Raw genomic sequence first — 72,089 nt, 5'->3', positions numbered from 1 at the left:
ACTCCTATCAAAATATTCGTTGCACACTTGTGACAACGACCATACAAACTCCTACCAAAATATTCGTTGCACACTTGTGACAACGACCATATAAACTCCTATCAAAATATTCGTGGCACACTTGTGACAACGACCATACAAACTACCATTGAAATATTCGTGGCACACTTGTGACAACGACCATACAAACTCCTACCAAAATATTCGTTGCACACTTGTGACAACGACCATACAAACTCCTACCAAAATATTCGTTGCACACTTGTGACAACGACCATATAAACTCCTATCAAAATATTCGTGGCACACTTGTGACAACGACCATACAAACTACCATTGAAATATTCGTGGCACACTTGTGACAACGACCATACAAACTTCCATCGAAATATTCGTGGCACACTTGTGACAACGACCATACAAACTCCTATCAAAATATTCGTTGCACACTTGTGACAACGACCATACAAACTCCTACCAAAATATTCGTTGCACACTTGTGACAACGACCATACAAACTCCTATCAAAATATTCGTGGCACACTTGTGACAACGACCATACAAACTCCTACCAAAATATTTGTTGCACACTTGTGACAACGACCATACAAACTACCATTGAAATATTCGTGGCACACTTGTGACAACGACCATACAAACTCCTATCAAAATATTCGTTGCACACTTGTGACAACGACCATACAAACTCCTACCAAAATATTCGTTGCACACTTGTGACAACGACCATACAAACCCATCAACATATTGGTGGTACTCTTGTGACAACGACCATAATCCCTTTGAAACTCTTTTGTGACACGTAGTACATGTTCTTCATTTATTTGAAGTGCACTCTTGTGACAAGGTTAGTTATAAATCTCGCCATAAAGTTGTAGTGACATCTGTTGGTACCATACAGTTTTATAGTTCTCTACTGCTTTTGCACGTGTCACAAGATAGCACAAAAAAATTGACTGGGAATTTGGTCTATATCACAAGTGTGCTTTGCTGTATACCGGAAACGGAAACGGATATCGAAAATCAGTAAAAAGCATCTTGTAGGGTTTGTTACGTATAACAAAACGTCATCATTAACTCATTTTCGACCAAAATGGTCTATGTCACAAGATAGCACACAGCTGACGATTTGTTTGTTTTTGTTTAGTGACGTTGCCATCGTTCTCTCCCATAGCTGAGAATCAGGAAAAACATATTTTCAATCGAGTCTTCATTTTGCATCGTTCTGTAAACTGATGATTCTCTTCCTCGACGGTCCCTTGGATATTGAATACTGAACATTTCCAGATTTATCTGACATCTTGGCAACCCTGATAACATGCTTCATTGCATTGGTTTAGTTTTTAATGTTTAGGGGAAGGTGGGGCAAGACGACCATATGGGGCAAGAGGAACAATCGCTCGTAAGGCCGTAATTTTTACAATTTTGATTATTTCCAGTATAAGGAATTGTTGCTAGCAATGCAATAAGCTGATTCTACTGCCACATTACCGCCAAAACGAAGTAAACGCCACGGGGCATAAGATTGAATGAAGTTTTTTTCAAAAATTTTGTTTTCTTATAATATTTGGAATGTACAAAATAAGGCTTAGGGTTCGTTTTAAGGCTCATTTTATAAAAATGCTATTTTTCCTAGATCGGTAGTGTCCCTACCAATGACTGGCACGTATTATAAAGTATGATTTATGTTTTGGTTATTTTTGTAGAGAGCTTTTAAAAAATCTTGTTTAGGTGGGGCAAGTGTACCATATGGATTTTTAGTATGGAAAAAATACGAATTGCTGCAGCAACATATTTTATTGTGAAAAAAATACATAAAAGTTCTTAAAAACTGATAAACAAATGTTTAAAAAATTGCCCATACACGATATAATAATATCAAGTAAATTAGCATGTTTTTTCATGCATTGTTCCTCTTGCCGCAACGGGTTGTTCGTCTTGCTCCACTAGTTGAGTAGAACGTACGAAAAATCAAAAAAATATAAAATCATTTTTTTACATTGAAAAACAGATTTTTTTTTTAAACTTGTTCTATCAAAGTCTCAGTCAAGACCTGGAATAAGATGATTCTAAAAAATTCAACAGATTTTTTAACGTTTTTAATGGGTTATAACGAGCATTTCCTTAGCTTGTTACACTTGCCCCACTTTCCCCTACTTCTATTTGAAATCGAGAGAAATTCTACTGATTATAAAATTCAGTGAGAATTTTGCAGTTTAGAGATTTTTCAATAATACCTTCGGTACCCAATTTAATTTTTTTAAGGTCAGACAATTTCATATTAATTCGCGTAAGGAACGGGTAGCTGAAATACGGCATTCGAAAAAGTTAACAGGAAAAATTACTTTTTTCGTTACTGTACATCGAAATTTCACTAAAAATAATTAAATATTTTTAAACTGGAATCCTGATTAAAATAGTAACAGGTTGAATGCAAGTTGTTTTCTAGTTTATCGCTTACTCCTACAACGAACACTCATTGTATCTACCTAAGAGCCGAAAGGATCCTCCAAAAATGATCTTTCTGGTTTAAATATTTTTACAATTTCAAATGCTAGAGTAACAGTTCAAACTGACCTTAACTGAATAATTATGGTCATTTAGAATTTCGAATCGTTGTTACAATGTTTTCCGAAAATCTCGATTTTAACACCAAATTGCTACACTGTTAAAAAAATCGCCCTATTGAAAAGTTGTGCAAATAAATTGTTGTGTCGAAAACTTTATTTAAGTTGTATATACGTTATGTTTAAGTGTTGCACTTATTTGTTGATAAGGCCATAGAAGAAGTATTCAAAAAAGTTTCAGCAGAATCTAAATTACAAAAAAAAATATCCTAGTTCAAAATTATATTGAAGTTGCTTGAAAAGTCCTTTGAAGGCTTCAAAAATATCTCCAGTTGAAGAAGTCAAAATGTAATAGAAGACGCTGAAGATCGACAGTGCTGCCAGCGACGATTACGTTATCAGATAAATCATGCGTTAGCTCACTCCACCACTCCGATTTGACCACCTATCGTGGGTTCGGCCTTCGTTAGGCTCTTTCGTACCAAACAGAAGCTTGGTTTATTCAGCGAGCTAATCTGGTGGAATTTATAAACTTATTTTTTTTAAACGGTTTGCGCCTCCGTGGTGGATTTTTGTTTGGACATTTCACCTCGCAAGTGGTTATAATTGATTGCCGTCCCATTAGGGGAAGGTACCCTCTCGCGGTGGCGGCGAGATTCAACCTTCTCATCGTGTGGAAAGTGAAGTTGGATTAAAGTGGGTATAGCCAGTCAGGTGTGGACACCTGTGCCGCTAGTCTTAGACCAGCTTTGCACCTCTTCGGCACGGAATTGTAAAGCTAGTTGCATTTTGGCCAAGATTTAGCACCGTGACATTTGCTTAAAGTAAAGGATTTTATGCACCGCATCGCATCGTACCAAGGTGTGCGCAAACTCCCACGCAAAGTGCAACAACTTCAGTGGCGACGATGGTCGTTTGGGTCCAGTTTGATTGATGAGATTTTGGACCAAATACGATTTGCAACGATTTAGTGAAACTGCGTGAAATTTGCATTTGAGGCCGATTAAAAAAATGAATCACACAACTCACGTGATGCGCGTCACCAGCGCCGTTCACACGCGCCTTAAGTCGGGTGGTTAATAATCCTTACCATTGTTAACCTTAATCTGGCGCGGCCGGTGATGAATAACTGCACTCACCACGCCCTGCCAACCCATATACTACTAGTGGAACGATGGATTGAATGAAGAGCCACAGATATTTTTTATGGGTTTTTAACATTTAGTTTTTTTTTAATAAAAATACTCACCCAGTCGGCCTGGGTTTGATCCCAGAAGGTCCCGGTGGCATTTTTCGAGACTAGATTTGTCTGATCACGCCTCCCGTCGGACGGGAAGTAAATGTTGGCCCCGGACTGACCTAAAAAGGTTAGGTCGTTAGCTCAGTCCAGGTGTAGGAGTCGTCTCCCTGGGTCCTGCCTCGGTGGAGTCGCTGGTAGGCAGTTGGATTCACAATCCAAAGGTCGTCAGTTTGATTCCCGGGGTGGATGGAAGCTAAGGTGTAAAAAGAGGTTTGCAATTGCCTCAACAATCAAGCCTTCGGACACTTAGTTTCGAGTAGGAAGAGCGAATAATTTGATTTTGATTCACAAAAAATAGTAGATGCTGATTCTACTATTTTTTATCATCAAAAACATCAAAAACATTTTACACTTCGACGGATAAAATCTTAAAAATGCATTACAAAACAAAATCCCCAATACTAAATCAAAAAATAAACATACATGTTAGATTACAAGTCCAAGGGCTAAACAGAGCAAACCTACCAGATTTTGTTTCTATAGATTAACATTCTAAATGTTGTGTAGTTTATTATTGTCCAACATACCCTCAACAAAACAATGCTGACAATTTCGAAAATTGTGACAATCATCATCCTCATAAATAACTCATTTTCCCTGTCCAAGAATTCGAAAATATAGCTATAAAGAGAAGCTCCAAGGCAGCCAGCGCCTTAACAAGATTTATCGGCTTCGTGCGTCCAGCTCAGCCCTGTTTGTGTGGCGTTTAATCTCCCAATGATCTGCCCCCTTCTGCCCGTAATAAAGCTCAACGTGGTCCTCCACGTAATATGTTCTGACCGTCACGCAAAAGGAAATTCTCCACCACCACCACGTTGTTGCGGCTATGCCAATGCTAATTGATAATTTACGACGTCTTCGCAGCTCTTGACTCTTGACAAGACAAGTGCATTGTATTCCAGTTAGTTTCCCTTCAGTTAGTTTTCCTCTAGTTAGTATAACTCGCCTTCACACAAAGCCGTCGTTTCTGGTTGCACCGGAAGCAAAGCAAGATCGCCCCAGCAGCTGGACACCGAGTTGCGGCTGAGGACAAAACGCAAAGGCCAGCAGAGCCAACCAAGACCCCTACACAATCCCCCTTTCCTTCCAACGCCTTGTCTTTAACATCAATCCCTTCCCTACTAACCCCGAGTAGGCCGCGGGTAATCGGCTCCCCTCCCACTAACATTTACACACAAGATCCTCTGTAATTATTAAGTCAAATGTAATTACAAAAGCCAACTCGGTCCTAACCAGGTCCCAGTACCGAAAAGGACCTAATAAAAATAATTTTATGAAAAAAAAAAAAAAAAAAGTGCATTGTACACGCCGGACAAGACGACTCACCGGTGCGTTGCGTGCCACATGGGACAGGGATCCCCTCACCGTGGGTGACCTTTTTGCTAAAATGAATCTCCCGGATTGGTTTTGGTGGGAAAGTAGACTTTTTGGACTTGTATTGGTTCAAACATTAAAAACAAACAAAGGAAATTTTTTATTTTGTTTCTAAAATATTGAAACATTAAAAAAATGCCTTATCCTCATTTACCTGTGTCATTAAATCGAGTAAAGTGCACAATAAAATGTCCAAGAATTGCGTCATTTAAGTTACAAAGCATCCATCGTGGTTTTATTAACGCATTAAATTATCGATGTGAACACTGGACTTAATGGTACCAGCAGGCAAAATACAACCCGCCCTTCCTCGGAACTGTGTACTAAATTTATAAACTGTGAAGTAAAGTACACTGTAGTATACGCATCATGATAAATGGTTTTATCGATAGAATTACGTACAAAATGGACCACTTAACTTAAATTTATCAGATTCTATAGTGTCGCGTGTCCCGTGTTGGCGGTTCAAAAGGAGGTTAAGTTCTTCGAAAAAGGAAGTGGTCTCGCTGGTGCGTAATTACAGTTCGAATCGAAGTGATCCGCTCTCACCAGGGCTGATTAAGTCATTCGCAGGCGAATCAGATAGCCAGCGATGGTTGAACTTCTTAGGGCCACTCGGCGCGGGCTGCGACAATTGAGTCATAATTCATCAACCGGGTCCCTCGGTCCGGACACAAATCAAGATCCACGCTCACGCGCCTGGGCCTCGCCGCGCGTTCTAGGACGAGCGCCGTTGTTGATGGAGGTGTAATTGAAAATGAAGTGATAAATTCATCCTGCGACCGTCAGGATTGCACCATGCACCTGAGTGGCATTTCGTTCCGTTCTGCAGTGCGCTGTCTGCTGACCAGAGCAGATCTGCTGTGTGTCGTGAGAGAAGATAGTTTATTCGATGATTACTTTTGAAGAGATGGGGAGGATCTACGCTGCCCTATGTTCAACAAAGCTTATTTGTATGGTTTTGACCTAAAATGCCCTACAGCAAAGCAGAGTTGTTGAAATAAAATGTAAATATTAAAAAATAATTATTATTCCAATAAAATAAATTTATAAATAAATATTCCCAAAAAAATATTAAATTATAGTAAATTTTTATATGTTTTTTTTCAGGTTAAGAATTTGGTTCTATTTCTATCCAATTTGCCGAACAAATTATTCAGCAAAACTCTAGATAGAAACTTGATTTTTCACTGCGTCACTGCGAGGAACAGTTTGCACTGTTCCCCAATAAATAAATAAAAACCTGATGAATGATTTAAAATTCACCTTTTTTTTATTTTGCCTATTGAAATAATAAAAAATCTTGAGAACGGATTTTCTGATCGATTTGGCATCTTCAGCAAAGTTGTAGGTATTGCAAAAAAACTTCTCAGAACAAAATAGTGGCAAACTAAATAAAAAATTACAATTTTTCTATTCGACTTATCCCACCAATAATTTTATTGCCAAACTAGTATAGCACAAAATAATATTTTTTGACAAATGTATATATCTAGAGTTTTTTTGAAAAGGTTATACAGCCATTCCACGTCAAACAGGAAGTCTCCAAATCAAAATTGCTTCGATTTTGCTCAAATTTGGAGTGGGAGTTCTTTGGCCCAAGCAGGGTGGTCCATAAAATTGCGTTTTTCGTCGATTTTCGCAAAAACACATTTTTCAAAAAATCATATCTCCGGAACGGCTGAACCAATTTTGGAGCGCCACAATTCAAAAGAAAGGTTATTAGTTGGGCTTTTAAAGAAAAATATGTTGAGGTCCAAAAATACTAGCTGAAAATATTTTGCCCTGATTCCTTGTAATATTTTACATAACATATCAAAAAATTGCGAATATCCATTAACACGTTTCGGAGATATGATTTTTTTAACATAAAAACTGGGTTTTTTGACGCGCCGCGCGCAAAAATGGGAAAATGACGAAAACGGCTAAAAATCAATCAATTTTCGTAATTAAAAGACGCAACTTTTGGTACCCAGACATGTATAGTTCATCGCTGAAATTTTCAAGTTATCGCAGTTTTAGTGAAAAAAGTTGCTTTTTACCCGTCTAAGTAATTTTCCCGTTTTAGCGCGCGGCGCGTCGAAAAACCCAGTTTTTATGTTAAAAAAATCATATCTCTGAAACGTGTTAATGGATATTCGCAATTTTTTGATATGTTATGTAAAATATTACAAGGAATCTGTGCAAAATATTTTCAGACATGGGCTCTTTGGTCCCGAGACCTTAAAATCGGCAAATAAAATTTTCATAGGACCTTTTCAAATATTCGGCTAGTTTTTTTTTAACCTCAACATATTTATCTTTAAAAGCTCAACGTATAACCTTTCTTTTGAATTGTGGCGCTCCAAAATTGGTTCAGCCGTTCCGGAGATATGATTTTTTGAAAAATGTGTTTTTTGCGAAAATCGACGAAAAACGCAATTTTATGGACCACCCTATTTCGGATAGGACCACCCTAATCGCCAAACAAAAAATACGGGTCTAATTATTTGGGCCAAAGAACTCCCACTCCAAATTTGAGCAAAATCGGAGCAATTTTGATTTGGAGACTTCCTGTTTGACGTGGAATGGCTGATAGCTATTGTCTTTCAAATGTTTATAGTACCTTTTCTAAACAAAACTTGGATGACAACAAATTGTATCTATTGGGCTGTGGCATAAGTTGCTCAAAATTCATTTGACAGTGCTGTCTTCTTTTCGAAAAAAAAATCAGGGTTAAAGTCGAAATAGTAGTTTATGCAACAAGTTGCAAAAAGAAGATTTATTCAGCACGAGTCGTTCATTTATCCAACAAGTTTAACCGAGTTTGACTCGTGGACACACAGAAAAAATACTGTAATATTTGAAAAAAAAACCTACTTAAAACAAAATCAGTATGATTCTATGGCAATAGATTTCATTGCCTTTAAAAAATGTGTATCTACATAAATTTGTCAAAAACAAAATAAAATTTGCACATTTTAAACAATTTATATGAAGTGTCACAAGATGGCAACGATCATTTTGATGATAAATTGGTCTATGTCACAAGTGTGGTTTGCGATTTCCCGGAAACGGAAGCGGATTTCCAAAATCGGGTGAAAGTATCTTATAGTCTTTGTTAAGTATAACAAAACGTCATCATAAACTCATTTTTGACCAAAATGATCGTTGTCAGAAAGTAGCACACAACAGACGATATATTTCGACATCGCGCACCTTTTTTTTTTTTTTTTTTTTTTTTTTTTTTTTTTTTTTTTTTTTTTTTTTTTTTTTTTTTTTTTTTTTTTTTTTTTTTTTTTGATAACGTGACATTTTATACCTGTAAAAGTTATGACCTTGCTTGGCCACCCCGGAAATTTCCTATAAATTTGCTTCAAAGATATTGAAGATTTGACTAATGCCAATGGTTGCTAAAATACAGCTGCCAAAAGAAAATTACACAAGAAAAAAATGGTTTTCTCAACATCACAAAAATAGCTTTGAATTTATATGTGACGATAACTTACCTAATATGCATCCGACTTTCAATGTCAGAAAATAAAAGTAACGTGAAATTTTCCAATCTATTGAATCAAAGTATTTTACGGATATGATGACAAAAAAAAGTCCCTGGTCTTAATACAACTTACAGGATATCGTTACCAAATAAAATCACTATGACAGTCATCTAGGGAGAACCGGGACTACAGTCTTAATAGGGACATCAGTTTTAGGAGCACTTAAAATAAAAACTTGGATGACAACAAATTGTATCTATTGGGCTGTTGCATAAGTTGCTCAAAATTCATTTGACAGTGCAGTCTTCTTTTCGAAAAAAAAATCAGGGTTAAAGTCGAAATAGTAGTTTATGCAACAAGTTGCAAAAAGAAGATTTATTCAGCACGAGTCGTTCATTTATCCAACAAGTTTAACCGAGTTTGACTCGTGGACACACAGAAAAAATACTGTAATATTTGAAAAAAAAACCTACTTAAAACAAAATCAGTATGATTCTATGGCAATAGATTTCATTGCCTTTAAAAAATGTGTATCTACATAAATTTGTCAAAAACAAGATAAAATTTGCACATTTTAAACAATTTATATGAAGTGTCACAAGATGGCAACGATCATTTTGATGATAAATTGGTCTATGTCACAAGTGTGGTTTGCGATTTCCCGGAAACGGAAGCGGATTTCCAAAATCGGGTGAAAGTATCTTATAGTCTTTGTTAAGTATAACAAAACGTCATCATAAACTCATTTTTGACCAAAATGATCGTTGTCAGAAAGTAGCACCATAGAATAGAGATAGGTAGAATTGCCACTTGCCGATTCCCCCTTGTAAACGTCAAGCGACACTGCCGACAGCGCCACCACTGCTCGAAACGGGGAACTTCAGTCGAAATGCGCACTGGGCTCTTTGATGGAACTGCCCTGTGCATTCTGGAGGGTGCGTTTTGTTTGACAGTGACAGATTGAAAAAAAGGCTTGTTGACATTCAGTTGGCGATCAAAAATGTGAAATGGTGCTTGGAAGCTGGATGAAAAGACGAGACTAGTGGAGGCGGTTGAACGTCAGGATTGGGCGCAAATTGCGGTTAAAATTGAAGTGCGGTGGCCTTGCTGGTCAGGTTGGTCGACGAGAAGCGAGTGAGTGGAACAAAGTGGTTTCTTCCTCAGAACCTCCACCAGCGCTCCACGACCACTTTTCTCCACTCCGAAACTGCAAAATCCAACGAGCGCCGCCGGAAGCACTGTGCATCACACGGCGTGGCCGGGTTTCTTTCTCGGAATCTTCAAGCTGGAACACCACAATCACTTTTCTTCACTCCGTGTGTGTGTGTGTGTGTGTGCAACCAACCAAACGGGACCACGCGGCCGCTTCTTACAAATTGAGTTGTTTCCATGTATTTTTAGATCTACATTCTATACATGCAAATAACTCGCATAGGCATTTGGAAGGTGTTAGCTCTGCCGAGCTTCGGTGACCCATTTCTACGCTGGCTAGCCGAGCGCGAGGTACTTCAGCTTTATCGACAAGCCCCGCCCTGAAGAACGTTTGCACCAATCGGATTCAAACGTTATTTAGAACTTCCGAACCCTTGTCAAATGGACAAGGACCCAGCGCGTATATAGTTTGATAGTAACAGTATTCCTAATTCCAGTCATCGCTCACCAAGCCGTGATGGCGTAGTGGTTAGCATTTTTGCTTACCAATCCAAAGGACGAGGGATCGAACCCCGACTCGGGCGACTTTGATTTTTCGTTCATGTTCAGAGTTTCAATATTCATATTTTCTATACTTTCTCGTTGGGAGCAGATGGGAATCGAACCAAGAACCATTCGCTTAGCAAGCGAACACCGTAACCAGTCAGCCACGGCCGCTCACACAATCACTTTTCTTCACTCCGTAACGGCAAAATAGCCTTTTCCTCCTCCGATTTTTCACTTGGTTTGACAGCAACAGCGAAATGTCAATATGACAAAACAGATGTTTTGGAGAAGTGAAAACGGATGTCAACTTATTTGGCATATTCTTGAAATTTTGAAAAAAAGGATGCTGATGCGACATACAAATAATTTAATCTTCTTTTAAAAGAAATATCCTAGTTAATGGATGCATTTATCTTGAATTTTCATAGTTGTTTTGATTTGTTTTCCATGTTTTTAAATAATTTTAAATTTTTAATGAATAATATATATCTTGACTTTTTTTTGATAAGGTCCTATAAACAAATGTAAACATTGAGTGTATCCCTTTCACACCTTATGTCAAAGTCCATCGGAGTAAGCGGGATACACTCAATGTTTACTTTTGTTTATAGGACCTTATCAAAAAAAAGTCAAGATATGTGCCAACCAGTTCTCCACATTCTTGACAGTATTATGCGCAGGGTGTTGTAGTTCCCCGTTTCGCCGCTGGCATCAGTTAGGCAGCACAGTTTTGTCCCCCGGTCGGTAAATGAGTGGCAATTCTACCTATCTCTATTCTATGGTAGCACACAACAGACGATATATTTCGACATCGCGCACCTTTTTTTTTTTTTTTTTTTTTTTTTGATAACGTGAGACATTTTATACCTGTAAAAGTTATGACCTTGCTTGGCCACCCCGGAAATTTCCTATAAATTTGCTTCAAAGATATTGAAGATTTGACTAATGCCAATGGTTGCTAAAATACAGCTGCCAAAAGAAAATTACACAAGAAAAAAATGGTTTTCTCAACATCACAAAAATAGCTTTGAATTTATATGTGACGATAACTTACCTAATATGCATCCGACTTTCAATGTCAGAAAATAAAAGTAACGTGAAATTTTCCAATCTATTGAATCAAAGTATTTTACGGATATGATGACAAAAAAAGTCCCTGGTCTTAATACAACTTACAGGATATCGTTACCAAATAAAATCACTATGACAGTCATCTAGGGAGAACCGGGACTACAGTCTTAATAGGGACATCAGTTTTAGGAGCACTTAAAATATTGGTAAATGAATTCACCAATTATTTGTAGCTCTCGATCTCTTCTAACAGAAACCACAAAGAAACTTAAATATATGGATAAAAATCATGGCACTAAAACAGCTGACTCAATAGAGCCCATGAGTCCCGATTTGCCCCAGCTGACAGTACAATCATATTTGCAATTTAAAAAAAAAACAACGCTCGAAATCATGTTTTGCCCTTAATGAGATTAAGCCCATTAAGTGGAATTTTTCGGTCTACATTTTTTTCTACAACTAGCAATTCCATCTCAAATCAGGAATGTTTCTGGTACTTTTGTACCCGACCCTCTCCGATTTAAATGAAACTTTATAGACATGTTATCCTAGGCTTAAATAAGCCACTTTTTGTACATGGAGCTAGTTGCTCTCGAAAATGGCATTTGAGAAGGGCGGAAGTTATTTAAATATTTTTGTATTTCGTAATTTAAAAAATACTATATCTCGAAGCCGTTGCATCGTATCAAAAAGTGATCAAATACAAACTTGAAGGAAATTGGACGGGCTTTCTGTGAAAAAAAATGACTGAAAATAAATACACGGCACTTCAAGAAATTTTGCGATATTAAAGCTTAAAAGTTAATCTTAAGATGATGTCACGATTTTTTTCGTTCAAAATTTTAGTGGAAAGAGGATATTACAAAAAGATTCATGACAAATGCAGGATGGTGTGTCTCTCCTAGAAAAAAATAAAATCATTCACTAAAATTGATGTTTAAGCGGTCTAAACGTAAAAATTTTAAGTAACCTGGATAGTAAATAAGCTTACATAAATGATAAAACGAGTTAAATTAAAAAGTGGTCAAAGAAAACTTATGGGCAATCGGACGAGTTTTTCGGTAAAAATATTTACGAGACTGAAAAACCAAGTCTGTTATATAGAAATGGCCTTAAAATGGCCAAACCCCCTGATTTTTCAACATTTTAGTTTTCAAAACCGTATCTCCAGAGCAACATTTGAAAGGGGCGGTACGACATTGCTCTTACGGCCTTTCATTACACGCGTTTAAATGGGACGAAAGGCCGTAAGAGCAATGTCGTACCGCCCCTTTCAAATGTTGCTCCAGATCTGTATCTTCACAAGGATTGGACTTAGGACAATGGTTAATATGGAGATTTTTATACAAAATTGTCTGGAAAAAAACATTTTTGCTATATGCAAAAAAGCCTAAATTTCGACATCCAAAGATTTATATATTTTCTCTTAGACAATAAAATAAAACACCACGCTTCTCCACGCTCACATTCCAACCGCCTTTTCAAATCACACAACCACGGCCATTCCCCTAGATGGCAGCACTGCGATCCAACCTTCGTCAAAAAAAAACCCTTCATCACCACCCTGTTTCGCTTCGTCAACTTTTTGTTTTCTTTTTCGTTCGCGTGCGCGAGATGCAGCTGTCACTTGGGCCAAACCCGTCGTCCGCGAATCGCGAGAGTGTTTTAATCGCGTGAAAATAATCCTAGAAAATAGTCCAGTTATTAGCGCAAAATCCGAATCCGAATCGTCCGTCTAGGTACGCGCGCGTGTGCTCCGGGTTTGTGAAAATCGAGTGGATGGCGTGAAGCTGTGGAATTCGGAGTGCAGCTTTTGGAAGGAAGAGGGGCAAGTTTTTTTTCCTTCCTGGCGAAAGTGAAACCCCTCCTCGAAAAGATTCGCGCGGAGATCTGGGGGAGAGCTGAGTGCTATTATTATTACGATTGCCGCGGGTTCTCGGGGGGACCTTCTGCCGAGGGAGGGGAAGATATTCGAGATAACGTGATGCATCGTCGTCCCCAGTGTAGTGCAGTGTAGATCTTTAGAAGGATTACCCGAAGCAGCTTCTTCGAAAACTGCGGATCATCGGACGCTTGTGGAGTCAGGATGTGCCACCAGCTTCGGGCGGACCAATTTCGGAAACAGCAGGTTGGTGAAGGGTGGCAACAAGCGGCGGATTACACGCCCAAAGCCAAGGCCTTTTTTTCTTCAAGGTGTAAAATACAAGTGCAAAGTTTTGCCTGTTGTTATTGAAAAAGACATTGATAACAAATTAATCAAGCTTGATTCACACCCAAATCCAAGAATTTTCGTGAGTCAATGGAACCAATCACACACAGAATAGTTACGAAACAGTCGGTGGTTCTAACGAGCCCCCCACCTTCCTCCTCAAACAGTGAAAGAGAGTTATAGATATGTGAGCCCGCACCCACCCAGCTCCTCTTCTGGTTGTTGCCCGCCCCCTGTGTGTCTCTGTAAATCATGCGTACCACGGCCATCATCATCAGAGCAGAGGCCACCGGCAGCTGCCCTGCAGGTCGAGTTTTATCGCCGCCGTTCATGAAGTTTTTTTTCTGCCTTCTCGCTCCCCGGTGGAATTAGAATTATTATTACTTTTAAGTACATGGTACTGGGGCGACAAGTGTGTGTGTGTGTGTGTCTCCACTTACTTGCTGCTGGTGATGGTTGTCATTTTCCACCCCACAGAGTTAATCGAGGGTGAAGAGGGCCGGGAAAGATGGGTTAACATTACGAAATAGATTTTGTTTTTTCGTGCTGGAAGCTCCAGGAAAACGATGTTTCGACAGCTTGAAAATGAACTTGCATAAAGGGTATAATGAGGATTGGCTAAAAGATAGTTGAATATTATCTTAAAATAACTATTTTTCTTTATGATTTAATTCATTTTTTATGAGAATAAAATATTATTTAGAAGCTTTAAAATATGCAAAGCGTTAAGGGTATGTTTTCATTTTCATCTTATTTACTAAGAAATAACTTTTATTGTCTAAGCTTATGCAATTCCGTGACGTTCTTACGTTCTTCTGAGTAATTTGTAGAAGGTATTGTTTTGATTCGCAGTATGTTGAGTCAACTGCTGTGGATGTACCTGAAACGTCGCAGAAAGGGGTTTCTCTTCTTTTCATCCTCAGCTACCACCTATCTCCTGTTTTAATTTTGCTCTACTGATTCTCACTTTATCACTGATTCTTCTATTTAATGTCATTTGATTTTGATTTTACTAACTTTTGATTGAAGACATTTTCTGAGCCATCGTGCCTGCGTGTTTTTTTTTTTTTTTTTTTTTTTTTTGAGAAATGTCAAAAACTCAGACAAAAAATATATTAAAAATCATATTTTTAAGCAAAATCGAATTTGCAATCGAAAGGTACTTAACATTTTTTTAATTCTTAAAATTCTTTAAATTATTAAAAAAATCTTTGAATTCTTCAAGTGTTAAAATTATTCAAAATTCTTTAAATTCCTCAAAATCTTTAAATTCTTTAAAATCTTAAAATTATTAAAATTCATTAAATTCTTTAAGTTTTTAAAAATCTTTGAATTCTTTTAAAACTTAAAATTATTTTAATTTATATGTACTCTATAAATTCATTTATTTTTTATATTCTTCAAATTCTTAAAATTCTTCAAATTCTTTAAATTCTTCAAATTCTTCAAATTCTTTGAATTCTTTACATTCCTTAAATTCTTTAAATTCTTTAAATTATTAAAATTCTTTTAATTCTTTAAATTCTTTAAATTGTTTAATTTTTTTTAAATTCTTCCAATTCTTTAAATTCTTTAAATTCCTTGGGCATGAGTAAGGACCTCGACGCCGTTAGCAATGTTGGCTTTAAAATAAAATTTCCTGATAATATCACTTCCCCCCAGCCAACATTTTTGCCATGCGAAGCGGGCCTCGACGCTGTGTCTAGGTTTAATTCCTAGCTAGGAGCCATCAGTGTCTTAAGAGGTGGTCCCAAGGCCGAGTAGGAGTTCATGAAGCAAATTAGTCGTCTCCCACCCCTTTTAAATTGAAAAATGAACTCTGAAACCAGCGCTTACTCACAACAGAAACAGAGGCCTCTTCTAGGCATTGTAGGATAGAATAGATTTTGAATTTTATTTAAAATTATTGTTACTTGCATAAATTTTAAACTTCCATTTAAGTAATAATACAAAGCATTTTGATTTGTCAAAATTTCCATAGAGTCTCGGTCAATCAATAATGTAATGATATCGGACAAAATTCGTTAATCTGTTGAACTAACGGTTTTCGGATTATGGTTGTATCGAATATTGTTGCGAATCGAGGATCTACTGGAGCCTTGACGATCAAATGGAGCCTAACATTTCAAAAGGGCGCATGGGTTTTGTGAACAGGAGTGTGTCTCCTTCACTTAAATGACAGTTTACATAAGGTATGATAGAGATGCACTCTTGTTTGCAAGGCTTTATGCCCTAATGAAATGAAAGGCACGAAATAGTCGTCTTAATGACGAGTGTTCAACTTATGAACTGTTCATTTATGTTTATTGGTTTTTGGAAGCGGCAAGACTGGTTTTAAAGCAAGGTCCTTTACCTTATTTGGCGTTGTAATAAAACATTTGAGGATTTGAGATTAAATTTACTTTCAGACAGTTTCAGACAGTTTAGGTTGTTGATTAAAGTTAGTTAGTTTTCCGTAGATGAATAATTGGGCTTAAATGATTAGTTGATTTGGTCGAAGTGTAATACTGACGGACGCGACAGGTCGGCAGATAGTTTTCATCTTTTGTTCTCTAGTATTTTTTTATTTCCTTTAAATTTGGAATACATCATAGATTTCTTTTGTATAGGTCTCCGATTAGTTACATTTTCTTATTTAATTAACTAATAATTTAATTTATTCCGGGCCTTTTTATTTTGAATCAAAATTTAAGATTTTCATTATTCAGTGTTAAACTCAGATTACCGTAACTGCTCAAGTCATCCAAGTTCTTACTACTCACACCAACACTAATTTTCTTTCACCTTCCCCCTCCCGATCCCCTATATCTTCCGGTGGTGTTCATTTTGTATGCAATACTAGTTCGGCCACTACCCTTTTTTCCACAAGAAACCGGACTTGGACTGACTTGAGGCCGCGTCCCCCACCTTGCTCCGTAAAACGAAAACGAAAACGAAACGAATTCTTCAAATTATTTAATTTTGTTTTTAAATTCTTTCAATGCTTTCAATTCTCGATTAAATTTTCAAAAGGCCCTATCTGCATAGGAAACCCATGAGGGATAGGTTGTTTTGAAAATTTAATCTAGAATTCTTCAAATTCATTGAGCTCTTTAAATTCTTTAAAGTATATTTTTTTTATTTTTTTTTATTTTTCAAATTAATTATTTTTTTTAATTAATTAAATTCTTTAAATTCTTTCAATTATTTATTTTTTTTTAATTATTAAAATTCTTTAAATTCTTGAAATTCTTGAATTTTTTTAAATTCGTAAATTCTGAAAAAAAATCTTTAAATTCTTTAAATTCATTAAATTCTTTCAATTCTTTCAATTCTTTCAATTCTTTAAATTCTTTATATTCTTTAAATTCTTCAAATTCTTTAAATTCATTTAAATTCTTTAAATTCGGTAAATTCTGTAAATTCTTTTAAAAAATAAATTGTTCAAGTTCTTTTAATTCTTCAAATTAACCTCTTTTTTTAATTATTCAAATTCTTTAGATTCTTTAAATTATTTAAATTCTTTTAATTCTTTAAATGCTTTAAATTCTTTAAATTCTTTAAATTTTTAAATTCTTTAAATTCTTTAATTTTTTTAAATTCTTTAAATTCTTTAAATTCTTTAAATTCCTTAATTTCTTTAAATTCTTTAAATTCTTTAAATTCTTTAAATTCTTTAAATTCTTTAAATTCTTTAAATTCTTTAAATTCTTTAAATTCTTTAAATTCTTTAAATTCTTTAAATTCTTTAAATTCTTTAGCTTCTTTAAATTTTTCAATTCTTTCAATTCTTTAAATTATTAAAATTCTTTTAATTCTTTTAATTCTTTAAATTGTTTAATTTTTTTAAATTCTTCCAATTCTTTAAATTCTTCAAATTATTTATTTTTTTTTAACTCCTTTAAATTCTTTCAATGCTTTCAATTCTTCAAATTCTTTGAGTTCTTTAAATTCTTTAAAGTATATTTTTTTAATTTTTTTTAATTTATTTAATTTTTTAAATAAATTAAATTCTTTAAATGTTTTCCCTTCTTTAATTTTTTAGAATTCTTTTAAATCTTTGAATTCTTTGAAATCTTTAAAATCTTCAAATTCTTTGAATTTTTTATTTTTTTAAATTCTTCAAATTTTTAAATTCTTTAAATTTTTAAATTCTTTAAATTTTTAAATTCTTTAATTTTTTTCAATTTTTCAAATTCTTTGAATTCCTTAAATTATTAAATTTTTATTTTTTTAATTTGTTTAAATAAATTAAATTCTTTAAATTAATTAAATTCTTTAAATGTTTCAAATCTTTTAATTCTTTTAATTTTTTGAATTCTTTCAAATCTTTGAATTCTTTCAAATCTTTGAATTCTTTAAATTCTTTGAACTTTTTAAATTCTTCAAATTCTTTGAATTCTTTAAATTATTAAACCTGTTTAATTCTATAAATTCTTTAAATTCTTTGTAATCTTTAGCATCTTAGAATTCATTAATTTCTTAATTTTTTTTAAATTCATTAAAAAAATGTTTTTTTTAAATTCTTTTAATCCTTTGAATTATGTAAATTCTCTTAATTGTTTAAATACTTTAAATTCTTAAGCTTCTTTAAATTCGTTAAATTCTTAAAAAAAAAAAATTCTATAAATTAATTAAATTATTAAAATTATTTAAATGCTTTAAATGCTTTAAATTCTTCAAATTCTTTACGTTTTATGCCAGATATATTCAACCGGTACAACTATTGAACCGGTTGAATTAACCGATTTACCTAAATCGGTGCAATTATGTTGCAGAATGACTATTCATGACTAGAGCGTCCAATTTCCCGGGGTTTCAAATTTCCCGGGAAACGGGAAATTTTTAACAAATTTTCCGGGAAATCCCGGGAATTCCCGGGAAATTTAAAATTTATCAGAAATTGTTCTGATCCTGGTTCTGATTTATATTTTACAGCAAAATTGTATAGAGTAGCAACTTAATTCGTCAAAACATGTGTGAGAGTACCTGAACTGCTTGTAAAAAAAACAAACAGTTTAAGGAAAATATATAAATTTTCTAAATTTATAAGCTGTCTTTAACATTCGTTCAAAATATCGAAATATTGTGATAAGCTTATTTGTTAGGAAGTTGGTATTAACACCACACAATTGCTTTTAAATTTGTCAGTTGGAGAGAATACGATAAAGAATAATATTGATAATTAAGTTGAAATGAGAAAAAAAAACCAGTAGATATGTTTTTCATGGCAAATATTTATTCCAGAACAAATCTTACTGGTTTGAGCTCATGAATAAATAGATAGGCATTGAATTTACCTTAAAAATCTGCTTTTTAATTGAAATACCATTTTATGCAATCACAACTCAAAGTTTTCAAATATTTGGAGCGAAGTTTTGAAATATGTTTGCCTTTTCGGGCACCTTGTATATAATACGAAGTAGTTTTTTTTAATGATTCAGCCAGTCAGTTTTCATCCAAAAAACGAAAAAAAAAGTTTTTTTGAAACTTAATTTTGATCTTGGCGGAGAGAGGTACCATTTTTAAACTGTTATAACAACAATTTCGTTAAAGAACACCAAAATTATAATAGTTTATTTTCATTCCTTAAAATCGTAATTTGTGTTGCCCCGCAAATAAATAAGATCTATTCCCAGTTGTAAATGCTTCAGAAATTAATGTAATCTAGAATAAACCTTAACATGAAGTTTTTAGACGAACTGACAAAGTTCAATAATAACACCAAATTGAATTCAATGAAATAAAATTGAGTTCTATCATTATTTTTTTTGTCAATTAAAAAAACAATACCAAAAAATTAAGAATATGTATACCTTCGCCTGCATTTCGGGAATTCCCGGGAAATTTACAAATTTCCCGGGAAACGGGAAATATTTTTTTTCGGGAAATCCCGGGAATTCCCGGGAATTTTTTTCCCTGGACGGGAAATTGGACGCTCTATTCATGACATTTTGGGATGTTTGCTATGTCGCATGATTATGTTTCTGTTGAATAGTCATGTATTTATTCTATAACTGACATAAGTATGTAAGTAGTAGTAGTAGTACTATAATAAAAATTTATCAAACTTTGTTAAGTAAAATTTTCTATAAAAAAAATTGCTCTTTTTTAAATTTTTAACGTAAAGTTCAGATGAACTGCTTTTTTGCAATCAGATACCAAATACATACCTTCAAGTTCTAGAAAAGATATCTCTACAAATTATGGAATTATCTAAATAAAATGCTACTTCAAAACCTCAACTTAAGCAAAAGTGACTAGCACAAATTGCGGTCAGAAACCTGCCCAGAAAACCACCTGCCAAATCTTAGTCACACGAAAAAATCCACCCCCCGGGTAACCGCAAGCCAAACCAAACCAAACCACCAGTCAATCCCCGTGTCGGAGGCCGATTTGCGTGATTCCGTTGACCGCGGCGACTCTCTCCGTGAGCCCATAGGAAAGCCCTGCTGCCAGTCGTCAGGTCGTCGTCGAATTTCGTGCAGAAACGAAATCACATTATTCTGCCGCCGTTGCTTGCTACTGCACTGCGGATTGTAATTAACTTTTCTCTGCGCGACGACGACGGCGACCATGGCGTCGCGACGCCACATCGTCTCACCGCGGTCCCCGAAATTGGTCGTTTAGAGCCGGTGTGCTTGCGGTGTCGGTAGCTGGGGGTGACTTTGAAATTATTTTTTTTAAATAAAAGGTGCTCAAATGTAATTAAGATTAGGTCTAGAATAATTTCGAAAATACAAAAAAAAATCAATGTTACCCCCGTTTACGGTACTTTACTTAATGCTTGTGGAAACTTCGTTTATGTTGCTGGTCATTCTGCCGAAGGCTAGACAAAGTCTGTACGATATGGCAATATATGCAAAGTATACAGAAAGAAAGGGCTAATGGCAAAAGAATTTTCAACAAGTGTGTGCCGCCAGCACGAGGCTCGACTCTCACTATACAAACTTTCAACTTGATTAGTAGGTGTCGGTAGCCGGGATAAATCTAGCACCGGAAACGTTGAATGTAGCGGTGGCAGCAAAAAAAAACCAAGCAAGGAAAGTGCACATTTAGCAACTGCTGCAATTTTGCTGTGTGTACACTATAAACCTACCCCCGTTTTTATATCTACTGAAATCTAGCAGACTTGCCGGGAAGTGCTAATTAGGGGAAATCTACCCATTTTAATCCTAATAAGCGGTCGTGTATGAATGATGCTGGATAATCTAGAGTCTCCCTTGAATTTTACTAAAACCAAGTACACCAACGAGTAGAGCAAGTTTTTGTGAACATTTCTGTTTATTTTCACTTTCACTAAAAGTTATTCTATTTCTTTACCAAGCATTTAACAAAAAAAAATTCCCAAGGGTATTCTAATCGAGGCGAATGCATTGGGCCACGCCCATTTTTCTAATATCGGCTTAGTTCTTTTTTCTTCCAACACTCTGTCGAGTGTTGCCATTTGCGCTGACAGTTCAAACGAACACTCACGAAAAGTGGCATTTATAGGGAAAGTTTCCTGGCATCGCTGGCTGTGCTGCTGGTGGTGTTGACGGCCAGCCTTTGTTCTTTTTTGCCTTCGTCTCTCGCTCGGTTTTCTTCAGCCTTCGTTTGGAATGCAAAGTGAAAATTGAAACGTCAAACGACTTGGCGCGTTTGTTTTTTTGATGGCGCTTGCTAATTTATTACATTTTTCGGGATTATTCTTCAAGTGAGTGCCATACTAATGATCAAAAGAACTTGTTGCCGGTAGTTGCAAGCAATTTCATATCTTAAGCGCCGTGAAAAAGTAAGCGAAAGTGAAAAGTTAATTTTGGCGATATTCATTAAGCGTTTGAGGGATTCTCGTGTGTGTCACTGTGTGTGCCAACAAAATGATGAGAAGTGGTCTCGCAAAATACAAATTATGATCAAAAGTGCATTAAATGTGATCTTTTTGGCCAGTAAGTGGCATACATTTGCGTGCTTACTCGAGGCGGTGCTGTTGCTGGTAAGTTTATAGCCCAAATAGTATTTTTGGAGCTTTAATCGAGCATCAAACTCTCCATATGACGAAGATAGGTGTTTGATTGGAAAGGGTAGATTTCCCCTAGTTCTTCTTTATTTTCGTTGTTTATATTTCAAATACTCTCTTGCACGAATAAAACTGGAGTGATTTTTATTTTTAGAACGATTCATTAAAAGGTGAGATCATCCTAAGCGGAATGTAGAGATTTTTCTTCCGAAACTAAATCAAACTCTCACTAATAACAATAAACGTTTTATGAGTCACAAATATTGTACCCACTATCACTGTATATATGCAAAACAAACCGATGTCACCCAGCAGAGCTCGCTCGTGGGAAAAGAAATACAACACGCTGTCGGTGTCGGCCCTCGTTCAACTCGACTAGTAAACTTGCGGCTTCCCGAGAGCGAAGCAAAACGTAAATAAACCCTTTTATCATGGTGCAAACAAAGTATTCACTTGCACCGGTCCAACGACTAAAATGGGAATTTCATTCGGATTTGTACTCGTGCAATGGAACTGCGAAATACACACTGCACATGGTGCAAGGCTAATGAACGATATATTTTAACCCCATTCTTGTTTCAAATATATTAATGATAACACACTGTCATTGTAAAATTTATCATTAGCAATTGAAGATGTTTTGCCTTTATCACTGACTTAAGGCTAGATAATCCTGATCTGAAAAGTTAAGATATCCACCTTCATGTCTCGGGTTAGTTTGCAATACGTCGTAATAACCACCACTACCTCCTACACTTATTTGATTTTCCTCTCTAAACAATAGTTAGTTAGGTAATTAATCTAGCAACCCTGTCATAACTTGAGGCGTATTTTTTATAAGCCCGATCTGTATGCAAATTATGTCCGGATCTATAGGTATTCAAAATATCTTCCAAAAGTCTTTAACCCCTTCCCGCCCAGGGCAAAATTGATTTTTTTTACGTTTTTCCACATTACTCGTAACTGGATCGACCAAATTAGATGAAATTTTAATGGTTATTAGTTAACATTCTATATTAACTAATGCAGGTTGAAACAGGTTGAAAAAATGAAGGGTTGCGGAGAAATTGAATTTTGAAGCCAAAAATTAGTGGTGCTCTGGAGTAACCATGGGCGTTAGAGGGTTAAAACTTTGAAAATGTGGCAACCTTGTCTCGAGTTAAGACCACTTATGTTATATTTATGTACTTTTTTAAGTCGGATCCGGGACCGTGGTGTAGGGGTAAGCGTGATTGCTTCTCACCCAGTCGGCCTGGGTTCGATCCCAGACGGTCCCGGTGGCATTTTTCGAGACGAGATTTGTCTGATCACGCCTTCCGTCGGACGGGAAGTAAATGTTGGCCCCGGACTAACCTAAAAAAGGTTAGGTCGTTAGCTCAGTCCAGGTGTAGGAGTTGTCTCCCTGGATCCTGCCTCGGTGGAGTCGCTGGCAGGCAGTTGGACTCACAATCCAAAGGTCGTCAGTTCGAATCCCGGGGTGGATGGAAGCTTAGGTGTAAAAAGAGGTTTGCAATTGCCTCAACAATCAAGCCTTCACGGAACAAAATCCGGTTTGCGGAATCGCAAACTTTGCTTCCGATTTGCTCTACCAATCGCAAACCTCCGTTTACACCCGTCAGCAGGAAGCATTGCTTCCAATATCGCAAACGGTGATTTTCGATATCGCAAACGTAACGCCGTAACGCATGCCTGCCAAAAGCACGCAGCACGCAGCCACTACAATATTTACTGTTTTGAATTGACCGTTGCTTTTCAAATTTTGGATGGAAATAAGAAGAAGAAGAAGAGGTTTCAATTTTTTCATTTATTTAATCATAATTCAATACCAAATCAAAGCAATTCTGTGAGCGGTTTACTATGGAATTTTATTTTTTTTTCGATGTGTTTTGCCTTTGACTTGTGAAGGTTCGAACGAGTCGATTGTTCTGATCTGGCCGTCCTCGATGTCCGTGGGGCAGCAGGTTACCGCTGGGCGTCGGTGCCGCCGTTGGAATGTTACTCCCCGTGACGTGAGTCCCGGTGCTAGCAGTAAGAAAAGAAGGTGGCGTGGCCGAAATGCACTCGTTGATGCTCCACTTGCCAGTCTTTGTGGCCGGCACCGCGGCAGCTATGTTTTTTTTTTTTTGGTAATGATTGTACAGGTCCTTCCCGTGCTCGGTGACGTCGGCGGCGGGGTCACCCGGATAGAGGCGCTGAGACCGGTGCAGCGTGCTCGGGTCGTCGATCTGGCTGATTTCCCGCGTCGCGCAGCGAGCTGTTTCGTCCTGGAGGTTGACCGCCGATCTTCACCTCGAGAATCGACTTGAGCGGAGTGGCCTCCACTAGAAGACCGTCCGACTGGAACAAGTCCCCAGAATCTCCGCCAGCAGTCGGATCTGTGAAGGTGTTCGCCGAACTCACGCTGCAATTGCGAGCCGTAGACTGCGAATGAGAAAATATATCAAAAATTCTTCAAAAGTTCTCTTAAATTATCCAATTTTTTTAAATTTAATTCTCAAAAAATCTCAAAAATTCTCAAAATTTCTCAAAATTTCAAAAATTCCCAAAAATTCTCAAAAAAATTCAAAAATTCTCAAAAATTCTCAAAAATTATCAAAAATTCTCAAAAATTCTCAAAAATTCTCAAAAATTCTCAAAAATTCTCAAAAATTCTCAAAAATTCTCAAAGGTTCTCAAAAAATCTCAAATTTTCTCAAAAAATTTCGAAATTTCTCAAAAATTTTCAAAAATTCTCAAAAAATTTCGAAATTTCTCAAAATTTTTCAAAAATTCTCAAAAACTCTCAAAATTGTCAAAAAATTTCAAAAATTCTCAAAAATTCATAAAAATTCTCAATTTTTTTCGAAAATCCTCAAAAATTATCAAAACTTTTCGAAATTTCTCAAAAAATCTCAAAAAATCTCAAAAAGTTCTCTAAAATTATCTAATTTTTTATTAATATTTCAAAAATTCTTAAAAAAAATCTAAAATTGTTAAAAATTTTCATTTTTTTCAAAAATTCTCAAAATTTTTCTAAAATTCTTAAAAATTCTAAAAATTCAAAAAAATCTGGTAAAAAATTCTCAAAATATTTCAAATATTCTTAAATATTCTCAAAAAATCACATAAATTCTTTAAAATTCTCACAACTTTTTCGAATTTATCAAAATTTCTCAAAAATTCTCAAAATCTAAAATTCTAAATTTCTAGAAATTTAAAATTTCTAGAAATTTTAGACATTTTAAGAATTTCAGAAATTTCAGAAATTTAAAAAAAAAAATTAAAAAAATTTAAAAATTTTAAAAATTTTAAAATATATCAAAAATTTTTAAAAAAGTTCTCTTAAATTATCCATTTTTTATTAGTTTAATTCTCAAAAATTCTCAAAAATTCTCAAAAATACTCAAAAATACCCGGAAATTCTCAAAAATTCTCAAAAAATCTCAAAAATTGTCAAAAATTTTCAAAAATTCTCGAAAATTCTTAAAAAATTTCAAAAAATCTCGAAAATTCTCAAAAAATTTCAAAAATTATCAAAACTTTTCGAAAATTCTCAAAAAATCTCAAAAAGTTCTCTAAAATTATATAATTTTTTATTAAATTTTCAAAAATTCTTAGAAATTTTCAAAAATTGTAAAAAAATCTCATTTTTTTCAAAAATTCTCAAAAAATTTCTAAAATTCTTAAAAATTCTAAAAATTCCAAAAAATCTCAAAATATTTCAAATATTGAAATTTTAGAAATTTTAAAAATTTTAGAAATTTTAGAAATTTGAAAATTTTTAGAAATTTTAGAAATTTTTGAAATTTTAGAAATTTTAGAAATTTTAGATATTTTAAAAATTTTAAAAATTTTAGAAATTTTAGAAATTTTAGAAATTTTAGAAATTTTAGAAATTTTAGAAATTTTAGAAATTTTAAAAATTTTAGAAATTTAAGAAATTTTAGAAATTTTAGAAATTTTAAAGATTTTAGAAATTTTAAAGATTTTAGAAATTTTAGAAATTTTAGAAATTTAAGAAATTTTAAAAATTTTAGAAATTTTAGAAATTTTAGAAATTTTAAAATTTTTAAAAATTTTAGAAATTTTAGAAATTTTAGATATTTTTGAACTTTTTGAAATTTTTGAAATTTTTGAAATTTTAGAAATTTTAGAAATTTTAGAAATTTTAGAAATTTTAGAAATTTTAGAAATTTTAGAAATTTTAGAAATTTTAGAAATTTTAGAAATTTTAGAAATTTTAGAAATTTTAGAAATTTTAGAAATTTTAGAAATTTTAGAAATCTTAGAAATTTTAGAAATTTTAGAAATTTTAGAAATTTTAGAAATTTTAGAAATTTTAGAAATTTTAGAAATTTTAGAAATTTTAGAAATTTTAGAAATTTTAGAAATTTTAAAAATTTTAAAAATTTTAGAAATTTTAAAAATTTTAGAAATTTTAGAAATTTTAGAAATTTTAGAAATTTTAGAAATTTTAGAAATTTTAGAAATTTTAGAAATTTTAGAAATTTTAGAAATTTTAGAAATTTTAGAAATTTTAAAAATTTTAGAAATTTTAAAAATTTTAGAAATTTTAGAAATTTTAGAAATTTTAGAAATTTTAGAAATTTTAGAAATTTTAGAAATTTTAGAAATTTTAGAAATTTTAGAAATTTTAGAAATTTTAGAAATTTTAAAATTTTTAAAAATTTTAGAAATTTTAGAAATTTTAGATATTTTTGAACTTTTTGAAATTTTTGAAATTTTTGAAATTTTTAAAATTTTAGAAATTTTAGAAATTTTAGAAATTTTAGAAATTTTAGAAATTTTAGAAATTTTAGAAATTTTAGAAATTTTAGAAATTTTAGAAATTTTAGAAATTTTAGAAATTTTAGAAATTTTAGAAATTTTAGAAATTTTAGAAATTTTAGAAATTTTAGAAATTTTAGAAATTTTAGAAATTTTAGAAATTTTAGAAATTTTAGAAATTTTAGAAATTTTAGAAATTTTAGAAATTTTAGAAATTTTAGAAATTTTAGAAATTTTAGAAATTTAAGAAATTTTTTGAAATTTTAGAAATTTTAGAAATTTTTTGAAATTTTAGAAATTTTTTGAAATTTTAGAAATTTTAGAAATTTAAAAAATTTTAGAAATTTTAGAAATTTTAGAAATTTTAGAAATTTTAGAAATTTTAGAAATTTTAGAAATTTTAAAAATTTTAGAAATTTTAGAAATTTTTGAAATTTTTGAAATTTTTGAAATTTTAGAAATTTTAGAAATTTTAGAAATTTTAGAAATTTTAGAAATTTTAGAAATTTTAGAAATTTTAGAAATTTTAGAAATTTTAGAAATTTTAAAAACTTTAGAAATTTTAAAAATTTTAGAAATTTTAGAAATTTTAGAAATTTTAAAAAATTTTAGAAATTTTAGAAATTTTAGAAATTTTAGAAATTTTAGAAATTTTAGAAATTTTAGAAATTTTAGAAATTTTAGAAATTTTAGAAATTTTAGAAATTTTAGAAATTTTAGAAATTTTAGAAATTTTAGAAATTTTAGAAATTTTAGAAATTTTAGAAATTTTAGAAATTTTAGAAATTTTAGAAATTTTAGAAATTTTAGAAATTTTAGAAATTTTAGAAATTTTAGAAATTTTAGAAATTTTAGAAATTTTAGAAATTTTAGAAATTTTAGAAATTTTAGAAATTTTAGAAATTTTAGAAATTTTAGAAATTTTAGAAATTTTAGAAATTTTAGAAATTTTAGAAATTTTAGAAATTTTAGAAATTTTAGAAATTTTAGAAATTTTAGAAATTTTAGAAATTTTAGAAATTTTAGAAATTTTAGAAATTTTAGAAATTTTAGAAATTTTAGAAATTTTAGAAATTTTAGAAATTTTAGAAATTTTAGAAATTTTAGAAATTTTAGAAATTTTAGAAATTTTAGAAATTTTAGAAATTTTAGAAATTTTAGAAATTTTAGAAATTTTAGAAATTTTAGAAATTTTAGAAATTTTAGAAATTTTAGAAATTTTAGAAATTTTAGAAATTTTAGAAATTTTAGAAATTTTAGAAATTTTAGAAATTTTAGAAATTTTAGAAATTTTAGAAATTTTAGAAATTTTAGAAATTTTAGAAATTTTAGAAATTTTTGAAATTTTTGAAATTTTTGAAATTTTTGAAATTTTTGAAATTTTTGAAATTTTTGAAATTTTTGAAATTTTTGAAATTTTTGAAATTTTTGAAATTTTTGAAATTTTTGAAATTTTTGAAATTTTTGAAATTTTTGAAATTTTTGAAATTTTTGAAATTTTTGAAATTTTTGAAATTTTTGAAATTTTTGAAATTTTTGAAATTTTTGAAATTTTAGAAATTTTTGAAATTTTTGAAATTTTTGAAATTTTTGAAATTTTAGAAATTTTAGAAATTTTTGAAATTTTTGAAATTTTTGAAATTTTTGAAATTTTTGAAATTTTTGAAATTTTTGAAATTTTTGAAATTTTTGAAATTTTTGAAATTTTTGAAATTTTTGAAATTTTTGAAATTTTTGAAATTTTAGAAATTTTAGAAATTTTAGAAATTTTAGAAATTTTAGAAATTTTAGAAATTTTAGAAATTTTAGAAATTTTAGAAATTTTAGAAATTTTAGAAATTTTAGAAATTTTAGAAATTTTAGAAATTTTAGAAATTTTAGAAATTTTAGAAATTTTAGAAATTTTAGAAATTTTAGAAATTTTAGAAATTTTAGAAATTTTAGAAATTTTAGAAATTTTAGAAATTTTAGAAATTTTAGAAATTTTAGAAATTTTAGAAATTTTAGAAATTTTAGAAATTTTAGAAATTTTAGAAATTTTAGAAATTTTAGAAATTTTAGAAATTTTAGAAATTTTAGAAATTTTAGAAATTTTAGAAATTTTAGAAATTTTAGAAATTTTAGAAATTTTAGAAATTTTAGAAATTTTAGAAATTTTAGAAATTTTAGAAATTTTAGAAATTTTAGAAATTTTAGAAATTTTAGAAATTTTAGAAATTTTAGAAATTTTAGAAATTTTAGAAATTTTAGAAATTTTAGAAATTTTAGAAATTTTAGAAATTTTAGAAATTTTAGAAATTTTAGAAATTTTAGAAATTTTAGAAATTTTAGAAATTTTAGAAATTTTAGAAATTTTAGAAATTTTAGAAATTTTAGAAATTTTAGAAATTTTAGAAATTTTAGAAATTTTAGAAATTTTAGAAATTTTAGAAATTTTAGAAATTTTAAGAAATTTTAAGAAATTTTAAGAAATTTTAGAATTTTAGAATTTTAGAATTTTAGAATTTTAGAATTTTAGAATTTTAGAATTTTAGAATTTTAGAATTTTAGAATTTTAGAATTTTAGAATTTTAGAATTTTAGAATTTTAGAATTTTAGAATTTCAGAATTTTAGAATTTTAGAATTTTAGAATTTTAGAATTTTAGAATTTTAGAATTTTAGAATTTTAGAATTTTAGAATTTTAGAATTTTAGAATTTTAGAATTTTAGAATTTTAGAATTTTAGAATTTTAGAATTTTAGAATTTTAGAATTTTAGAATTTTAGAATTTTAGAATTTTAGAATTTTAGAATTTTAGAATTTTAGAATTTTAGAATTTTAGAATTTTAGAATTTTAGAATTTTAGAATTTTAGAATTTTAGAATTTTAGAATTTTAGAATTTTAGAATTTTAGAATTTTAGAATTTTAGAATTTTAGAATTTTAGAATTTTAGAATTTTAGAATTTTAGAATTTTAGAATTTTAGAATTTTAGAATTTTAGAATTTTAGAATTTTAGAATTTTAGAATTTTAGAATTTTAGAATTTTAGAATTTGAAAATTTTAGAATTTTAGAATTTTAGAATTTTAGTATTTTAGATTTTTAGATTTTTAGAATTTTGGATTTTTTGAATTTTAGTATTTTTGAATTTTAGAATTAAATAAAATACGAAATGACAAAAACTGTAAAGAAAACTTGTACAAGCCTTATTTTTTAACAAATTTGAAAGGCTGATTTCCTTTTTAATAATCAATCTTTTATCGTCGCCATTTTGACCGCTATCTTGAAAAGTCACTTTGAAGTTGTTTAGTGGTCATACCTGAAATAGAACATCAAAAATAAGACAAAGAGGAAAAATCGTGATTCGATTTTTCGAAATTTCGATAAACCGATGTGATTTTTTTCCAAGGCCAAATAATAGAGGTTGTACTGTATCTAACATTTCTTAAATTAAAAAAAATCTTTCATTTGTTTAAATTTCTTTGATTTTCCAAGCTTTTTAAATCACGGGGTTTATATATTGAGCTTAATTTTTTATAATTTTACAAAATGACGAAAGTTTTAATTATTTAACACTTGCCTTATTATTACATAATCATTTTTTTTTTAATTTTAGATTGCACCCAAAAACGACTGTGAATGCAAAAAAAACTTATAAATGTGCACGTGGTTCATTTTGTGAAACTGTACAGGAAGCCACCTTTTCCGAAAATAATCGTCAATCGGATACGTTGTTTTTTTCCCACGCGATACCATTAATGTCCTCCTCGCTGATTTCGAACAGCTTGTGGTCTACTTCCGGAAGGGGATCGGCGGATTCTTCCCGTTGTGGCCGATTTCGCTTCGAGCCGAGCTCGAAAAGTAACTGCTATCATCATCATCGTCGGGGCAACCGGGTAATGTTGAGCAGCCAGCTTGGTTCGGCGGAGCGGATTTTCTTCAATGGCAGATTTGGTGGCCTGAAGAATGGCCGGAAAAGGAAAGCTGCAAATAAAATGGGTTTCAGTGAAAACAAGTTTTAAAGACTCATGCAACGGAATCATCCCGACTGAGCCAAAGTCGGTTCCGACTTTTCGAAAAACGTCAGCAGCTGCTGCGTGATTATTTTTCTTGGTTCTGGCCAAATCAATTATATTCAGCAGCTTACCTTGTTGTACTCATGGCGATTGTCCTTCTCCAAGTACCGCAGAAATACGTCGGCTGCCATTACTGCCGTGGTCGCGACGGCCCCCAATTAGCAAACGGAACGTCGGATGATCAGAACTCCCGGCGGATGAGCAAACTGCAGGGTACCGAGGATTGACCGGATCCAGTCACGAAGTTGGATGAGGCCGTGGCTGTTGACTAACAGACCGGGTCGGGAACAGATTTTGACGAACCGAAATCGCGGCGGACAAGTCGAAAAAAAACAACAAAAACTTCAACGCGAGACCAACTTTTGTTTTGTTATTTTCCTTCTTCGCGGCCAGGCTTGCCACAAATACAGATTTTTCAGCACAGGCCCGAAACACAAACGAATTTTTTTTTACAGTTAAAATAAATTTGAGCAGTTTTTGTTAAATTGGCCAAAAAGATAAACATTGTTAGCATCTTTTGGCATGTTCAGTTTTTGATAAGAATATTATTCTTCAAAGTTATACTCGATTGAGTGTTTGGTATGTGCCAAAAAAATCTGTATTTGTGGCAAGCCTGTTCGCGGCTGATTCTGACAGTTCGTAACGCATTGGCTGCGGCATGCTACACTCTCAAATAAGCCGGCAACAAAGCGCTTTCGATTTTGGAAGCAATTTCTTTCGTTATCGAAAACATTTTCTCCAGAATCGGCAACATTCGCGATGAATTCGCAAACGATCAATGTTTTCGGATTCATCGCATTTTTTTTTCGGATCCGCCGCCCGGATTTTGTTCCGTGTTCGAACACCTAGTTTCGAGTATGAATCTCGCAATCGAGAACGCCAAGGCAAAGCTGTAGAGCGAATAATTTGATTGATTTTGATTAGATTTTTTTTAAGTCGGATCAATGAAACCTATATCCGGATACGTCATACGACCTATTGTGGGATAGCTAATCGAAAGACCTTCCCAGCCATTCTATGAGTTTGATATAACGCCCTTTTGAAATGTTAGTCTTGATGCCGACATTTTTCAAAATTTCGAAGGGATCAGACAATTTCACAAATTTTAAAAATTAGTAGAATATAAAAAAATCAAAAAGCAAAAATCGGATTGTTGGAAATGATTTTTCATTGAACAAAATTACTTCAAAAAATCGGGGAAAAAATCCGTGTACTTATGTTTTTAACTTTGTATACAACTTTGCCGAAGATACCAATTCGATCAGATAATTCTTCCAAAAGATACAGATATTCGATTATTTACGTATCAATTTTGTATGGACAGCTGATCAATTCTCTACGAAATCGGTCGATCTATCCCATTTTTATTTTTTGTATTTTTTATTTGGCTCAAACTTTGTGCGGGTCTTGCCTATAACCAAAGAAGCCATTTTGTGTCAATAGTTCACCCATAAAAGTCACCATACAATTTTGGCAGCTGTCAGTACCAAAATGGTACGTATTTATTCGAAAATCTGTAGCTTTTGAATATTGATGAGGACTGTTCAGATAGAAAAGGTACACGGAAAAAATCGACTTTTTAATTACCTTTTTGTCACAAAAACTCAATTTCTCAGAATTGGTATATTTAGATTTTTGAGATTCAAATGTTTTAGGCAGGGTGGCCACTCAGTCGGGAAAAAGTCGGAAATTCACAAAAAATCGGTAAAAGCCGGGAATTTGTGTTTTTTTTTAAGAATCCCGGGAATTCTTTTTTGAAAAGTTTTTTTAACTCTTGAATAATTTCGAAATATTTTGCACAATTTTCAAATTTATTTCACTCATTTTGTCTTCAGTATCCAACTTTAAATTTAAGGTTCCTTTCACTATTTCAAACTATTTGAGTATGAAAAAGCCAGTTAAAACATAAGACATTAAGGGACCATCCATAAACCACGTGGATAGCTTAGGGGGGGCCCGTACATACAAAAAAGATTTGGTTTTGTATGGAAATTGTCCACGAGGGGGGGATCTGAAATTTCAAAAAAAAGTGTTCACGTTGTTTATGGATGGTCCTTAAAAATCTTAATAAATATTGGATGATTATTGTGGCATACATTTGACCCAAATTTTTATAATATTTTTTATGCATCAAAAGATTGTTATTTATTTTTGACTAAGTTTATCAAACAAAAGGTAACATCTACCATCTAACATCAAACAACAATAAAGCTAATAAAACCAATATGGAAATAGAGCTTTATAGTTATGGCTCTGTTTCATTCACGTTACATTGCTTGAATATTTGAAAAACAATTCCAACTTCAGTTTGGCTATGATTTTTTGTGTGGTAAATATTTTTAAATGTTAAACTAAATTCATTAATTCATTTCAATTATTGTTTCCAAATATTTGATTCCTTTAACTTTTGTGTGAGTATGGGTACATAACAATAGATAAAGCTTGATTTTCAGCTATCGGAAAACTTAAATATCGAACAAAATTCAAACTTTTTTTTTGTTCTTGATCAAAAAGTTTAAAAACTTTTTTTCTGGAAACAAATTAACAAATTTAATACAAAGTTTTGTCTCAGTTATGGCCAGTATATTAATGAATCTACGAAAATATATTATGCTGAAGTTTTACGAAGTTTCAAAAAACTTTTTGTTTGTCAATTTTAGAAATAAACTTTGAAATTATAGGTATTGTTAACCTTTGGGTTATTTTCCAAAGAATGATTATTGATGTTTTTAATCTCAATCAGAATAATGGTTGAAGTTTTTTGGAACTTATTGTTATGATTTTTTACTTATACTTTCAACAGTTTGATTTTTTTTAAAGAAATGTTGTACGATAGTTTGCCAAATTGACAATACTTTTATAAAGAGTTTTTAACTTGAAATCATTCTTCAGGTAAGAAATCCCTATTAATTTAGGTTCTGGAAAAGTCAGGAAAAAATCGGGAATTCGAAAACCCTGGGCCTTGTAAAGTCAAGGGGCATGATTTGATCCTAGTGCATTTGTCAAAATTCACGCAAAAGAAAATCGCTCCCGAACTTCTCCAAAAAAATCAATCTGTTGATGATTTTTTTATGATTTTCCTTGTCAGCACCACCTAAAATGATTAATTTCGCTTTGTTTACAAACATTGTCCATTTACAAAAAGTGGCAGGTTATTTTTCGACGTGTGACGTTACACTTGCAAGTGTAGTAGTGAAAAAGATGTTCCGACGAAAAAAATCAAGATGATGATTTTTTAGATTCCTTTTACCGATCTTTCGTGCGCGAGAGTGGAGAGCCATGTTCCTTTCGGATTTTTTCTCTTGATGAACGTTCAAAGATTTACTTTTGAAGATGATTCTTCCATGGCTGTTCAAGAGTTACAGGTTTTCGAATATTTACGTACCATTTTTGTATAGACAGCTGCCAAATTTGTATGAAGACTTGTATGGGTGAACCAATGACACAAAATAGCTTCTTTGGTCATAGGGAAGGCCCCGACAAAGTTTGAGCCAAATAAAAAAATACAAAAAAAAATGGTCGAAATTGGCCGATATAATATATTTTTGCCTTTCTTACAAAAGAAAGGTTGAAGGGTTACTTTTGGAAAAACGTTTTTCTCAGAAATCTAAAAAAATCGTGCACGGCGGGGAATCATCCCAGAAAAAAATCCTATTACTAATTTGAAGGTTTTGATGCGCTCTTTCGACTCAATTGCGGCCTGAACCCCGAAACTCAAAGCCTGATTTTTGAGAGCTCTTTTTCTGAAATACTTGTGCGATGTCTGTATCCGCTCTTGAAAATTTGTGTCTTCCATCATTAGAAAACCGCTCGTAAAACCCACAATTTTTATATTTCAGATTTGTAGCCGTGGGGTCGGAGACGAACATTTTATTTTTCGATTCACAATTTTCGACCAGTAAATTTGGTCAAAGACATTTTTAGAGGTATTTTTTTGACTATTTTACAGATAACACTATTAAATTAATATAATTCAGTTTCAAACAAAAAGCCATTCGAAAACATGCGCCATAAACTGCTTGGGCCCAAAATTTTAACCTTTTCCAAAATTTATTTCCAGAGATATAGCCATATTAGTGTTTTACGTCTTATTTTTACCCTATTTTTTCCTATAAAATTTTTGGTTTTAAACAAAATCATATACTGAACATCAAATTTGAAGTCCCGGCTCGTTTTCGCTCGAAAGATCGACAAGTCGTCAAGTCCAAGCATAAACGCCATCACATTTACGCTTGCGCGTGAAAATGTTCTTTCTGGCTTCTCATAATAGATCGACAATGTGCAATATCGATACATATTTTTTTTAAGTTAATCATAGACTAACATTAAAGAATGAGTATTCTTTATTTTTTTCTAATAATATCTATCCAATATGTTTTTCTCAATGAAATATAACTATCTTGCGACCCAGAATGTACCTCTGAAATTAAAAAAAAAATGGTTTAGCCTAAAAAGATTCGAAGCTTTAGGTCAAATTCTCACTGGGTGGTATCATTATGTTTCTAAAAAATTCATTGCACCAATATATTTTTCGGAGCTTCATCATTTTGTAAGAAAGGCTCTATTTCACCTCTAGTGATATTAAATCGGGGTTTTTTAATTAATGCTCATCAGAAATAAACCATTTTTGCCAGTGAAATTATTATCAATGTAATTCTTATATTGACTCGTTACCTTTGATGTCTACAAGACATCAAATTACCAACAACTGCTCAATCAGTACTCTCCTAACAACACTGCATCGTCATTATGTTGGATGCCAATCATGCGGTATGAGTTACAACAGCCCAGCGAAATTGTGCTGTTGCGTGTCACTCATAGCGAAACATTGAACGGATATGCAAATATTTACTTCCTAATTCAGATAGTCAACCCCCCTTGCTTATCATTTCCGTTTTCTTTCTATTTCTCCCTCTTTTTTTTTTCGCAGATATCAGTCACCTTCGATCGTAGCATACGCGAAAACGATCGGGAGGTGCTTTAGAATCAACGAACGAACATTCCTCCAGCTCTGTACTACGACTCCGGACTCGAACGAACCTTGACGACGAAATCGAATTGAAGCCGCCAGGAATTGACCATCTAGCGGAGTAGTAGAAACTTAATCTCAACACCAGCAGGTTTAGCAATCCAGCCATGCGGACGAAACACTTCCTCCTGATTCTGATCGGCGTGATAACGACTAGCGTGCTGTTGATACTGTTGGGACCGGCCGGCCAGCAGAATGACTCGATCAAGAACATTATGTCGCAGACGCACGAGCAGTTGCGCAACCTGCAGGTAAGAGAACGCGCTGTTGGTTTAAGGATTCTCCATAGAACTAATCCGTTTTTGTGGTTTCTAGAAAAACATGGTCCGCGACAGCAGCGAGCAGCACCCGGAGATGGACCCGAAGTACCTGGCCTTGCTCGGGTTCACCCAGCCGCTGTACAACGGCACGCGGCACAACTTCTCGATCGTAACGTACGCGCTGGCCGGCGAGGTGGCCTCGACCATTCTGTACGCACAAAACATCGCGAGCAAGCTGCCAAACGAGCAGCTGCTGATCTACGACCTTGGTCTGTCCGAGGTCGACCTGCACACGCTGCAGGCCTTCTGTAACAGCACGCGCTGCACTGTGATAAGCTTTGGCGATCGGCTCGCCCCGTTGCCGTCGTACGTAACCGACGAAAATATGCACGCGTTCCGGCCAATCGTGATCCACGACGCGCTCGCCCGGGCCCGCTCCATCCTCTTCACCGAGAACAGCGTCCGGCTGCGGGGCACCGGCAAGGATGTGGCCGATATGCGAACCAAGACTGAGAACAGCACCAGTGGCGTGATGGGCTGGACGACCCAGCAGGCGGTCACCAGTCGGACGCATCCAAAGATGTTCGACTACTTTGACACCGAGGCGGACAATTTCCTCTTTTTGCCGATGGTTTCGCTGGACTTTGTGTTCTTCGCTGGGACGCCGACGGTCAACGAGAAGATTATGCTGCCCTGGGTGCGCTGCATGCTGACGCCCGAGTGTTTGCACCCTATCGGTGAGTTTATGTGCGGCTGCGACTGTTTATTTGCTCTGGTGGTTATCTGGGTGTAAATACTGGGTGTTTATCAATAATGGAGTGTTTTTATTTACTTGCAAATGGTTTACGACGTGACGAACAGATACATGCCCTCATATTTAATGTACTTTTTTGAAATATTTTTCTTTATCTTCGTACATTTTGCGATTTAGGAACAAATGTCCCTTATTGGACCTTTTATCCAGTAAAGTCCAATACGGAACTCGGAAGGAACACAAAACTTAAAAAAAACGTACAGTCATGGCCATTTCTTCGAGCGGTGCTTGTTTGCAATATTTTTTGGTAAAAAAAAAAACGTATCAATCATATTGAATTCGATTATAAAAAAAAGGATTATTTATTTCTTTTGCTCAAAAGATTGAAATTAAAAGGATGGATTTTGTTTTTCGCTCAAAATGATGGAAAATCCAAACAATTATCATTAAATTTGTGTTGCCTGCAGATTCAAAAAATTGTTTAATTTTAGACAATTGAGAAATTAATAGAAAATATTATGAAAGGGATTTAGAAATTTTCAAATTCCGAATTCAAAGCTACAAAAATGAAATAATCCAACATTTTAAAATTCAGTAATTTAAATACAAAATTCAAAAATTCAATGATTCTAAATTTTAAAAATTTAATAGTTCAGAACATAACAAATTCAAATATTTAAAAATGGTGCATTTAAAATAATCATAGAAATTATAATTTCAAAAACCATTATAATTTAGTAAATCAAAAATTCAGAATTTAGGAATTTAAGAATTTTTAAATTTTAGAATATTACAATTTTAGAATTTTAGAATTTCAGAATTTTAGAATTTTAGAATTTTAGAATTTTAGAATTTTACAATTTTACAATTTTAGAATTTAAGAATTGAGGAATTTAAGAATTTAAGAATTTAAGAATTTAAGAATTTAAGAATTTAAGAATTTAAGAATTTAAGAATTTAAGAATTTAAGAATTTAAGAATTTAAGAATTTAAGAATTTAAGAATTTAAGAATTTAAGAATTTAAGAATTTAAGAATTTAAGAATTTAAGAATTTAAGAATTTAAGAATTTAAGAATTTAAGAATTTAAGAATTTAAGAATTTAAGAATTTAAGAATTTAAGAATTTAAGAATTTAAGAATTTAAGAATTTAAGAATTTAAGAATTTAAGAATTTAAGAATTTAAGAATTTAAGAATTTAAGAATTTAAGAATTTAAGAATTTAAGAATTTAAGAATTTAAGAAATTAAGAATTTAAGAATTTAAGAATTTAAGAATTTAAGAATTTAAGAATTTAAGAATTTAAGAATTTAAGAATTTAAGAATTTAAGAATTTAAGAATTTAAGAATTTAAGAATTTAAGAATTTAAGAATTTAAGAATTTAAGAATTTAAGAATTTAAGAATTTAAGAATTTAAGAATTTAAGAATTTAAGAATTTAAGAATTTAAGAATTTAAGAATTTAAGAATTTAAGAATTTAAGAATTTAATAATTTAAGAATTTAAGAATTTAAGAATTTAAGAATTTAAGAATTTAAGAATTTAAGAATTTAAGAATTTAAGAATTTAAGAATTTAAGAATTTAAGAATTTAAGAATTTAAGAATTTAAGAATTTAAGAATTTAAGAATTTAAGAATTTAAGAATTTAAAAATTTAAGAATTTAAGAATTTAAGAATTTAAGAATTTAAGAATTTAAGAATTTAAGAATTTAAGAATTTAAGAATTTAAGAATTTTAGAATTTTAGAATTTAAGAATTTAAGAATTTAAGAATTTAAGAATTTAAGAATTTAAGAATTTAAGAATTTTAGAATTTTAGAATTTAAGAATTTAAGAATTTAAGAATTTAAGAATTTAAGAATTTAAGAATTTAAGAATTTAAGAATTTAAGAATTTAAGAATTTAAGAATTTAAGAATTTAAGAATTTAAGAATTTAAGAATTTAAGAATTTAAGAATTTAAGAATTTAAGAATTTAAGAATTTAAGAATTTAAGAATTTAAGAATTTAAGAATTTAAGAATTTAAGAATTTAAGAATTTAAGAATTTAAGAATTTAAGAATTTAAGAATTTAAGAATTTAAGAATTTAAGAATTTAAGAATTTAAGAATTTAAGAATTTAAGAATTTAAGAATTTAAGAATTTGAGAATTTAAGAATTTAAGAATTTAAGAATTTAAGAATTTAAGAATTTAAGAATTTAAGAATTTAAGAATTTAAGAATTTGAGAATTCAAGAATTTGAGAATTCAAGAATTTGAGAATTAAAGAATTTAAAAATTCAAGAATTTAAGAATTTAAGAATTTAAGAATTTAAGAATTTAAGAATTTAAGAATTTAAGAATTTAAGAATTTAAGAATTTAAGAATTTAAGAATTTAAAAATTTAAGAATTTAAGAATTTAAGAATTTAAGAATTTAAGAATTTAAAAATTTAAGAATTTAAGAATTTAAGAATTTAAGAATTTAAAAATTTAAGAATTTAAGAATTTAAGAATTTAAGAATTTAAGAATTTAAGAATTTAAGAATTTAAGAATTTAAGAATTTAAGAATTTAAGAATTTAAGAATTTAAGAATTTAAGAATTTAAGAATTTAAGAATTTAAGAATTTAAGAATTTAAGAATTTAAGAATTTAAGAATTTAAGAATTTAAGAATTTAAGAATTTAAGAATTTAAGAATTTAAGAATTTAAGAATTTAAGAATTTAAGAATTTAAGAATTTAAGAATTTAAGAATTTAAGAATTTAAGAATTTAAGAATTTAAGAATTTAAGAATTTAAGAATTTAAGAATTTAAGAATTTAAGAATTTAAGAATTTAAGAATTTAAGAATTTAAGAATTTAAGAATTTAAGAATTTAAGAATTTAAGAATTTAAGAATTTAAGAATTTAAGAATTTAAGAATTTAAGAATTTAAGAATTTAAGAATTTAAGAATTTAAGAATTTAAGAATTTAAGAATTTAAGAATTTAAGAATTTAAGAATTTAAGAATTTAAGAATTTAAGAATTTAAGAATTTAAGAATTTAAGAATTTAAGAATTTAAGAATTTAAGAATTTAAGAATTTAAGAATTTAAGAATTTAAGAATTTAAGAATTTAAGAATTTAAGAATTTAAGAATTTAAGAATTTAAGAATTTAAGAATTTAAGAATTTAAGAATTTAAGAATTTAAGAATTTAAGAATTTAAGAATTTAAGAATTTAAGAATTTAAGAATTTAAGAATTTAAGAATTTAAGAATTTAAGAATTTAAGAATTTAAGAATTTAAGAATTTAAGAATTTAAGAATTTAAGAATTTAAGAATTTAAGAATTTAAGAATTTAAGAATTTAAGAATTTAAGAATTTAAGAATTTAAGAATTTAAGAATTTAAGAATTTAAGAATTTAAGAATTTAAGAATTTAAGAATTTAAGAATTTAAGAATTTAAGAATTTAAGAATTTAAGAATTTAAGAATTTAAGAATTTAAGAATTTAAGAATTTAAGAATTTAAGAATTTAAGAATTTAAGAATTTAAGAATTTAAGAATTTAAGAATTTAAGAATTTAAGAATTTAAGAATTTAAGAATTTAAGAATTTAAGAATTTAAGAATTTAAGAATTTAAGAATTTAAGAATTTAAGAATTTAAGAATTTAAGAATTTAAGAATTTAAGAATTTAAGAATTTAAGAATTTAAGAATTTAAGAATTTAAGAATTTAAGAATTTAAGAATTTAAGAATTTAAGAATTTAAGAATTTAAGAATTTAAGAATTTAAGAATTTAAGAATTTAAGAATTTAAGAATTTAAGAATTTAAGAATTTAAGAATTTAAGAATTTAAGAATTTAAGAATTTGAGAATTTAAGAATTTAAGAATTTAAGAATTTAAGAATTTAAGAATTTAAGAATTTAAGAATTTAAGAATTTAAGAATTTAAGAATTTAAGAATTTAAGAATTTAAGAATTTAAGAATTTAAGAATTTAAGAATTTAAGAATTTGAGAATTCAAGAATTTGAGAATTAAAGAATTTAAAAATTCAAGAATTTAAGAATTTAAGAATTTAAGAATTTAAGAATTTAAGAATTTGAGAATTCAAGAATTTGAGAATTAAAGAATTTAAAAATTCAAGAATTTAAGAATTTAAGAATTTAAGAATTTAAGAATTTAAGAATTTAAGAATTTAAGAATTTAAGAATTTAAGAATTTAAGAATTTAAGAATTTAAGAATTTAAGAATTTAAGAATTTAAGAATTTAAGAATTTAAGAATTTAAGAATTTAAGAATTTAAGAATTTAAGAATTTAAGAATTTAAGAATTTAAGAATTTAAGAATTTAAGAATTTAAGAATTTAAGAATTTAAGAATTTAAGAATTTAAGAATTTAAGAATTTAAGAATTTAAGAATTTAAGAATTTAAGAATTTAAGAATTTAAGAATTTAAGAATTTAAGAATTTAAGAATTTAAGAATTTAAGAATTTAAGAATTTAAGAATTTAAGAATTTAAGAATTTAAGAATTTAAGAATTTAAGAATTTAAGAATTTAAGAATTTAAGAATTTAAGAATTTAAGAATTTAAGAATTTAAGAATTTAAGAATTTAAGAATTTAAGAATTTAAGAATTTAAGAATTTAAGAATTTAAGAATTTAAGAATTTAAGAATTTAAGAATTTAAGAATTTAAGAATTTAAGAATTTAAGAATTTAAGAATTTAAGAATTTAAGAATTTAAGAATTTAAGAATTTAAGAATTTAAGAATTTAAGAATTTAAGAATTTAAGAATTTAAGAATTTAAGAATTTAAGAATTTAAGAATTTAAGAATTTAAGAATTTAAGAATTTAAGAATTTAAGAATTTAAGAATTTAAGAATTTAAGAATTTAAGAATTTAAGAATTTAAGAATTTAAGAATTTAAGAATTTAAGAATTTAAGAATTTAAGAATTTAAGAATTTAAGAATTTAAGAATTTAAGAATTTAAGAATTTAAGAATTTAAGAATTTAAGAATTTAAGAATTTAAGAATTTAAGAATTTAAGAATTTAAGAATTTAAGAATTTAAGAATTTAAGAATTTAAGAATTTAAGAATTTAAGAATTTAAGAATTTAAGAATTTAAGAATTTAAGAATTTAAGAATTTAAGAATTTAAGAATTTAAGAATTTAAGAATTTAAGAATTTAAGAATTTAAGAATTTAAGAATTTAAGAATTTAAGAATTTAAGAATTTAAGAATTTAAGAATTTAAGAATTTAAGAATTTAAGAATTTAAGAATTTAAGAATTTAAGAATTTAAGAATTTAAGAATTTAAGAATTTAAGAATTTAAGAATTTAAGAATTTAAGAATTTAAGAATTTAAGAATTTAAGAATTTAAGAATTTAAGAATTTAAGAATTTAAGAATTTAAGAATTTAAGAATTTAAGAATTTAAGAATTTAAGAATTTAAGAATTTAAGAATTTAAGAATTTAAGAATTTAAGAATTTAAGAATTTAAGAATTTAAGAATTTAAGAATTTAAGAATTTAAGAATTTAAGAATTTAAGAATTTAAGAATTTAAGAATTTAAGAATTTAAGAATTTAAGAATTTAAGAATTTAAGAATTTAAGAATTTAAGAATTTAAGAATTTAAGAATTTAAGAATTTAAGAATTTAAGAATTTAAGAATTTAAGAATTTAAGAATTTAAGAATTTAAGAATTTAAGAATTTAAGAATTTAAGAATTTAAGAATTTAAGAATTTAAGAATTTAAGAATTTAAGAATTTAAGAATTTAAGAATTTAAGAATTTAAGAATTTAAGAATTTAAGAATTTAAGAATTTAAGAATTTAAGAATTTAAGAATTTAAGAATTTAAGAATTTAAGAATTTAAGAATTTAAGAATTTAAGAATTTAAGAATTTAAGAATTTAAGAATTTAAGAATTTAAGAATTTAAGAATTTAAGAATTTAAGAATTTAAGAATTTAAGAATTTAAGAATTTAAGAATTTAAGAATTTAAGAATTTAAGAATTTAAGAATTTAAGAATTTAAGAATTTAAGAATTTAAGAATTTAAGAATTTAAGAATTTAAGAATTTAAGAATTTAAGAATTTAAGAATTTAAGAATTTAAGAATTTAAGAATTTAAGAATTTAAGAATTTAAGAATTTAAGAATTTAAGAATTTAAGAATTTAAGAATTTAAGAATTTAAGAATTTAAGAATTTAAGAATTTAAGAATTTAAGAATTTAAGAATTTAAGAATTTAAGAATTTAAGAATTTAAGAATTTAAGAATTTAAGAATTTAAGAATTTAAGAATTTAAGAATTTAAGAATTTAAGAATTTAAGAATTTAAGAATTTAAGAATTTAAGAATTTAAGAATTTAAGAATTTAAGAATTTAAGAATTTAAGAATTTAAGAATTTAAGAATTTAAGAATTTAAGAATTTAAGAATTTAAGAATTTAAGAATTTAAGAATTTAAGAATTTAAGAATTTAAGAATTTAAGAATTTAAGAATTTGAGAATTAAAGAATTTAAAAATTCAAGAATTTAAGAATTTAAGAATTTAAGAATTTAAGAATTTAAGAATTTAAGAATTTAAGAATTTAAGAATTTGAGAATTAAAGAATTTAAAAATTCAAGAATTTAAGAATTTAAGAATTTAAGAATTTAAGAATTTAAGAATTTAAGAATTTAAGAATTTAAGAATTTAAGAATTTAAGAATTTAAGAATTTAAGAATTTAAGAATTTAAGAATTTAAGAATTTAAGAATTTAAGAATTTAAGAATTTAAGAATTTAAGAATTTAAGAATTTAAGAATTTAAGAATTTAAGAATTTAAGAATTTAAGAATTTAAGAATTTAAGAATTTAAGAATTTAAGAATTTAAGAATTTAAGAATTTAAGAATTTAAGAATTTAAGAATTTAAGAATTTAAGAATTTAAGAATTTAAGAATTTAAGAATTTAAGAATTTAAGAATTTAAGAATTTAAGAATTTAAGAATTTAAGAATTTAAGAATTTAAGAATTTAAGAATTTAAGAATTTAAGAATTTAAGAATTTAAGAATTTAAGAATTTAAGAATTTAAGAATTTAAGAATTTAAGAATTTAAGAATTTAAGAATTTAAGAATTTAAGAATTTAAGAATTTAAGAATTTAAGAATTTAAGAATTTAAGAATTTAAGAATTTAAGAATTTAAGAATTTAAGAATTTAAGAATTTAAGAATTTAAGAATTTAAGAATTTAAGAATTTAAGAATTTAAGAATTTAAGAATTTAAGAATTTAAGAATTTAAGAATTTAAGAATTTAAGAATTTAAGAATTTAAGAATTTAAGAATTTGAGAATTTAAGAATTTAAGAATTTAAGAATTTAAGAATTTAAGAATTTAAGAATTTAAGAATTTAAGAATTTAAGAATTTAAGAATTTAAGAATTTAAGAATTTAAGAGTTTAAGAATTTCAGAATTTCAGAATTTTAGAATTTTAGAATTTCAGAATTTTAGAATTTTAGAATTGAGGAATTTAGGAATTTAAGTTTTTAATAATTTCTAGTGTAAATTTTCGATAGGACCTTTTGAAATTTCAATTCAAGATTTAAGAATTTTCGAATTCTGAAGCAACACGAGAAAAGGGCGGGTAAGCATTTTGACAGTTTGAATTTTTTTTACTAATTCTCAAGCTTCAGGAATCAACTAATCGAAAGACCTTTCCAAAAAGTCCAAAACATTGAAGATCTGGCAAAACTGTCTCAAGTTATGACCACTTAAGTGATATTTACAGCTCCAACATTTGTATGGAGAATCCACTAATGCAAAATTGCTTAGTTGGATCTAAGTTTCATCCAAATAAAAAAATACGAAAAATAATCTAATCTAATCTAACACAAACGCAGCCAGTACGATGGCAGCATGCTTGAAAGTCTTGTGATTAGATTACGCCCCAAGCACTTTTCTTGTCAATTTTAATAATTGCAGTACAATGTCAGCCCTACTGCGTTGTGTTTACCGCAAAGAGGATTCTGTGAACGGATCACATTTCACAGAATCTACAGGGGAGGAAGGATGCGTGGACATACCGTACCAAACGCTCCGAATCAATTAGGTGTGGTGTGTTAGTGTAAGTTTGGCAGAGAATTATATTTTTAGAAGGGAAGTGGAATTGGGTAAATTAGAATTGGGGAAAATATTTGCATCGGCCTGACTCGTTCTTCTCGGAACCACAAAAAGCGACAAGATAGCACGAGCACGTCGATATATATTTTTTAAAAATTTTGTTTCCAAAATAACATCTCCTCCTTTCCCAGGTGCCCAGTCCGGCGGCTGCAAGTACAACAAGAAGCCCCAGTACCGGTACTCGGGCTGCCACGGGTACGACACGTCCGCCTTCAACATCATCCTCGGGTACACGTTCGGCTTCGACGAGACCAAGTACTCGACGCACGAGGACTCCTCCTCGGGGCGGCTGTTCTACCTCGAGACGCTCGAGCAGGCGACGCGGATCCTCGAGAACCGGCGCAAAAACATCAGCGACACCTCGGAGCACCCGTTCACGGACGACCAGTAGGAGGAGGAGGAGGGGGAGGATTTCAACAGAACAAAAAAGTCATTAGTTTAGCAGCTACTTAAAAAATGAGAGAGAGAGTGCGAATCAGGGGTAAGTATGGGAAGAGATTATAAGAAGAACTCGTGACCAAAGGTGTTTGAACAGCGCGCTCAACTTGTTGGGAATTATCTGTTGTTTCAGAATATTATTGTACATTTTTTTTCTATTTTCGAATCAACTCTTCACAGTTTCTGTACAGTTTAGTTCGCTAAGTTAAAAAATCAAACTCTTGGATTGTCAGGCACGGATGGTCGGTCCGTTACGATATAAGATAAACTTGTGTGATTTATTCGTGTAAGAACAACTCTCGGTTTAAGGATGATTAAGCAAAGTTGCACAAACAAACAAAAAAAAACAGTGGCCAAGGTAGAGAAAAAAAAAGTGGGTGTGTGTTTTTTTATAAAACGGAACGGAAAAAACGGGAAAAGCGTAGCAACTGCACACATTTAATCGCATGTTAAAATGTGGCGCTAGGATAGTGAGGGGAAAAAACGCACAGGGCTCCGGATCGAATCCGGAGACTCGCTGCTGCAGCTTTCCGACGCGGAATGAAAAGATGCTGTGAACACATAAAACTTAAGCTTAAGCAGAGCGCAAGCATGGAGAGTAGCTTCAGGTTAGCGGTTTAGTGAGGAGGAAAAAGATTTTCTTTCGATTGTTTGTTAGTAGAAGCAACAAAAAAAATGGCAGACCAAATCTCGTAATAAAGCTTGATTTTACTCAGTATTTGATAGAGAGCAAAACGTAGAGATGCAATCGCAAAGTTTCGCAAAATATGAAATATTTTTAAGGAAACGTTCAGAAAAATGGTGAAATTTGTAGAAAACAAATCCTAGGTGTGCACATTATTATACGGTTACGAGGACAAAGATAATATCTCTAACAAAAATAAGTACACGTAGTAACGATTAGAGGGATATGTAGAAAAATAGATATCTCACCAAATTTGGTTCAAGTCTAAATGTGGTATCGTTCGTCAACGGTTAAATATAGAACCATCACAGCCCTAAAGTCATCATGTTACACTACATCAATTTAATGCAAACTGAGCTTGACGAAGAACAAAAGTGTTTATTTTAAATTTGGACTGTTCGATTTTCCTCCTTCTTTCTAGCAACTGTAAGTAACTATTCAGTGCAGCGATGCAAATTGGCAGCATGTTTCTAACGATGTTCAACAATGTCAAACTTGAAAAAAAATCTTTGTCATACTAGTCATGTCTATAACATAACCACTTGAACATTTTTTCAAGTGCTTTTAAAATGCAAAATAGGTTTTTTTTTTGGAAAATAAGTAGAATTTGTCTTTCACCATTGCAAATATTATATAATTTTCGAGAAATCTGTAACTTTTAAAGGAATTTTCTGATCGATTTGGTGTCTTGGGCAAAGTTGTAGGTATTGCTGAGGACTAGTGTTGTAAAAATATCAAACTTTCAGTTCTCAGCAACTACCAATCATCATGTCAGAATTTCCAACTCCCAACTTTGACTGTCCTTTTTTCTGTAGCGAGATTCTCATCACCAAAAAATGCCGGTCTCTACACAATCCCTTGTGACGTTCTCCTTCTTCTCTCTCACTCCCAAATTCACAATCATTTCCCCTCTACAAAACGTATCCACAAAAGCCGTCACAAAACAAATTTGCCAACGCAATTTTGCCGGACGTAATTCGAGGTCGGTTCCCAATCCCCCTCTCGCGTTCTTTCTTTGCGGTTTGCTGAGAAAACAAAAGAATTTTCGGCGAGTGTGCGTGAACGAGGAAAAGAGAAGGAGTGATAGAAAGAGAATGCTCTTGATGGGAATCAAGAGACACGAGAAGAGATTTGAAAAGCAACAGTGACGGTCGCTATACTGTCTGATATTTTGGTAAAGAAATCATCAAATGATAGTTTTTTCTATCACTCATTAACAATACTGATGAGAACTTATCAGAAAAATTATCTACCCTGAATTTTCTTTCGCAATTTAAACATTATACAAAAAAAAAGATTTTTTTTATAAATGGCATAATTTTCAAGTTATAGCAATTTTAATCGAAATTTATGGTAAACATAGGAACATTTTTTTTTTTAAGTGTTAAGATTTTTACGAATAGCTGAGAAAATTTTCCATTATTTTCGTTTTAAGACTTTCAAAATCGGAAATTAGTTGCTGAGATAAAGCCTTGCAAAGAATAAAAATTGATAATGATGGTTTTCTAAGTGTCATCCAAAAAAACGAAGTTGACTTTATAGCTGTCGGCCACCATTGCTAGTACCAACCACTAGTGTCTTCCTTTTTATCTACAAGGACTTCGCCAATGTCCATCCAATTAAAGTTTATTTCTCAAAATAAAAAATGGAACTGCTTTGTTTTTTTTTTTTTCAAAAGACGATGCTTGGCAACCAATCGTCGTGTAAAATCTAGCTGATGTTTGAAAGGTCCCTAAATAATGATTTTTCGATATTTTCAAACATAAGGCAAGATTTTAAAATTTTGAAATTATGTTTTTCGGATGGATCGGATATTGCAAATGTTTCTTTTTTATCAGCGATAATCTGACAAAAAGTTGACGAGCGATCGAAGTCAAAAGCAGTCGATTTTTTTCGGGAGTTATTTCGGTTATTTAAAAAAATAACTCGGCGGTAAAATTTTTGTTCCGGCATCGCATTATTTCCCTTGTACCTTTTTTCACTGAAAAGTCCTCATCAATAGCTACCACGTTCACAGCACTAAAAGGACCTAATAAAAATAATGGAGAGAAAAAAGTCTACCATTTGCAGAAAACACCAAATCGATCTGAAAATTCCTTCAAAAAAAAAAAGATTTTCTAATTTTTGATTACCATTTTTGTATGGCCCCCACAAAGTTCGAGCAAATTTTTAAAAAATGCACAAAATCGTTTTTTTAGGTCGTAAATAATCTGTGAGGGCTTAAAAAATTTCGCAATGAGTTTCTGATTATTCAAATTGGATGTTAAATTGTTGATCAATGGATTTATAATGATTTAACGAGATTTTATGTTCTTATATGAGCGCTTTTTTCATCGTCTCGCTGTTTTCTAATGCCGTCAAAACAAAATTCAGCAAATAGATATTCCTGAACCAAAACGCAAAGTGTTAATTTAGATGATCAAATTGCCATAAGAAAAGAAAACAACAAGAAGTTCCCCAATAGTTGATCAAATTAGTCAACCAAATTAGAACAAAACCCCAGTCATTTCATCCGGCACTAGCACAATTACATCAAACCAACCGAGTCATTCTGATTTTGTAACGATCCCAAGGAAGCCCCTCTCCCAAGATCCGATCCGATGAGACAAGTTTAATTTTCCCATAAACTTTGCACCGTTTAAATATTTTCCACTGCGCTACGCCGAAAACCTTGATAAATACCGAAACCAACTCTTTCTCACCGCTGAACGACAATCGAGCTTACAATCCTCGTCTTTCTCTCACCCTATCGCGAGAGAAATTCCTCTCGAATGCACCGTAGAAAGAGCTTTCCCAATCGGATCGGGGTTGCGAGAGCGTTGACTCGCCGGAATCGAAAATCTTTTTTGAGAGACCAAAAGGAATTCATGAACAAAAGCGAGAGCGAAAACGGAAATAAGAGAGAACGAACCTAAAATTGAAGTAGTCAAATTGATTATCACATATCCCCACTCATTAAAACAAATAATAAATTACTACCAGTAGCTGTATCTAACGATGTGTAAAACTACAACAAAAAGTATTATGCAAACATATTAAAATAGAGCAGAAATAACAGAAAAGTAAATCGGATCCAATATAAATAACTCTTAGAACTTATGGTGGAACAGAGAATGATAGTGTAGTTTAACAACAACAACAACAAGTCCAAAAGTATTTAAAGTAAAACACAAAAAAAAAGCTTTTATTTCATACAAACAATAAATGCCAACAGAGAGTCGAACCAGCATATAAAAAATATAAAACTAGATAAAAGAGTACAGTTCGAATCTCCTGCAAACTTAGAAGAAGAAATAACAAAACTTAAAAAAAGGATCAAAATCGCTATCGCTGCTGCTGAGTAGGTTTCATTTTCCAACACTCACTCACACACACAAACCATCATTGGCCTTCATTTTGCTCGCTAAAGAGAAGAAGAAAAAAATGCAACTCAACTCGCCAGAAAACTCTTTAAAAAAACAAACTACAAGAAAAACAACAATCTAGACGACGATTTTTCTTCAGATTTTCATCCCGCATTTTGAGACTACACGAAAAAGGAAACGAAAAAAAGAAAAAAAGGGAACCTTGGCTACTCGCTCTCCCGTTGCTCGCGACGATGATGATGATGGTTGCAGATTTGTCGACGATATCCAATTGATTACCAAACTATAGCACTGTGTACTACTACATTAGGCGTATTAGATCAAGAAATAAATTATAAAAAAAGAGCGCAGACACAGCTAATAATTATATACTAAATAATTAATACTACTAAAGACAGGAGCAGAAAATTATTCGGAAGCAAGCTACTATAGTAAAAAAAAAGTCTAATCGTAATCATACAATTTAAAATTGAAAGAAACCAATTCAGCTAAGTTTTATTCGTGCTGTTTTAAGCATATGGAAATTAAATGGAACAATTGTTTGATAAAATAAATTTAAATAAAAAATATTTGAAATAATAAAAATAAAAGTTGTTTCATTACTAACAGATTGAAAAAATCATTTTAGGTTTTTGCTCTTTTAATATTTTTTTACTCTTTTTTTTGGTCCAAAAATATACCCCTATTGCTTAGTTTTCCCGTTTTTTGCAATTTTGTTTTGAATATGAAGTGAAATTTTTCTATACGCGAACCTGATTGTCGATTTGTTTTCTTTCAGCAAATATCTGTCTAATCATCATTATATTTTCTGTTTGTCAGTATTGAAAATAATGCACAAGAGTTTTTTTTTTTCAAATGATGAACCCCACTTTGCATCGGGTTTTCAGTGTATCTAAAATGTTGAATTAAAAAAAAAGCATTTTAATTTTTATTAATTTATATTTGTAAAATTGCTATTTTTATAATGTTGTCTTTTGAGTTATTGACTTTTTTATAATTTCAGAATTTTTACGTTTTAATATTTTAAACTTTAAAAAAATTCTGTTTTTTTTATTTCTGCAATCTTGAACTATTAATTTTATTTTAATTAAGGCCGTTGCAAATATTTTTCAATGTTTATAGGTTTTTTTATGGTTTTTGGCGATTTCTATATGACAGACCTAATTTTTCAGTCTCGAAAATATTTTTGCCGGAAAGCTCGTCCAATTTCCCATAAGATTGTTCTTGACCACATTTCAATTGGATGTATGGGCTTACAGATATAAGCTAATTTACTATCCAGGTTACTATACTACACTGAAAAAAATATTATGTTTCAGTTATGAGCAATGTAATTAGTGCTCTAAAACTTAAAAAAAAACAGTTTCAGTAAATGATTTTTGTATTTTTTTAGGTGAGTTGCTCCATCCTGCATTTTTCGTGAGTCTTTTTGTAACATCTTAGACTATTTCCACAAAAATTTTGAACGAAAAAAAATCGTGGGCTCACTTTCAAATTTGACTTTTAAACTTTAAAATCAAAAAATTTCATAAAAGTGGAGTTTTTTTTTTCTTTCAGTGTATTTTTTTCGGAAAGCCCGTCAAATTTCCTACAAGTTTGTCTTTGACCACTTTTTGATACGATGCAACGGCTTCGAGATACAGCAATATTTAAATTACGGAATACAAAAATATTTAAAACACTTACGCCCTTCTAAAATGTCATAATCGAGTGTAACTAGGATAACATGTCTACAATGTTTCATTTAAATCGGAGAGGGTCGAGAAAAAAGTACCTAAAAAATTCCAGTTTTGGGCTGGAATCTTGGCTGGAATTGCTCCTTCAATACTTGGATATTTGAAAACTAATGATTGCAAAACAACTGGGCAGGTGTAAAATGCATTTTAAAACACTTTTTTCATTCAAATGTTGAGACCATGGCTTGTTATTTGATTGAATTTTATATTTTTTTTATTTTGTTGCCCCTCCACCCCCCTCCCCTTCCCTCTTCTTGCTATACAATACTTCGTAAAACACAATACTTCGTAAAACTGATGATTTCGTGTTAGAAAATACTTGGTGGGACAATTATGCGTAGAAGTACAGCGATGGGACAAACAGACTTGGTGTTGTTTTCAATGAGTTTCCGAACAAATAACTAGATTTTATGTGTTTTTCGAAAAGTAAACGTAAAACTTAATCTAAAAATGACAAAAAGTCAGAATCGACTAAAAATGACATGGGACAATTATGCGTAGAACGGCAGTTTAATTGTTTGAAAAAATATGCTCTTGAAATTTGTAATCTGTCTTATTTTATTTTTTTTTATTTTGAATTTTCAAACTTTATAAAAAAAATTAATATTCAAAATTCCAAAATTTATTTTTGCAATTTTATTTTTTTTTTAATTGTTATTTTTATTAGATTTTTTGAATTTTTACGATTCATTACATATGTCGGAGTTCCAAAAATTTTATATTTTGAAAAAAATTAGGTTTAATGTTTGAACTTTTCAATTTCATTTTTTTTAATTTAATTTTTTTGTAGATTTTGAGATTTTTAATCCTATTTTTGTAGATTTTTAATCTTATTTGTTTTATTTCGAAAGAATATTTGCAACAGCCTTATAAATTTGATTTTTTTACATTTCAGAATTTATATTTTTTTTAAATTTCTGAATCTATTAAAAAAATAATCTCTAAAATTTTTGGAATGCTAAATTTTTTACAATCGCGAAATTACGATAAAAATTGGTAAAAGCAATATAAATTCAAAAATAAAAAAATCATGGTTTAAGAAAATCAAAAATTTTAAAAATCCGGGATGTTTGTAGAATTTTAGATAATTATACGGTGCATCTCAACTAGAGCTTGCCCACTGAGAATTTTGGCTCGAGATCGAGCCTGAATCGAGTCAAGGCTCGAGCCACAATTCTCAGTGGGTGTGCACCAAGATTTTTCGTACACATTTGAGCATGGTCAAAACTACGGGAACTATCGATATAATTTCATTTTTTTCCAAAAAAATCTTCAAAATTTCAATGGAAATTCAAGGGCAATCAGCTTAAATCAATTTAAAATGCTTTCCCCTGCGGTTAGAATCATTTTTAATATGATTGTGTTGATTAAAAATATTTCGATTTTTGAAAAAAAATTAATATACAGTACAGCAAAAAGGTTTTTTATTTTTTTTTCTTTTCATCAAACTTACATTTTTTGAAAACAAATGATTACAAAACACTTTTTTCATTCAAATGTTGAGACTAAGTCTTGCTATTTAATTTTTTATATACATTTTTTTAATTTTGTTGACCCTCAAACCCCCCCCCCCCCCCCCCCCCCTCCTTGACCCAGGCTAGAACCGAGGGACACAAAAACATTGAAAAATATTTGTATCGGATATATTTTTTATAAGTTTTCGATTTTTCTAATTTCAAAATTTTAACTTTCTATATTTTTTTTAATTTGCAGCTTTAAATTTCAAAAAAATTGTATTTACAAAAACATTAAAGTGTAATTTCTGTTTTTTTTTTCAATTTAAAATTTGGAATTTTTAAAATTATGAATTTTTAAATTGGGACCATTCATAAACCACGTGGACACTTCAGGGGGGGGGGGGGGTATGGCGATTGTCCACGCTCCATACAATTTTTTTTGTATGGACAATTGTCCACGAGAGGGGGGGGGGGGGGGGTTGGGATTTCCATAAAAGTGTCCAAGTGGTTTGTGGATGGTCCCATTCCAGGTTTTTAAAATTTCAAGAAAATATTTGGCTTAATTTTTTTTTAATTTCTAAACATTGAAATGTTTCAAATTTCAAATAGGGGCAGGGGGGGGCAGAATGGACCAGGGGGGCAGAATGGGCCACCCTTGGTTTTGGGCTTTAGAATGGATTTAGACCAATTGTAAGGCAAGGGTCTTATAAAGGACGTCAAATAACTTCACCATACCGAAAATGACGTTTGAATTCATTGTATTCTTGGAATTATGAGCAAAAATGTAAATTTATTAGAAAAACCACGCAAATGTTGTTTATTTCGAGGTTTTTAAATAAGCTTTCTGAAAAGTTGGACTGTTTGAAAAAGTTTGCTCAATGCTTATAACGATACTAGATGTTACTACCAAGGTATACAAACAACAACGGAACCTTGAAATCATTTAGAGACTTGGTGGTGGAAGTGTTAAATTAAAATCCACTTGGGGGCAGAATGGACCACCCTTATCCTGCCTTCTAAAAACAATCAAAAGTTATGAAATTTGGATTAAATGGATTATTTCACTCCTGGTAGCTTCACAAATCACGTTTAATGCAAAATTAGTTGATTTTTTAGTTGTTTTGATGATTATTTGTAAAAATAGTGTCCTTTTTCAACATATTAACACTATTTTCAAAAATTTTGTTTTGATAAGTGACTATTTTTATTAAAGTGGTCTAACTTCATGGAAACTATGTTAGAAAGGTACCTTAAGTCATTTCTTATCTCCCTTCAACGTTGTATTAGACAAAATGGCTTGTTTTCTAAGGTGGCCCATTCTGCCCCGCAGGGTGGCCCATTCTGCCCCGCACCCTGGAAAAAAAGTCGAAAAAACTTTTTTTTAAAAGTGGCTCAAAAACAGTTTTAAGCTAAAAAATTTCATCAACCAAGTATATAACATTGAAGGAAACATCCCAAAGCATAAGCCTACTACACTGAATTCATATACACTGAGAGAAAAGCTCCTATTAATACCATAAGTTAAGTCTTATGAACGAGGTCCCAGCTGTGTCCATTGAGGCCCTCACGAAATTCATAATTAAGCTAATGAAAGCAATAGCAAAGCTTATGATATCAGATCGAATCAGCGCATGCTTTACATAAGATTTTCCAATGCTGTTCGACCAATGCCATGTTGTTGTTTTTTTATAAGAACTGGCAACAAAGTTCATAAGATTTTCCTATGGATTTTATAGCTTGGACATTCGCTATTTACAAATGTCAGCAGTGTGAAAATAGCTTAAGACAATTTTATTTCACCCAAACTTTAAAATGGCGTCGGAAGAGCAAACTTGTTGCAAGTTGTTTCCAAGTAGAGGACCCGTAACGTAAGTTATTGCTTTTTAATTCTTTATGGCATATAACTATTACTTCATTACATTCACAGGACCTTGACTTCAATTTCACAATCGAAGCCGATTCCGTATGCTCGGTCCAAATCAATAGTGAAAACGAAGCGACGAGCCCATCCCAGAGCGCCATTTCACCGATCGAGACGCCAGTTGGAGGCTCCGGCAAGGACGGCATCTTGTGCCCCCGGCCAAAACGGACTCGCAAAATCTAACGTAAGTACACATGTTTGAAATTGAACCAGAATTTAACCTAAATTTCACTCCACAGACCGATCCGGTGGAATAAATCCCGAGCTTCAGCGAGAGTGACGCGACGAGCTCTTCCCGGAAAACAATTCTGCCGATCGAGACGCGAGGCTCTTGCACGTCCCGGATCGCCGTTCTTTGACCGCCAAGGGCACAGATCTCGTGGCCGCCGGCTAGATCTGGTTCGGAATCGGAGAAATTCGGGAAAGTAAAGAACCCAAGTGAACCTGCCTTGGCGCGACTCTTCGGGGACCGGTGATGAAAACGGATCAGAGAGCATCGTTCTGGAGAACTTTGGCCTTCACAGTTTTCCAATCAAATCTAGATCTTAATTTAATATGTATGCCAGTATAAAACAATAATAATAAACAATGATATCCATAATAACATAATTATTAAAGTCACAAAAAACTTCTTACAAATATCATAAGATTGCTCTATGAAGAACACTGATATCCATAATAAAATAATTGTTGAAGTCATAAAAATCTTCGTACCAATATCATAAGATAGCTCAATGGAAATCTTAAGTGACGGCTTTGTCAAATTTCCCCTCCCAGACATAAGAAAATCTTATGACATTCGAATAAAATCCTGATGTCGAATGGTCATAAGACGTTCTTATGGATTTCGCCAGTACTTTTTTCTGAGTGTAAGTTTTCATGTTTTTCTATGGTTTTTGGCGCATTTTACTTAGGCGGGCCATTCTGCCCCCCCTCCCCCTAATTAAACTTTTAATTTTTTGAAATGTTTGAAATTTTCTAACAAATATCAAGATTTTCTCGATCGTTAGTCGTAACTTGTCGATATTACTTCGAGAAATTAAGATCGAATAATAACTTATTAACTTATTTTCAACGGTCTTACCAGCTCAAACGCATTAAATTTTATTAGTTGTGTGTGTGTGTGTGCAACCAACCAAACGGGACCACGCGGCCGCTTCTTACAAATTGAGTTGTTTCCATGTATTTTTAGATCTACATTCTATACATGCAAATAACTCGCATAGGCATTTGGAAGGTGTTAGCTCTGCCGAGCTTCGGTGACCCATTTCTACGCTGGCTAGCCGAGCGCGAGGTACTTCAGCTTTATCGACAAGCCCCGCCCTGAAGAACGTTTGAACCAATCGGGTTCAAACGTTATTTAGAACTTCCGAACCCTTGTCAAATGGACAAGGACTCAGCGCGTATATAGTTGGTAGCAAGTATTCCTAATTCCAGGTATAGCTCACCAAGTCGCGATGGCCTAGTGGTTAGCATTTTTGCTTACCAATCCAAAGGACGGGGGATCGAACCCCGACTCGAGCGACTTTGATTTTTCGTTCATGTTCAGAGTTTCAAGATTATATTTCCTATACTTTCTCGTTGGGAGCAGATGGGAATCGAACCCAGGACCATTCACTTACAAAGCGAACACCGTAACCAGTAAGCCACGGCCGCTCCGAACGCATTAAATTTTATTAGTTATTGATCCTTGCATTGTAACTTGGATTTGGCCCGCACTTTTCTCTCGCACTTTTGACAGCAAAATTTCCAAAAACTAGGCAACCATCAGTTGTTTATTTACATTTCCAGTCGCAGTTTCCACCAAACTGGACATTCGCACTTTAAAATTGCGATTGACAGGTGAGCAACATCGGCTCGCTTTGATCATTTTTTGGGAAAATTAAAATTTCCCAAGCCAGTTTGACAAGTCGCAATAGTGCGATGGATAGCAATAATTTAGTGCGAAGTCCAAGTTAGTGAGAATTGCGCAATAAACTGAAATCTTAACAAAACGCAAAGGCCAGCAGAGCCAACCAAGACCCCTACACAATCCCCCTTCCCTTCCCACGCCTTGTCTTTAACATCAATCCCTTCCTTACTAACCCCGAGTAGGCCGCGGGTAATCGGCTCCCCTCCCACTAACATTTACACACAAGATCCTCTGTAATTATTAAGTCAAATATAATTACAAAAGCCCACTCGGTCCTAACCAGGTCCCAGTACCGAAAAGGACCTAATAAAAATAATTTTATGAAAAAAAAAAAAACTGAAATCTTATCTGGTTTACGGAAAGTCTTGAATGATGAAGATTTGAACACCAAGCGTACGGAAAAGTCCTTTTTTATGAAACCAGCCTGCGATTTTGGTAGTTCGTTAGAGCTTCGTTGTCTCATTTCGAATAGAGAAAACAGAAAAAATATAATTGAATCGGAATGTAATTTATTCAATACACTGTAATACAAATCGAACTTAGTTCAAATCCAGCTCAAACAGTATCTGGCAAAGTAAATATGTTTGCCAAGTTTTTAATTAGCTTTATGCTCGATCAGCCTTTTAAATCGAGGTCAATAGGTAAATTCATCTGCAATTATCAAACGGCTCGATAATCGTTTCAATAGCTTCTCAATACGTTCTCTAATCATCGTCGCAATCGCTAAACTTAACCGACGAATCGCAGCCACCTCCAACCGACGAAGACACTTCACTCTGCGACGCAAAACCACCACCGCCGCCGGCCAACGCAGATTTGCCCCTCAGTCCGGAGAGCAGGGCTCCGCGACCATGTCCAACGACGCCAACATCACGCGGTTGACGCGTTTCGTCCAGCTGGGCCTGCCGACTGAACGGATTGAAACTCTTGGTGTCCAGAGCTGAGGACGACGGACCAGGACGGGCCTTGAGGGCGGCGTAGAATGGGTTCGTTTCGTTGAGTTTGTCCGAGGCGACGCTCTTTTGGTCGCAGTCTTTGACGGTTCCTCCGCGGGAACTGTAGATGACGGACCCGTTGATGTCGTCCATGTTGCGGAAGGGGCTCTTCGAGCGTCCTTGCTTGAGGATTTTCGGCAGCGAGACGTGGGTGAGGTCGGACGAGGAAACGAACGACTTGGAATCGCTTTGGGTCATATCGGTGCAGAGCGTTGTGTCTGCGTTGGCTGGCAAGTGCTGGCCGGAGATGACTTCGATGTTCAGGTCCAGGCAGCAGTTGTCCGAGATCATGTACGCCCAACGGATTACGCGAGAAAGCGCGCAATAGCGTGGATTTCCCAGATCCTCGTGGAAGTCGCAGGATATTCCGCCCGTGTACTCGTACGGATCCTTTTTCAGCAGAACATCGGCGATCGTTCGGCCCGGGAAGTTTGGCTTGTCCAGACCCAGCCCGTACCGTTCGGTGGCAACCTTAAGCTGGTAGAAGAACTCGCCCAACGGACACACCAAAAACGGGAACAGTATCTTGGAGTCCTCCGTGAATTGGCTAAGGATGTTCTCGGTCTCGCCGACATCCTTAGCGTCGGTGAACAGTAGGAAATTCTTGCACTTTTTCTCCTCCTCAAAATCGATAAAGTTGAGCAGCTTCTCGAGCAGAACGGAAAAGTCGGTTTCGCCTTTGGAATCCGGCGGAACCGGAAGGCGGTGCGTTTCCTCCGACCAGGTGATCGCGTCCAGTGCGAGACCCAGCGGAATCTTCTGCGGGTTGATGTACTCGTGCATCTTGGCCATCACACCGTTCTCCAAACTGTACTTTGCCAGGGCCATTTCGGCCGGAACGTAAACGTTTGAAGTTGTTTTGCAAAAGTGGTTGAAAGCGATGAAGTAAACCTGTAAACAAATCTCAAAATAAGCATTTCCCTCAAACAACCCAAACAAAACAAAATCCGACCTTCATCGCTTCAAGCTCATTCCGGACGCACGCAGTCTGAATGCGCTCCGCAATCGAGTTCCGGATGAGCTCTACCTTGGCGGCCCGTTCGCGCTGTTCCTTTTCGACCACCGAGTACGGAATTCCCTGCGCCGTGTATTTCTCACCGTAATTTTGCTTCGGCAGCTTTTTGTACGCCTTGGCCTTGTCCTTGTAAACTTCGCGCATTTCGTCGTCCAGCTTGTCCCAGTGCGGTCCAGCCTCGCGCATAACCTGCTCCATCCCCCCGGGAAACTGCTGACCTTTGGCCTGCTGGCGGGCTCGGAACTCCAGCATGAAGAAGAAAAACGGTCCCTTCACGGCGGCCTTCTTTTTCGGAGGCATTTTCAGAACGGGTTCACGCGCCGGTATCGAACGTCGTCACAATAATGGCGGAATCTCTTGTTGTGAAAAAAATCCGCGTGGATTTCAACGACGAGAGAGAGCGAGCAACAACACAACCGAACAGGTCAACGACTTGAAACGAAATGAGCGATGAATGGGAAAGAGAACGAAAATTCAGGTAAAAGGGGTAAAAGTTTCGTTAAATTTTGCCGCGATGCGGATATTTGGACGAATTTACACTTATTCAATTTTACCCAGAATTGAGGAAAATTTACCCACACCCTGAGGAAAGTAGAGATCCTAAATAGGGAGACTGGTCGAAGTGAATTTGACGTACCCAAACAGACACGAGTTTGACGTATCCAAACGAGCATTTGCCTTTACGCCCAGCAAAACTTATCAGTGTTGCCAAACTCAAAACATACGTTGCCAGATCGATTTAGCAAGCTTAAACCAGTCTCCCTATTTAGGGTCTCTAGAGGAAAGCTGATAGTAAGGGAGCGTTCTTTTATTACGTAACAGTTGCGCGTATTTTCCAAATAAGACACGCGGCAAACCAGTCTCAAAACGACGCTCCGCACTTTCAGCAAATGCGCGCTGTCAAATCCCATTTTTGTTGATCTTCTTATTAGAACCGCCTGGCATTGTTGCCAGGTATGTTTTTATTGCACCAAAAGTGCAGAAAATCGCTGGCAACAATGTCTACGGCACATTCTGGCATTTCAGAAGCGCGCAGCGTACACTGAAATTAATATTTATCATGATTGGTGCTACACTCAAACCCCGATGGTTTGACACCAACTGTTGTCAAACGAACAGGGTCACGTTTTAGTTTGACAACTCTTTTACACGGAGTTCACACACACTACCAAACGTTTGTTTTGATAGTGTGCGTGAGCGCCGTGTAAAAAGTGACAGTTCGTCACTTTTTAGATTGACTTTGACCAACCAACGGGGTACAAACTAAAAAAGTGTCAATGAAAAAGTGACCAACCACCGGGGGTTGAGTGTATTTGTTTTGCATATAGATTATTGCACATAAACGGTATCGAGAAATTAAAAGCGGTATACGCACTTCGGAAGGAATCGGTCAAGAAAAAAATCAAATGGGCAGCAGCGGCAGCGAAAGCAAGCCAGAGAGGGTGAAGAAAAGCCCCAAGAAATCGTTCCCTCTCCTTTGTTCTGCTGTTCGTAAAGCTGTTCTTGACCCCTTTCCTTCCGATCTGCATACCAGCCTAAAAGTGAGAGTGTGTGCGTGCAACATGGAGTTAAACTTTTTGAAAAGCCTTGGAAAGCTTCACGGCAACTGCACAGAAAGTTTAACTCCATGTTGCGATTTGACAGCTCGATAAGGCTTTCTAGTCAGACATTTACTAACACATTCAAAGTATGTTTACATGGCAGCTGGACGTTTGTTTGCATCAGATTTTCTATCTCTTTATAGCAAAAGTTTTTTGTCAGGCGACTTCAAGCTTGTTTTTTAGACGGACCGCCCGATATAAGGCTTTCTAGTCAGAAAATTACCAACACATTCAAAGTATGTTTACATTACAGCTGGAGGGTTGTTTGCATCAGGTTTCCTATCTCTTTCTATCAAAATTTTTTTGTCAGGCGACTTCTAGCTGGTTTTTTTGACTGACCGCCCGATATGTCAGCCAACATACTTCGCAGGGCTGTGACAGCTCGAGCTCGATCATTGTTTGCATCAGGACACTGTGACGAGGAGTTCATCATTTTTAGGTTAAATTATATTTTTTTCACTGGGCCTAGAAAGCCTTATGTCAGCCAACATACTTCACAGGGCTGTGACAGCTCGAGCTCGATCATTGTTTGCATCAGGACACTGTAACGAGAAGTTCATCATTTTTTAGTTAAATTATATTTTTTTACTGGGCCTAGAAAGCCTTATTACATTTCAAGAGTACTTTTATTTTACCCCAAATTAGTTTTGTCTTTAAATATGTAATCATTTCAGACTTCTCGTTTGAATTATGTTCAAATTTTACACCAATTTTATCAAGCGTAGATCACCGTGCAAGCTGACAGCTCAACGCCAAAACAAAGACCACTTTTTCCAAAACAAACTCGTCAGCTGTTCCGCTCGGACGCAGCTTTCTCTTGTTTTCTCCCAAACCGTTCCAGTCCGCATCCGGTTCTACGCATAATTCGTCCCTGCATTTGAATGATCCCGGGTCTGATCCGGACGCTAGCACGCAAAATGCCGTTCTACGCCGTGGCACGAGGACGAGCCGCCGGAGTTTACCTGACCTGGTGAGCCGTTTTTTGCTTTGTTTTTGATTTCAGAAGTTGAAAATGTTTTTTTTTTGCAGGCCCGAATGCCAACGGCAAGTGACCGGATTTACGGGGGCCAAGTTTAAAAAGTTTCCAACACGCCAGCAGGCGGACGCGTTTGTTCGGGAGCATGGGAACGGAAGCGGTTCCGGGTCTGCTTCCGACAGCGGAAGTAACTCGCCGTCGGCGGGGGCCGATGTTCAATCTGGGGTTCCGCCGGTGGATTCCGTGCGGGTTCTGATTGACAATTACGACGAGATCAACGCGGCTTGCTCGAGAATCGAGGGGTTGAAGCGGGAGCTGGATGAGCTGCGGGGGTCGGGATCGGGAACGGGGAGGAGGGCCGTGGAGATTGCGCCACTGCCTGCGAAGCGGAAGAAGCTGGACAGCGGCGTGAAGCCGGTGACGAAGCTGGAAAAGTACGGCATTTATAGCTTTCATCAGGACGAGGACGGGTTCGTGCACGTCTACACGGATGGGTCGTGCGAGGGCAATGGGACGGCGGCGGCCTGTGCCGGGCTGGGGGTTTACTTTGGCGAGGGACACGCGCTGAACACTTCCAAGCCGGTTAGCGGACGAGCGACCAATAATTGCGGAGAGATCCAGGCGGCTTCGCTGGCGATTCGATTGGCCAAGCAGCATGGCATCAAAAGACTGACCGTCAACACAGATTCCAAGTTTTTGATCGATTCCATAACCAAATGGCTGCCCGGTTGGAAGCGGAACGCGTGGAAGCTGTCGACGGGGAAGCCCGTCAAGAACCAGGTCGACTTTGAGGAGCTGGACCGGGAGTTGGCCGACAAGAGCATCGAGATCAAGTGGAACCACGTCGACGCTCATTGTGGCATTTTGGGGAACGAACGAGCGGACGCGCTCGCCCGGGAAGGTTCGGCAATGTTCCGCAGACAGAAAGCGAATCGTTGAACCGTTTGTTGATAAGTGGCTTTTTATTTTAGTTAACAATACACTATTTTCCAAGTTCTTATAATTAGTATGTGACTGTCGTCAAGAAGCTTTATTTTTTGAGAAACTCTACTCAATCTCCCCGGATTCCAGATCCGACGAGAAGGGAGATCCTTCCACCTTGAACATCTGCACTGAGTTGGCGAAAGTCACCGGTTTGTCCACCTTTTCGGCGGACTCGTCCTCATCGGCGCTCACGAGCGACGTCAAACTGCTCGAATGTTCCTTCTTCGCAGTCGCTGCTCCTCCTCCACCAAAATCCTCGTCCGATTCCGAAATCGCCTCCAGTCCCATATCCGCCTCGTCCGACAGGGCTTCGTACTGCTCAACCAACGGAACAGCTGGCCTTGTCTCTTTCGGAGCAGGTTCCTTCTTTTTGCCGCGCCGTCGCCTTCGCTCCCGCTCCGAGTCGTCACTTTCACTGTCGCTCTTGACTTGGTACTGTTTGGGCAGTTGGGGCGAATCCGGCACCACCTTGCGGCGTCGCTTCCGGTACGAGTCCGTGCCCGAGTCGGAAGAATCGCGTCGCTCGTGGTCGGACCGGTCACCGGTCCTCACCTTTTGGCGCTTCAAGCTTTGCGCAATGACGCGCTTTTGGTGGTCCAACTGCGGGAACAGATCCTTGGAGTTTTCGAGCGCCTGCTTGGCCGCGTTCATCTCGGCCTGCTGGATGCTGTGGCCGTTGGAGCAGGCTAGGCGCTTGCCGCGGAAGTAAACGGCGACCGTGTATACGCGCGTGTTGGTCGGGCCGTTGCACTCGATGACCTTGTAGATCGGAATGTCCGGCTCGCCGCCGTCCATGGTGCGCAACGTGAGACAGCACTGCTGCAGCTTGCTCTTCGGGTCGTTCCAGTCCTGGTTCATGATGAAGTCCTGCAACCGAGGGAACAGACACACGTGGCAGAACGTTTCGCAGTGTTCGAGTCCTTTGTCCACGTACAGGGCACCGAGGAAGGCTTCCAGCAAATCGGCGCGATCTTTCGTTTTGAGGTCCGCCTTCGGGTTGGAGTAGACGGCGTACGAGGTCATGCCGAGATCGTCGCAGACCACGGCCTGGGTTCGGTTGTTGACCAGCGAGCTCCGCAGCAGCGAAAGATGACCTTCGTGATGTTCGGGAAAGTGTCGGTACAGATATTCCGAACAAATAAGCTGAAGCACCGTATCTCCAAGGAACTCCAACCGCTGATTCGAACCCAAGGTCAAGTTAGTAAAACCGATCGATCGATCGGTGAACGCTCGTGCCAACAGCCGAATGTGGTTGAAGCAAACCCCGACCGACTCCTCAAACTTGGTCAACGTCTTCAGCATCTCGAACGACTCGATGTGGTGCCGATCGCCGAGCGGTTCCTGCTCCTGCAGCGGATGCGGTGGATAGTTGATCCAAATCTTACTCAGACTTTCGTCCTCCTGGAAGAGCGCGTACGCAAAGACTCGATCGGCCGTTTCGATGCCACCGTCCAGCAGGAGTGCGCCCATCAGAGCTTCGAAGCAGTTGGCCAGAGCGTGGCGAAGTTCCAGCTCGTGGCACAGGTCCGATCCGTGCGCGTACAGCATAAATTCCTCCAGGTGAAGTTTTTTAGCGAGTACGGCGAGGTGTTGGTTCTGGACGATCGCTGCGCGGTACGTCGCAAGGCCACCTGGAAAAAGATCGTGGAGTTTAGTACGTGGTGATTATTACCAAGGTTGTTAATCGATGGAATTATCGTCGATAATATTATCGTCTAACGATAACGATAATGGTTATCGTTATCGTCCCGACGTTATCGTTATCGTTATTTCGATAATTCTATCGGCGATAATCTTATCGCCGATAACGGACGATACCTCATTTTTTAAATCTTTGTTAAATTGACTTAATCCATCTATACCATGTTAAATTATCAATGCATTCGCTTAGAATAATTTTTTGATAATGTAGTAAGTTTTAAATCATAAATACTAACATTTTCACAAAATACCGTATTTTTTAAAGTAGGGGAAATTCTCGTATGTTTGGCAGGTTAAGTACTCGCTCCTAACTCCATCCAATTTGTTGATTTTTACTATTTAAACAACTAATATTGCAAAACTTTTGATAGAAACTTGCTTGCTCACTTCTTATTGAGCTATTTATCACCCCATTTCAGTTGAAAACGCTTTTAATTAGCTTTAATTGAATGTCAATGTGTGTGTGCGTGCGTCGCGCGTTGTTATTGCACTTCGATAGAGCTCCGCGAAAGTGACCCAAGAACCACCGATTTTCCGTTCCGTCGTGGCCGAAAGTGTGATTAATCATCGCCGAAGTGCGTCGCGAACCGGCATCGTGTGTTATAATTGGCCCGCAGTCGATGGCCGGGCAATAAAAGTGAATTTAGTTTTGCCATCCATCGTCGTCGTCGCGGGATAAACAGGCAGAACAAAGGGCGAAGTGTGGTCTAGCAACAAGACCACCCAGTCAAATCAATCCGAATTCTGAAACGGAATCTAATTAGAATCGTATACAAATTCCGTTTAAAACGCAACAACCGGTTCCGTGTTCGAACCGGTTGTTGCGTTTGAAACGGAATTTGTATACGATTCTAATTAGATTCCGTTTCAGAATTCGGATTGATTTGACTGGGCAGTGGCAGTGCTATTGTGTCGACTGCGTATACGCACACTTGTCGAAACCGCGCGCGGTGTGCCGAGAGTGTGAAAAAATATTTAATTAAATTTTAATATTGTGAAACATCGTGCGAGTAGTGAAACGCATTTACACACACAGAAGACGTCCTCTTCCGGGTATGAAGACCGTTAGGCTTCGAGATAAAAGCCACGTTACGGTGTCGTGAGAAAACCGGGGCTAGGTCTCGATAGCCCTTAGGTGGTTCTCCACCCCGAGACTAGGTAGCGCAGTCCTGATAAGGCTGCCTACCGAAAACGAGGATCGCGAATGGCAAGAAGATTGGATATCCGGAACAAACGGCAGAAGCCCATTGAAAAGCAGATCACCGATTGGCGACTCGGTTCTTGGAACTGCAGGTCCCTAAACTTTCTGGGTTTCGAACTCGCTTTGGCGAATGAGTTGCAACCTCGCAACTTCGATGTTGTTGCACTGCAGGAGGTGTCCTTGGAGGAGAAGCAGGTGCTGGACTGGCCAGGTCAGCAGACCAATTCCAGATTCTTTCTGAGCGGCGGCACGGACAAGAAGCTGGGTACCGGCTTTATCGTGAGGGGTAAGATGCAGGATCGCGTGTTCGGCTTCACGGCCATCAGCGAGCGGATGTGCAAGTTAAGAATACGAGGCCGGTTCTTTAACTATAGCGTTATCAACGTGCACTGCCCCCACGAAGAAAGACTCGATGACGAAAAGGAAACATTTTACGCGAAGCTGGAGGAGGAGTACGACAGCTGTCCGCGTCAAGATGTGAAAATCGTCATTGGGGACATGAACGCTCGGTTCGGCAGAGAGGAAATGTTTCGACCAACTATAGGCCCGGAAAGCCTACACATGGTCACGAACGACAACGGCCAACGCTGCATCGACTTCGCAGCCTCTCGTGGAATGGTGGTTAGAAGCACTTATTTCCCACGCAAGGACATCCATAAAGCCACCTGGACATCGCCTGATCAACGGACGAAAACGCAAATCGACCACGTTCTGATCGACGGCCGATTCTTCTCGGACGTAACAAACGTACGCACCTTTCGCGGTGCGAATATTGACTCGGACCACTACCTAGTTGGAGTTGACATGCGCTCAAAGCTGTCGACGGTGTTCAACCAACGCCGAAGCCGGCGGGCCCCTCCGTTCAACACCGCGTGTCTGCAGAACGGAGATGTGGCCCACAGTTACGCGCAGCAGCTTGAAGCGAATCTGCCAGGTGAGGAGGAACTTGGCGCAGCCTCGCTCGAAGATGGTTGGAGTCGCATACGCTCAGCCATCGGCAGTGCAGCGGAAGCCACACTGGGTAGTGCGATCCGAGTCAGTCGAAACGATTGGTACGACGACGAGTGCCAGCGGATTACCGCCGAGAAGAAGGCAGCCTACGACAGGAAGCTGCACAAGGCGACGAGAGGGAACGTGGAACGGTACCGGCAGGCTCGGAATCGGCAGGTCGCGGTCTTCAAGCTTAAGAAGCGCCAGCAAGAAGACCGAGATTGTGCGGAAATGGAGCAGCTATTCCGAGCTAATGAAACGCGGAAGTTTTACGAGAAGGTGAACCGGTCCCGCAAAGGCTTCGTGCCGCGAGCCGACGTGTGCAGGGACAACGGTGGAAACCTGATCGTAAACAAGAGCGAGGTGTTGGAAAGGTGGAAGCAGTACTTCAACGAGCACCTCAACGGCGATGAAGCGGACGGAGACGGCGTTGGAGTCAACTTTGGAGCGCCCGCAGCTGATGAACAGTTCCCAGTGCCTGATCTGGAGACGGTGAAGAGGGAGATCAGGAAGCTGAAGAACAACAGAGCTGCCGGCAAGGATCGGTTACCCGGTGAGCTCTTCAAATATGGAGGAGAGAAACTGGCGAGGGCGCTTCACTGCGTGATCTCCAAGATCTGGGAGGAGGAGAAGCTACCGGAGGAATGGATGGATGGTGTCGTGTGTCCCATCTACAAAAAGGGCGATAAGCTGGACTGCGGCAACTACCGCGGCATTACGCTTATCAACGCGGCCTACAAAATCCTTTCCCAGATCCTCTGCCGTCAGCTGTCACCCTATGCAAGGAGGTTCGTGGGGCCCTACCAAGCGGGCTTCACTGGCGCGCGCGCCACCACGGACCAAATATTTTGTCTCCGACAAATCCTCGAGAAATGTCGTGAGTACAACGTGCCCACACATCACATCTTCATCGATTTCAAGGCGGCCTATGATACAGTCGACCGCGAGCAGCTATGGCAGATTATGCACGAGAACGGGTTTCCGGATAAACTGACTCGACTGATCAAGGCTACCTTGGATGGTGTGATGTGTCACGTGCGTGTTTCGGGGGATTTAGCGGAACCCTTTGGATCACGCCGAGGGCAGCGGCAAGGTGATGGCTTATCCTGTGCGCTGTTCAACATCGTTCTTGAGGGCATCATTCGAAGAGCGGGCATTGACACGAGTGGCACGGTCATGAACAAGTCTTACCAGTTGCTTGCTTTTGCCGATGACATCGACATTGTGGCAAGAAACCTGGAGACGGTGACGGATGTCTACACCCGACTGAAGGTACAAGCAAGGCGTGTAGGACTTGGCATGAATACGACGAAGACGAAGTACATGAGAGGAAGGGGTTCGAAGGATGTCGGCCCCCCAAGTCTCACCCCTCTAACTGTGGATGGTGATGAGTTCGTGTACTTAGGATCGCTGGTAACCGCCGACAATGACACCAGCAAAGAGATCCGGACTCGTATTTTTGCTGGAAATCGTGCGTACTTCGGATTACGGAAGACTCTCACATCAGATCGAGTGCAACGCCGCACGAAGCTGACGATGTACAAAACACTGATTAGACCGGTAGTCCTCTATGGCCACGAGACCTGGACGATGCGGCAGGAGGACGAACGTGCCCTTGGAGTTTTCGAACGGAAGGTGCTACGAACGATCTACGGTGGAGTGCAGGTGTCTGACGGAGTGTGGCGAAGACGCATGAACCACGAACTGCACGCGTTTCTTGAAGAACCGACCATCGCCACCCAGGCGAAGATCGGGAGGCTCAGGTGGGCCGGCCATGTCGCCCGAATGGACGAGAGCCAGCCTGTCAGACTGCTTTTTGACCGCGCTGAACCAGCTGGCGGAACAAGCAGAAGAGCAGGGAAACCGCGCGCACGGTGGGGAGATCAAGTGAATGGTGATATCCGGAAGATCTGTAACCTGGGAAATTGGAGAGTAGCAGCTCAAGATCGAGAAAGATGGAAGCGTCTTCTTGCTACAGCACGCGTACCTGGTGCGCTATGCTGATTGGTATGGTATGGTATGTATGAATGTCAAAGTTCTGACCTGCCAACATTAGAGGCACGCTGGAATTAGATGCTGTTCCCCTACTCATTTTTTTATAATTTGCAATATAGGTATCAAACGATTCGAAATTTTGCATCGTTGTTTTAGAGTTTTTTGAATAAAATACTAAAAATATACGGAATTTTTAAAAATTTGAGTATTTCAGTAAAAAACGCAAAAAAAAAACAATGGAAATGTTGGTAAAATTTCACTTCGTTTGATACCCATGTTGCAAATCATGAAAATTTGAGTTCTTTAAAAAACAGTAATTTGTAAAAAAATAGTATTTCATTCAAAAACACATGCATAATTTCGAATCTTTGATACCCATATTGCAAATTTTAAAAATTTGTGTACTTTCAAAAAAATACGGTATTTTGTAAAAATGTGTGTTTTTAATTCAAAAAACTCTAAAACAGTAAAAATGCTTGCTAAATTTCGAATTTTTTGATACACATATTGCGAATAATAAAAAAATAGTATTTTCGAAAAAAATACGGTATATTTTGAAAATTTTAGTTTTTCATTCAAAAAACTCTAAATTAGTGAATATGCAGGTAAAAATTCACTTCGTTTAATACCCGCATTGCGAATTAAAAAAAATAGGTATTTTAAAAAGCGGTGTTTTGTGAAAGTTTTAGTATTTTTTTTTTGAAAAATACGGTATTTTGTGAAAATTTTAGTTTTTTATTCAAAAAACTCTAAAACAGTGAAAATGCTTGCCAAATTTCGAATCGTTTGAATTCGAATCGTATCGCCAATTATAAACTTTGCGTACTTTTAAAAATATACGGTATTTCGTGTTTTTTGTTGTATTTATACTTTGAAACTTACCATATTATCAAAAAAGTATTTACTAAAAGGAAGCCAGAAAATTCAACATAATTTGGTTGGTTTTTGTCAATTTTAGAAATATTTTAAATATAAGTTCCCGTAGTCCCGACTATCGATAGAACTATCGTTATAGTTATTGAACCTGGATAATTTCATCGTTAACAACCTTGATTATTACACTCGATCGCAATATTTTGATTGTAATTTGTCAATGGGAAGTCGTTTTGTATCAGCTTGAGATCATCGACAAATTACGATTGACGATCGAGAGAATTTCGATAAGACTTTTAAAAATTTCATGTATTCAAATATTTTAAAAAAAATATTAAAAGAGCTAAGCAAAACTAAAATTTATAAATAAATGAAAAAAATATGAATTTAAAAAAAAATCTAAAATTTACAAAGTTCATAGTGATAAAAATATTTAAAACCAGAAAAATTAAAGAATTAAAAAAATATTTTTTAAATTTTTGAATATGTTTTTAAATTTTTTGACGATTTTGAATTTTTTTATGTTTTTGAAACATTTGAATTTGTTATTACTTTCTGTAAGTTTTTTGAAAACTTTTTCTTACTCTTGTCTATTCCATAGTTATAAGTAATAATTTTTCGATTGAATAACGATTTAAACACAGCTGAAAGGAACACCAAAACTCTGTTATGCACCTGAATGAACTCATTGTAACTTGATTATTCACAAATAAAACCGAATTGAATTGAATTGAATTTGTTATTAAAAATTTCGATTGTAATTTCTCGAGGTAGATCGAGATTTGTCGATGGTCGATTGAAAACTTACTATCGAAAAATCTGGATCGTGAAGGAGGTATTATGCTATGGCAAACAAACAAACTCGTACTTTTTGACAGTTTGGCAGATTGCCTGCTTTGTTTGTTTGCCTGCATATGTTTGCAGAAACGTCAGCCAGCATACATTTGGAGTTGTTTGCGAGTTTGGCAAACTGTCAAACACGAAAAAGAGCGAGTTTGATTGTTTGTCATAGTCTAACACCTCCTTAAGTCGAGAAATTACGATTGAAATACAATCCAGACTCGATTATTCAAGAGCAAAAAAATATTTTTTTATCCATGATTCAAATATCCGAAGTCTTATACAACCTTCGGATAATCGAAACTTCAGATAATCAAGGCTTCGGATAATCGCGTCTACACTGTATTCTGATCGAGTGCAATAAACCCACGTTTAGTTTAAATAAATCAGCAAAATCGATCAACCTACCCTCCTCCAGATCCGGAAACATGTGAAACAGGTGGATCGACGTGATGAACTCCACGACGGCATCCCCGAGGAACTCGAGCCGCTCGTTGTGCGTAATGTTGCTGTCCGTTTCGTACTCCTTGCCGAACCGGGACATGATGCTGATCAGCGTGTTGATGCCCCGTTTGCGCGTGTTCATGAAATGAATCTTCCGGTCGCCGTACTCGGGCTGCCGGATGCCGCAGTTGGTCAGGCTGTTCCGGGCGTGGTCCGGGTTTGTGCCGAAATTTTCTTTGTACGAAGGATGGGTCAGGGCGAGCTGGAGCGTGTACCGGTTGGTGAACGTGTAATCGATGTACTTTTCGAGCGCGTCCAGAGCACGATGGAAACGCAGGTGTCCGGTTAGGACCGGGATGACCATCGCGTGCTGCACCATGTCGCACATGATTCCGGTTCGGTGAAATCCTTTGGCGCTGACCGCGACCGTAATGTTGCGCTTCATCCGGCCCTGAGTTCGCATCTCCAGCAGGCGGTTCTCCTTGGCTTCGAGTTTACGTTTGTCCTCGAACGATGGCTTGGACATGTTCGCGATCAAGTGGCGGAACTTGACGTACTCGCGCCACGCCTTCTGGTACTCTGGATTGCCGGCGTAGCTTAGCTGCGGTGGACGAATGCCAAAGTGGACGATCACCGGGTGGATGAGTCCGTCTTCGTCGGTGAGGGTCTCTTTTGGGACGTCCGTCACATTACGATCGAGCTGATCAACACGAACCGAGCACGGTTTCATGCCCGGATTAGTGACCACCATCCCTTTGACGTAATCGACGTAATCTTGCCACTCAATTTGGCTCATTTCGTTCATCTCTTTCAGGATGTCCGGGGCGACAAGAGGACCGGAGTTGTCGAGGAGGTAGCGTAGAACTTCGCTCATGGCCAGCACTTCTTTCCCGTTGTCTGGCAGGTCGCGCACGAATCTTGGCAGGAAGTGATAGCATGGACACGAATCTTCAGCATTGGCTCCCGACGGGAAGACGGTAAAGTCAACCAGTTCCAGAAGTTCCTTGAACATGAATCGCTCAAACAGATCCAACTCGCGAATCGTAAAGTTCTCCGGCAACTGCTCCTCAATGTAGAGGATCGTGTACTCGATGTTGAAGCGAATGACCTTGCAAGTGGGCAACTCTCCGATCGATTGATGGGACAGCATCGAGAACCCTTCAAACAGGAACTCGTGCTGATCGTGCTTGATGATCGTCGGCGTCTTCGTGAGGAAATTCGTCGGCGGAGAAATCGTAATCCGGTAGTGGTACAACTTGTCCGCGTTGTTCGAGTTGGGAACGCACTTGGTGAAGCCGCTTTCGCCCGGATACTTCCCATGCCGAATGCCACTCCTACGCGACCTGGCCGAGCACCGGCACAGCGGACCATCGTTCATCTCACCCGGATCGTTGTACCACAAATCCACGTGCAACCGGTAGGGATGCTGAATTTTTGCCGTCAACTCCTCCATACTGCACTCCTCCTCAAAGTTCAACTCATCGTCCGATTCCGAGTCCGAGGACGAACACTTGTCGTTCTTGTGCCGACAGACGCGCACCTTATGCTTCCGCGGGGGCGGCTGGTACGGAGGCTGCTTCGAGCGCACCTTCTGAGCCCGTTCGATTAGTTCCGATTCAAACAGCGAACAGAGCGCATCCTGGCGGGGCGTAGATTCTACCACCTTGTCCGACACCCGACGGTAGTACAAATCCGCCGGCGACGATCGCACCCAGCTGCTCTTCTCCTCGTCGTTGGTCAGTTCGGCCAACTTGCGCCGGATGTCCTCCGGAGTTTCGCAGTAGTTTTTGCGCCACTTGGTCAAGATCGCCTCACGTTCCGAGTCCTGAAATCAAACATAAAATTACAATCGAAATCCTTGAATCTCAAACACCCTCTCTCCTACCAACTTAAACCGCGAAGCCCGCGACGGTCGCTCCTTGCCGGACGTGACACTCGTAATCGACGACGAGGACGACACCGACGATATGCCACCGTCATACCGCCTAGCGGACTCACCCCGCGCTGATCGATCGCGATCGCGACTCCGCGGACGCCTCCGGTAATCCGGCTCGGCCCGGTTCGGAACCGAGTAGCTGCGGCCCGCGTGATGCGCTCCGGACGAGTGCGGTGGCGAGCTGGTCGCGCGGTAGTCTCGGTGGTGGTATCGCTCGGATGACGGGCGGTAGTGGTCACGGCGACTTTCGCTGGCGCGATCGTTGTACCGGGACGATGAGCCGGAAGAGTGCGACGAGTGTTGGTACGAGGAGGAGGAGGACTTGGAATATCTATGG

The 72,089-nt window shown here is 34.7% G+C and overlaps 4 protein-coding genes across 4 annotated transcripts in view; 2 read left to right on the top strand and 2 right to left on the bottom strand.

The window, feature by feature from the left end:
- The first annotated feature begins 13,133 nt into the window (after positions 1–13,133).
- On the top strand, positions 13,134–49,104 carry LOC120426129 (uncharacterized). The gene is made up of 4 exons (XM_039590831.2): positions 13,134–13,635; positions 35,448–35,797; positions 35,862–36,543; positions 44,819–49,104. The coding sequence occupies exons 2-4, from the start codon at positions 35,654–35,656 to the stop codon at positions 45,076–45,078; spliced, it is 1,086 nt and encodes a 361-aa protein (XP_039446765.1). The 5' UTR covers positions 13,134–13,635; positions 35,448–35,653; the 3' UTR covers positions 45,079–49,104.
- Positions 49,105–56,698: 7,594 nt separating this feature from the next.
- Positions 56,699–58,666, bottom strand: LOC120426131 (protein maelstrom homolog). The gene is made up of 2 exons (XM_039590834.2): positions 58,149–58,666; positions 56,699–58,087 (listed from the first exon to the last, which is right to left on the bottom strand). Exons 1-2 carry the CDS (start codon positions 58,509–58,511, stop codon positions 56,906–56,908), a joined length of 1,545 nt encoding a protein of 514 aa, XP_039446768.1. The 5' UTR covers positions 58,512–58,666; the 3' UTR covers positions 56,699–56,905.
- A 1,916-nt stretch (positions 58,667–60,582) lies between these two features.
- Positions 60,583–61,797, top strand: LOC120426128 (ribonuclease H1-like). The gene is made up of 2 exons (XM_039590830.2): positions 60,583–60,782; positions 60,842–61,797. The coding sequence occupies exons 1-2, from the start codon at positions 60,694–60,696 to the stop codon at positions 61,725–61,727; spliced, it is 975 nt and encodes a 324-aa protein (XP_039446764.1). The 5' UTR covers positions 60,583–60,693; the 3' UTR covers positions 61,728–61,797.
- The window catches only part of LOC120426127 (ribonuclease 3-like), a 10,679-nt gene continuing 313 nt past the window's right edge, over positions 61,724–72,089 (bottom strand). The window contains exons 1-3 of the mRNA XM_039590829.2: positions 71,702–72,089; positions 69,781–71,641; positions 61,724–63,403 (exon numbers count right to left, since the gene is read on the bottom strand). The exon at positions 71,702–72,089 is cut by the window's right edge and continues 313 nt beyond it. Of these exons, the coding sequence (XP_039446763.1) occupies positions 61,836–63,403; positions 69,781–71,641; positions 71,702–72,089 (3,817 nt within the window). The 3' untranslated portion in view covers positions 61,724–61,835. The remainder of the gene's footprint in view (positions 63,404–69,780; positions 71,642–71,701) is intronic.

Source organism: Culex pipiens, chromosome 2 (assembly GCF_016801865.2).
Source record: "Culex pipiens pallens isolate TS chromosome 2, TS_CPP_V2, whole genome shotgun sequence".
NCBI classification, from domain to species: Eukaryota; Metazoa; Arthropoda; class Insecta; order Diptera; family Culicidae; genus Culex; species Culex pipiens.
This window is presented reverse-complemented; position numbering and strand designations above follow the sequence as displayed.

Coding starts and splice junctions, on each gene's coding strand:
- LOC120426129 (XM_039590831.2), top strand. CDS start 35,654: ATGCGGACGAAACACTTCCTCCTGATTCTGATCGGCGTGATAACGACT. Junction 35,798..35,861: donor AGCAGTTGCGCAACCTGCAG/GTAAGAGAACGC, acceptor TGTGGTTTCTAG/AAAAACATGGTCCGCGACAG. Junction 36,544..44,818: donor CGAGTGTTTGCACCCTATCG/GTGAGTTTATGT, acceptor CTCCTTTCCCAG/GTGCCCAGTCCGGCGGCTGC.
- LOC120426131 (XM_039590834.2), bottom strand. CDS start 58,511: ATGCCTCCGAAAAAGAAGGCCGCCGTGAAGGGACCGTTTTTCTTCTTC. Junction 58,088..58,148: donor ATGAGCTTGAAGCGATGAAG/GTCGGATTTTGT, acceptor ATTTGTTTACAG/GTTTACTTCATCGCTTTCAA.
- LOC120426128 (XM_039590830.2), top strand. CDS start 60,694: ATGATCCCGGGTCTGATCCGGACGCTAGCACGCAAAATGCCGTTCTAC. Junction 60,783..60,841: donor GCCGGAGTTTACCTGACCTG/GTGAGCCGTTTT, acceptor TTTTTTTTGCAG/GCCCGAATGCCAACGGCAAG.